The sequence below is a fragment of the Talpa occidentalis genome, unplaced genomic scaffold, assembly GCF_014898055.3.
Source record: "Talpa occidentalis isolate TD23 unplaced genomic scaffold, MPIMG_talOcc4v2.1 talOcc4.2, whole genome shotgun sequence".
NCBI lineage: Eukaryota > Metazoa > Chordata > Mammalia > Eulipotyphla > Talpidae > Talpa > Talpa occidentalis.
In genome coordinates this window covers 138,862,763-138,918,589 of record NW_023602073.1, presented here as the reverse complement: position 1 = coordinate 138,918,589, position 55,827 = coordinate 138,862,763, and the positions used below count along the sequence as shown (strand labels likewise).

Sequence of the window (55,827 nt, the reverse complement as noted above, 5' to 3'; positions counted from 1 at the left end):
TTTCCTTCAGGTTCTAACAGCAGCACAGCTGGGAAGTTTTAGTCGCTGGGCTACCTACAAAGCCTCTGAACTTTTCTCCTCTGAGGTTGGCTGCTAGAAGCCTCTCCACTTCTTTCAGACCCCACAACAGCCTTCTGGAAGATCAGCTGGGTGGGGCAGGGATGGCGGACCCCAGAGTCACTGAAGATCCTGAAATCTGGAATGCTCAGTCCCAAACACTGAATCCTGGGAGCCTGCTTCTGCAGACCTGAGTCTCCACCCACTGCTGATATATTGTTCGCATTTCACCTGGGGCTATTCACCCTTGCCAGCACCCCCTCCAGGGGCCCCACCCCTAACAGTCTTTGGCGTTAGTCTGGGGTTACATTAGGACTGGGCTTTCCTCAGTGACCCAACTGAACAGTAATGAAGCAGCTTCCTTGCGAAACAAACTTTTCAACTGCCCTAATGCCAAGCCCTCTGCACCCAGGAGAGCCTTTGCTTGTCAGAACCTTGGTCTTGTTATTATTGAGAGTCACATAGATGACAGTCAGCCAGCAGCTTCATTGCATTTCCGTATGCAAGAAAAACAACTTCAGGGGCCTGCTGAAGTTAAGTCTCAACGCTAGAGGTTAAGTCTCAGCACTATCACAACTTAGATGTGAATTCAATCCCCAGCCAGGTTGCTGACCCACATGACGCAGCAGACCTCTGCTGTCTCGCCCACTGCTCCCCTCAGTAGTGTATTTTAGTAGATCTGCTTGCTCTGCTCCCCACTCTGTCTCTGGTGAATCCTCTCATCCCCTGCACCTCTGGCTGTAGGGTAAATGGTTTTCAGGCTTTTCTGCCCTCCCACCATTAGGATTGCCCTGCCTGATGGGGCACCTGCATTTTGTTACATCATTAGAAGTTATGTTGTTTACTTCTGTGGGCCATGGCAGCAGTATTGAGATACTTGCCAAGAGAAGCAGAGGCAAGACCAGAGACAGAAGAGAGAGGGGGGAGAAAGAAGGACAGAGAAGCCCATAGTGAAGATTTGCTGGGGGTTTGGAGGCCTTGTGGCCTCCTGTCCCCTGGGCACCCCCCCCTGCCTGCTGTGTACCTGGTTGCTGCACCACATGTAACGCTTAATAAAAGCCTGGGAAAGCCACCGGGGGCTCCAAGACTCCTCCTTTACCCCATCTGCTGGATCATAGAAAACCTGCTCTGTGCCCATCCTGGCACTACACTGGCCTATGCCCCAGTTTATCTATGCATAAATAAATAAATAAATCTAAAAAAAAGACAAGAACAACTTCAAACTCACTAGTGTCAATATACAACAGAAGTTCCCTGCAAACATCTCCCAAAAACATCTTGAGGACTCTACCTCATTTATCTCTTGCTTGAAATTCCCAAAGAGCTATCCTGAATGAAAGCAGAGAACCAAACTTTGATAAAATAGTACTTAATAGTGAATCTTACCAGAGTTATTAAATGCACAGCATAAGCATCTACAAAAACTAGTAGGTGAAAATAGGGCTATTTTAAGCAGCCAGACTATGGACAGGAGAGTTTTCTGAAGCTGGAGCTATTCCTGAGCCATTGTTAATGGTTGTGAAATGCCAAAAGTATAATAGAAGAAGGTCTTAAAAATAAAATGATCTAGGGCCTCCTCAGTGGTGCAGCGGCTGAGCACTGGGTTGCGAAGCTGCCCGCAGCCTCTGCAGCGTCAGTTTGATCCCCGGCCGCTGGGGGAGGGTCCCACATGGCTCGCAGAACTCTCCTGCTGCCCGCTGCTCCCTCAGCAGTGTGCTTTGTCAGTCTGCCTGTTCTGCTTCCTGCTCTGACTCTGGTGAATTCTCTCACCCTCCCGTGCTTCTGACTGTACCCAGTGCTTGTATAAATAAATAAATAAATCTTTAAAATAAAATAAAATGATCTACCACCCATCCATATTTTATAAATGAAGAACCCTAGACAAAGAGCAGAGAAGTGTCTTATAAAAGAAACTGCACAGCTACTTAATGGTAATGTTTGGACTAGAAGCATTATTAAAGGGAGACGCACTGGTTGAAACCAAACATCACTATTCCACTCAGACGACCTTTTAATTTATTAAAAATAAGGATAAAAATAAGAAAGCCAACATATTAATGGAATGATTTTTTTTTTTAAAAAAATATAAACTGCTTCTTAAATCCTAGTTGAGTATTCATAACTATGTTATGTCTGAAATGTCTGAAAATGTATAAATGGAAGTTCTCTTCTTTCTGGAACTGAATTCTGGTCAGGTCAGGATTCTACGAGGTAGATTTTTCCCACCATGAATCCTAAGGTGGTATTTGTATGCCAAGGAAAAAAGAACAATTAGCCAGACATCTCTTTTTTAACCCATATTTTTTATGTGCTGATGGTAACCATAGTCCATGTTCCTTTGAAATGTTAGTAATAACTGTGGTTTACAGCATTCTTGCTTCGTTCCAGGTGTAGGGAGACTGTTAGGCTCCTTGGAGCATAGGCTTTAGGGACAGACCTGAATATAAATACTAGGTCTTATCAGTTGACTCCCCTGGGTAAGTTATTTGAACATTCTGAATTCCATTTTCTTCATTTATGAACAGGGAAACATAATACCTCAATGTGTTGCCTGGGACATAATAATCCCTCCAATAATGATAGCTAATATTATCATTGTTCTATCGGTAAAGAAATTGACATTAAACAGGGAAAGGGACTTGCCTGCTAGGAGGCAACTGGCAGGCAATTGGCACTCTTACACTAGTCCAGGCTAATCATGCAGGCTGTGATTTTCAGAGTCACTCCTGAACACAGCAAATCCAGATGTTTGACCTGTGACTCATCTTAGGAATTTCCAAGTTCTCTTGCTGCTGAAGAATTTTCAAAGACTGAAAAACATGGCATGATTTTATCAGAGCTAACCAAAGTGGAGTCTCTCTCCAATGAATGCTTAACTTTTTGAGGAAGCATTCTTTGGCTCCAGGCTGCAATAACCCCAGCTCCATGGGGAAGTGGTTAGAATTACTTACTTCCCCATGCCAGCAGAAGTAGAGCAGGCTGGGTCTTTTTCAGGGATCTGCTGAAAAGGAGAAGTGAACTTTGGCACTTTGCTTACTAAATCTCCACCCATTACTGCAAGTCTCATTTTGGGGGTAAGGATTTAGGGCAGGGAGAAGGGGCAATGTTTCTTTTTCTTAAAACCACAGCTCTGGGTAGCTTCAGACACTTGACCCTTATATAGATGGTGCTACTCCACTCCCCCTTTGCAATTAGGTCAATAAATTTGCCTAGAATGTAATCAGTCAAAAGAGGAAGTCTAAATTCTACATGTTCTCCAACAGTTCTAGTTAACTGTCCTTTCAAGTTCTTCAATTGTCACTTTTCCTTAAAAATTAATATCCTTCTTTATTTTCCATCGGACTTTCTTGTTCATCTTTTAAAATACTATGATGTTTGGCCTTAATTTTGCCATCACTTCTGCCCTGCCATTCTCAGTGATGGTGATGTCACTTTAGCAGGACCTGTTCTGCTCCTCTTCACCAAATACCAATCAAACTACAATTCCCTTCAACATCTACTCACCAGAACTGACACATAATGAGCACTTTCTATCTGTTTGACACTCTATTAAGCTCTTTTTCTATATGTACTCATTTTCTGTGTGTACTCATTTTCATCTTTATTTTTTTATTTTAACATTTATCATTTTTTAAATTTTTTTAGACAATATTTGCTTTCCCTCAGCCCCTCCTTATTAACACCCTAGGAACTGGATATTCTTATAATCTCTCTTTTGTAAATAAGGAAGCGGGCAGAGAGCTTGTATTAAATTAGTAAGAGACTAGGCAGAGTTGGAGTCCATATAGCCTGGACTCATGCTCTCGGCGCGTGTTTGTGCCTCTGACTTCCTCAGTGAAAGCAACCTATAAAATGTTATAGGAAAGTAAGCTGTAGAGAGGCATAGCAGCTTGAATCAAAGTCCAAAGCGCAGGGGAAGTAGTTAGGATGCAAATGTGAGCAGTGTGGCTTCAGAGAGCACTTCTCAATTTAATTTAATCTTTTTTGTTGTGGTAAAAACATTAAAAAATGAGATCTACCCTCTTAACAATTTTTTGTGTACAGAGCAATATTGTTATTATTGGTGCAATGTTGTACAGCAGGTCCCTGGGACTTATTTACCTTGCATAACTGAGTCTTTATACCTGTGCTCACTCTCAGCCTTTCTGACACTGCTCTTCCAACAGAGTCGAGAGAAATATTTACTGCATGCCACTAAAAATATCATCACAAATGACAAGGTAGGTTTAGCTTTGCCCTAGTGTTCAGTCTCTACAGAGCCCTCCGGTATAAGAGACTGGTTATCTGGGCACTGAAAATAGAAAATCAACGGTCCCTGCCACAGAAAGCCCATGATTTGAGGGAAACATTAGCTGATAATTTTAATGACTTTTGAACAAAAGAAATTGTCCATAAAGCTTTTTAGAAAAATGAAGAATAAGGAAGCAAGATCTTTTCATGATACTGTTAAAAATTATTTTCATTTTGATAAGTTGTTTAAAAGAAGCAATAGTTTTCCTTACTCTAAGTGTAATAAACACTTCATCAGGGTATGAAACTAACTTGCTTTTGTATAATGCTGCACTCACCTCCCTCTGCAATGGACGAGTGGTACTGTAACAGGGTGGTCCCCAGGAAAGGGGGAGGTTCCAGCTTCCCTGCCCCACCCAAGGAAGGGTGGAGCTGAGCAGGGAGAGAAGAAGCTGCAGAAGAGACTGAGGAAGGAAGGAAGCAGGATGGAGCCAGGAGACCTGGAAGAGGCACATGGAGCCTAGAGACACGTGAAGAAACTGCGCTTGTCTTTAGGTCGTGGACTAGGTGACACAGATGTGGGTGAGACCCGTGGGGAGGTGACAATGGCAGCTTTTATCTTGATGTTGATTTTGCTCTTTTCCTTCCGGGCTTGTCCAGTTGTTTGTGACCCTTTTCTGTGGGTCCCCACTGGAAGATGCTTTAGACTTGTAGCAGGCTTTGGGGCCTTGTTCTGGGCCAATCCCATATGGATGGACTTTTACCCACGAGGGGACGGGTAACTTTGGGTGCTTCATTTAGAAACTAGACTCTTTGCCTTACCTGTATTGTTTCCTAGTTTTATTAAAGTTCCTTCCCATTAAAGTCTCCTATGTTTTGTGTTGATGCGGCGGATGGCAGAACCCATTTAGAATAGGCAGGTTTGTGGGGGTCTGGGGTGCCCCTCTCCCTGTCCTATAACAGATTTGGCGTCCAACGTGATTTAGGACAGAGCCATCCGTGGTTAGTCAGCCCCATGGGGAAATTGGGCTTCCCTATGGCACTGGCTACCATAAGCGCAAATGTGATTTTTGGTTTCTCCAGTGTGTTTGTTTCATATGTCGTTTTGCTGTTAAAAAACTGGCTTGGGCTTTGTGAAGAGTCTGTGTGTTTGTGTGTAATTTGTTTGTAGTGACTTGCTAAGAGATTTTAATTTGTGGAAATTTTTCTGTGCCACTTTTACTCAAAAGATTAGGTAGTACATTGGACCATGTGGCCAGATCAAAGATGGCGTCTGAGGCCACTTGGCATGCTCTTGTAAAATTCAAAGGTTCTTGTTGCTAGGACTTTGGAACTTTTTTTTTCCTTTCTTTTTGTAATCTCTGCTGTCTCATTAGCATTTCTAAAGGCAATAATGGTTCTTCAGTGGTATGTTGCTTTGTCTTTGGCTACTTCCTGCTCTCTGCCTGATGGATTTTGCAAGCCAATTGTGGAGTAGTGGTGTTTAAATTAGCAAATATATGCCTGGGTGTTAAGGAAAGAGTAGCCTTAAGCAGTAACTGGTAATTGCTGGTATCCTTGATGGATTCTTGGAGATAACTTGAATTTTTGCAAAGTCTGATCAGAAAAATTAACAAGATTTTGTCTGAGTCTGAAAGGATTTGCTGCTGTGAATTTTGTCTACACAATTTGTTTTGGGCATGTTTGCCATTTTGAATACTGGATTTGTTCAATTGCTGGTGTAAGACAAGATTCTAAGTTTCTGCTTCCTACTGAGGAAGGTCTGTTGTGGAAAGCACTCTTTAGGGTGCATCATGTAACTGTACCAGGTTTTCATACCTGTGTTGTTGTTGTCCCTCCCTAGTGTGGGGGAGGTGTAATCTGTGCTTAGATGTTTAATCTGCTCTTTCAGCTTCTGTCCCAGAGTGGCTAACAGAAGTAAGGAGATGACTCCTTTTAATTGAAAGTTAATTACTGATATTTTGATTTTGCTTTTTCAGGTTCTATTCCAGGAAACCCAAGGAGTGCCTGCTTGGTGGCTAACAAGAGATGACTCCTTTTGCTTAAAAGTTAACTGTTACTTTTATTCTTTCAGTTGCTGTACAGAATACCCCAGGATTGACTTCTAATAAAAAGTCTTCAACACTGAAAACCCTAAGTGATAAACAAGGTCATGTAACTCTTGTGATTAATAAAACTTTTCCTTCCTATTTCCAAAGCCTTAGGTTTGTAGGATGACAACTGGAAATTTTTCTGCCAGCAACACTCCACATTTTTTTTTGGACTTTGACATTTTTTTTTTTCTGAGCCTATGGAGTAAAACTGCAGTTACATAACATATTCTACGTGGCATAACTAAAAAAAACCGTCTTTGTCTATATGTTGTATGTCTGTATGTCCTTGTGTCTGTCTTGACCTAGAGAGGTTGAAAAATTGGTATACGTGGTGCCCATAGACGTTAAAAAAAAAAAAATCTCCAGTTATGATAAAAACAAAAAGTTATGGTTTGACTGTCAACATTGTGCTACTGAACTAAGCCGGTGCCTTCATAGAGATTGAATATTGTTGTTTCTGTTAATTTTCTGATATTTATGGCAAAGCTTCCCAGAAATCTAAATTCAAGTACAAATTTGGTAGCCTGTCATTTGACTGATGCAAGGAAATTTTGTGGAACCTCAGTAGAGCTCCTGAGACACTCCACGAAGTTTCTCCCTTTCCTCCTGGGAAGGCATTACATGAATTTGTTCTATTTGGCTTTTACCTAATGAAGTAAAACTGGAAGGGAAGCATTGTCACTTGGGAAAATGGTAAAACTTTGGTATGTACAAAATGTTAACAGTAGTTTTCTAAAATGTGTATGAAAAAACCTCTCAGTATCTGGTATGTATGTAAATTGTCAATGGTGATTGTCACCTTGTAATATTGTATAATTCAATTGTTTCACATCTACAGAAATTGTTTCTGGAAATATAGGGAGTAAAGGTCTCAACAGATTCCTATTGATGGAACTGTTGAGAGTAAAAAACTTTCCTAAAAGGACTGAATAGACCTGGAAATACACCTGACATTTACTAAGGTTTCTTTGACATAATACTGGAAATTTTTTTATGCATTCTGTCCTGAATCCACAAAGTTTTGTTTTGTTTTGTTTTGTTTTGAGTAACCAGGATCTGCAGCAAGGTTGCAATTTTTTCCAGCAAAGCTAACTTGTCATATTTTCTCTCCCCTTGATACCAATACAGCATACAAATAGTGGTAGTAATTTTTGCTACTTATCTTAGAGTCTGTTTTTTGCGTAACTTCCATAGGGATTTTGCCTGTTTTAACAAAAAAATTGGACGTGAGTTTGATTGTGTGGCTTTGTGTGGAGTTCTTCCAGAAAGTTGAAAAAGAGCTGAACCAAGAAGAGGAGAACCTGTTTGCCTTGTTTGTAGGGTTCCAGAGACCTCCAAAGAAGGTGAGGAAGCTTGCCTCCATTGGCAGGACTGGACAACCCGGCCAATGAAAATGCCCTGGTACCCTCGAGAAGAGGAAAGCCCAGGTGGAGTCTGATGAGACCAACTTTATACCTGAAGCCTACGTCGACTGGATGCCACCGGTTCGCTCTGATCCTGTGTGGAGTATTTCAACAAAGCCAGCTAAAAATTGCTGTTAGTTATTTTCTGCCCTGTGATTTTATGCAAAAATAGGAAAAATGGTTTAAAAGAGGATTTAGTTTGCAAACTTTTGCTATGCTGTTAAAAGTTTGGGATCAAGGTTGAGAAAATTTGTGTTTTACATCAGTTGAACCATTTTAACATTTTTTTCCTGTGATTTTGATATATTTGCTATCTTGTTTTAGCCAATTCTCCAAATTTTTTTTTCTTTTGGCTTGGATAATGGACTATTTTTAAGTAATGAAACTGTCATACTGGACATTCATGGACAATGCTGCTCACTAATTGTTGCTTCTCTTACACACATTGTAACCCTGAAAAAAAGACTGTCTCCTAAGATTGCACCATGAGATCTCTGCCACCATAGATATGGTGGAATAAAAATTAAAAGGGGGGATTGTAACAGGGTGGTCCCCAGGAAAGGGGGAGGTTCCAGCTTCCCTGCCCCACCCAAGGAAGGGTGGAGCTGAGCAGGGAGAGAAGAAGCTGCAGAAGAGACTGAGGAAGGAAGGAAGCAGGATGGAGCCAGGAGACCTGGAAGAGGCACATGGAGCCTAGAGACACGTGAAGAAACTGCGCTTGTCTTTAGGTCGTGGACTAGGTGACACAGATGTGGGTGAGACCCGTGGGGAGGTGACAATGGCAGCTTTTATCTTGATGTTGATTTTGCTCTTTTCCTTCCGGGCTTGTCCAGTTGTTTGTGACCCTTTTCTGTGGGTCCCCACTGGAAGATGCTTTAGACTTGTAGCAGGCTTTGGGGCCTTGTTCTGGGCCAATCCCATATGGATGGACTTTTACCCACGAGGGGACGGGTAACTTTGGGTGCTTCATTTAGAAACTAGACTCTTTGCCTTACCTGTATTGTTTCCTAGTTTTATTAAAGTTCCTTCCCATTAAAGTCTCCTATGTTTTGTGTTGATGCGGCGGATGGCAGAACCCATTTAGAATAGGCAGGTTTGTGGGGGTCTGGGGTGCCCCTCTCCCTGTCCTATAACAGTACTGATCCAGATCCCCCCTCTGGACAAAGGCAAGGACTCCTCTACCAGAGGAAATTGCCTCACTCCACCCAAGGTTATAGCCACTCTCTGAGAGCTTCCCAGTGTGTATAAGGCAGGGGGTGTCACTAGGACAAGTCTAAAGGTCATTCTCTCTCCAGAGTCCCCTTATTCTTGGTAGAGATTCCTACTGCAACAAAGGTGAAGAGAAGAGGAGACAGAAAAATTTATATCACATGGAAAGTAGGGGCCTCCTTGGTGGCGTAGAGATTAAAGACAGCACTATCAAGCTATCTCCAGCCACTGCAGCAGAGTTCAATCCAAGTTCAATCCCTGCGGCCAGGGAGCTGACCTACATGACATAGAAGACCTCTCCTGTCTCATCCACTGCTCCTCTCAGCAGTGTATTTCAGTAGATCTGCCTGTTCTGCTCCCCACTCTGTCTCTGGTGAATCCTCTCACCCGCTGCACCTCTGGCTTATACCCCAGTTCTTTGCGTAAATAAAGAAATCTTTCCAAAAATAATTTTATGGAAAGTAACGATTAAAAATTAGCCAAATTTTATAAAAGCTATAAATCCCAGAAGGCAATAAACCCTATATCCAAAAAAACATGAAAAAGTTTGTACCCAGGGACATCATAATCAAATTGAATAAATCACAGTTAAAGGGATTTTAAGATCTTAAGATCACAGTTGCACTGTGAACTACTCAAGTAATGAAATGCCCAGCTCTGGTGATGGATGGAGCATTATCAGCCTTGACATGGAAATTTGGTGCAACTGTTAAACTTTGATCTACAATCAACCAGGACAGGGTATTAGTGATGTTCTGTAGGTATATCTCAGGTACATGATAGGTCCAGGGAATTAACAATTATAAGAACTAAGACACTGCATGGCTATTGCCATCTTAAAAATTTTGAAATTTAGTTATGAGAAATGGTTTCATGTCTTTATTTTTTTTCAAGATTTATTTATTTATGCATAAAAGAGCTGGGGTACAGGCCAGAGATGTGGGTGTGAGAGCATTCACCAGAGACAGAGTGGGGGACAGAACAGGCAAACTGACGAAATACACTGCTGAGGGGAGCAGCGGGAGAGACAGGAGAGGTCTGCTGCGCCATGTGAGTCACCTCCCTGGCCAGGGATTGAACTCATGCTGCAGTGACTGTGGATAGCTTCATAGTGCTGTGTCTTAACCCCTTGCTCCACCAGGGAGGCCCCAGGTTTCATGTGTTTATTCAAACTATCACCTGCATCATTTTTGGATCAGTTTCAGTTTGTTTTACAAATCATAGTGGAATATGTTTCCCTCCTTATTTTCTACAATATCTGTTAACCACAAGAATTTGTGAATTTCACCTTGTTTGTCACTGGCAGCATATTTTGTGAGTAATAAGCATGCATTTCTTTTACAACCTTAATTGTTTTTCATATGGAGGTGTAGTTTACCTGGAGATTTAATTTTATGATTTAGGAATTTCAAACGAGAGGAAAAAGATTTGATTCATAATCTTGTAGGGGACAAACAGAAACCAGAACTGATGCTCACAAAACAATGCAAGGATTTCTGAGAAAAGATGTGAATCGAGCATGATGAAAGCCCAAGTGAGGACAACCAGAGGCTGTGCAGCGTATGCTTGACTGGAGACCAGTCTCTAGCTGAGATCAGAGACACTCGGGTATGGGAATAGGACAGATCCATGGTAAGAAGGTAGAAGTGACAGTTCAAATATGGATCAAGGACCAGCCATGGTAACATGCTGCAGCAAAAAGTTCTGGAGAGTAAGAGGTGGTGCTTGGAGGAGCTTAGAAAGAGTGAAAGAGGAGATGAAAGAACTCCAGGATAAACTTCCCCATTTTTTCACTTGTGCAAAAAAGTGCCACCAAATTGGTTTAAAAGATTCTGTGTAGAGAGCACAGCATGAGTTTATTGGCAGGTAAACCTGGGTTTCAACCTAGTTCCACCACCTATTGGAAGTGTGATATTAAGCAAACTCATTAGCTTCTCTGAACCTCATTTTACTCCACTGAAGGTAGTATATTTATAATTGTGAAGACTGATTGAGATGCAAATATTAAAAACAAAATAAATCTAATCTTAGCATAGTCATTCTCCTTGGAAGACCTTTATTTATATGAAAATTCTAAAATAACTTGGTAGAACCTGTAGTTGCAAAGATGAGACTAAGAGAATTTTGAGTTACGATGATCTCTGAAGAATGAAGAATTTCAAGAAATTTGGGAGGATATAAAAATTATTTGAAGTGTAACTTGAAAATAAGAGGATTATAAGGAAAAAAGTAAGACTTCATGATTCCAATATGGTATAAATTTTTGTATACCTGGTCACTTAATTGCTAGTAATTCTTTACATCTATGAAGCTTTTTCAATTTTCTGTGTGTATATATTGATATTTCATACACTAGTACAAATACTTTCTCATTTTATGCCTACTGTTTATACAAGAAATATTCATGGTTATATCTTATTGTTCAAAATGCAGACCTAAAGTGAATCAGAAGTGTGATAAAGGAGAAAAGTTTAAAATGTTCATTTATTTTAGAAGTATTCATTTTCAAATTACAAAAGTATGAGAAAGTAAAAGTGTCTACAATTTCATATTCTACAAATGACTACTGATAACATTTTCATGCATAGAGCCTTCTCATCACATACATAACTGTTTTATGATATTGGGATTATGCTATTTGATTTTTTTCACTTAGCTATGCTGTCAATATTTACCAATATCATTTAATGATTTTCTACATCATGATTTTTAATAACTGTGCAGTAAGCCATCATATGAATATACATAACCATTATCCTAGTTTAGACTTTTAGATTATTTCCTATACTTAATGTGAAAATAGGTTGATGAAACGCAGTACAATGGAGATTAACAGGAAAGGGAACTGGGGTTCTGACTTGTAAGGCCAGCTCTGAGTGGCTTTGGATAAGTCATTTCACCGCTGTGTTCTAGTTTCTTCACTTAGAAAATGTTGAGGCTGAACTAGATGAAGTTCCAGATCCCCTTTAACTCTAACACAGATGTCAGCACTTTCAGAATTAAAGAGCACTTAGAGGGGGAAGGTCTTAAGTGGGGCACTTCAGTGGAGAAATCTAAACAACTAGAAGTCGCCCAAGGGCCTCCGTATATGCTGTTTCCAGAACTACAACATCAAGAAGGCAGCAGGAGCTAGGCCTGAGGAAAGTGAGGACACATCAAAATATCTTTGATTTTGTCAGCCCTTTCCTGTCCTCTGTGTGCCCAGAGGATGACATCTCAGCCTGCCAACCCTCTGGTCTCCAGACCTCCAGGCACATGTGGGTCAGCTGAGTGATGTTTACAGTGTGACTGGAGACTTACACTCTCTGTATTTTTGCATATTTTCAGTTTCATTAACAAGTTTTTTAGAAACAGGGTTTAAAAGTTAACATTAAAGGCAAGTCTTTCAAAATAATTTTGCTTTAATCAAGGAGTCATTTAAAAAAGTAGAGTTAAAGTTTGGGAGTGAAAGGAAAGCATGGATAATAATAACTCCGGTCTTTGATTAAACAAGGGTTTATTGAACAACTACTACATTCTGGCTGGTCCAAGGAGATGGAAAGACATATGGAGTGTACAAAAGAGACAAAGCCCTAAACTTGGTGAATGTACATTCTTGGAGGAGGTTACAAACAATAGACACACACAAGTATATCATGTTCTTACAGTATGCTGGATGCGCCTAACTGCTAAACAGGAAAAAGGAAATGAAATGAAAGAGAAAACGTGGGAAGTAGGCAGGAGGTTGTTGCTATTCTACTTCGGGGGCACAGGAAAGGGCGCTTTTATAAGGTGAAGTTGGAAGAGAGATCAGAGGTGTAAGAGATCAAGCCAGACAGATCTGTGGGGCATGGTTTTCTAGGCAAGGTCAGTAACAAGGTTTTTGAATGAGAAGGAGATGTAGCTTGTTCTGTGCCACTGTGAGCAGAGCAAACGAAACAAAGAGAAAAGTAGTAGAAAATGAAGTCAGGAGAGCGGGAGATTCTATAGCCCCTGTATGGAACATGACATTTATCCTGTATCAGATAAAAGCAATGAAAATATTTAAGGCAAAGAGATCTTTTTGGATGCTTAGCTGAAAACAGACAGAGGTGGACACTGAGGAGTGAGGAGGGCAAAATCCAGGACAACAAGCTGAAGTGCTATTGCGGTCACTCAGGGAAATGCAGTAATGGCTACTTTAAGGTCAAGGTCAGGGGCCTCCCTGGTGGCACAAGGGGTTAAGCACCACACTGTGAAGCAATCTACAGCCTCTGCAGCACGAGTTCGATCCCCAGACAGTCAAGGAGCAACCCACATGGCACAGCAGACCTCTCCTGTCTCACCCGCTGTTCCCCGTAGCAGTTTGAGTCAGTCGATCTGCCTGTTCTGTTCTCCACTCTATCTCTGGTGAATCCTCTCACCCCACACATCTCTGGCCTGTACCCCAGTGCTTGTATGCATAAATAAATTAATCTTTTAAAAAAAAAAAGGTCAAATTCAGAGGGTGGGAACTACTCTGATGCTGCATTTCCAGAGGATGTGCCCATAGGTAGGATACAGGTGTCCGATAAATACAAAAGCAAGGATACCAGCTAGGAATTGGGCTGGACAATTGAAAGACAACACTATTATCTATTGAAATGACAACTTCAAGAACAGGTTTGGAAAGAAAATTAGGAGTTGGGGTATGAACATACATAGTGGGCCCATGAGAAACACAAGCTTCAGGTCCCAGGAGTACTGGATGTGTGACATCCGGAGTTCAGGGAACAGGCCTGGGAGAGAGAGAGAGAAATTTGGGATCATCATTATAAGATGAATTCTCTAAATAACTTTACCCACCCCATAAGAGTATTTTTATTGTTAGAATAATATGTAGAAAAAGACTCAGATTGGAAAATTATTAATAAGAAGAATTTATGTCTGACTCTTGCCACAAGTAAAGTCATCCTGGTTATTATTTTTAACTCAATCCATGGTGTTTAGATGAAATTCCACATAGAACAATGTTGCGTTAAATGATTAGCTGATTCAAAACCTTGTTCTCCTTCTGCACAGAGACATCATTGACTTACATGAAATTTCTGTCAGAAAGGAGTGAGGTTGCACAGGCATTCCTTTATTAAGAGCTGGAATGGGGTCTCCCCTGGTGGTTCACCGGTTGAGCACTGGGCTGCAAGTATACCCGCAGCCTCTGCAGTGCTGGTTCATTCCCTGGCCTCCTGCGAGGGTCCCGCAAAAAAAAAAAAAAAAAAAAAAAAAGCTGGAATGGCGTTAATGATTTCACTTAACCTAGGATTTCACTTTACAAAGAGGTAAAAAAGCAGAAGCTCAAATGGGGAAGTGACTTTCCTGAGTCATTGAGCTAGTATACTTACTATTTACTCAGTACAACAAATGTTTACTGATGATGTACTAGGTGATGTACTCAGTTGTAGATAAAGCAGTCGACAATGAAGATAAAGACTGCTGCATGGGATTTATAGCCCCTTTGGGAAAGCCAGACAACAAACATTCCAATGTACAGAGTGACACTGAATTGATAAGATTCACAAGTGTCTTAAAAAATGGACCAGCGAAAGCATTGGGTGATAAGCAATTCATAGTTCAAGTTGAGGTACTTTTTAGAATAAAGGGAATTAAAAACATGCCAGGTCAGTAGGCGTAAAATGCAATGTCCAATATGGGCAAATGACTATGTAAGTTCAGCCAGATTAGTAGGATCGGGTGTTAGTGGGGGGATGGGTTTACTTCACATACACCCATTAGGAATAAAAGATATGGTACCATCTGAAGAGAAACATGAAGGCTGTGACAGAAGGAGAAGTGCATATTATTGGGGTAGGGCTCTGAGCCAAAGGTAACAACAGTGAAAGTCTCTGAGGATGGCAGCATTTGGAGAAGCAGTAAGGAGTTCAGTCTGGCTGATGGAGAAGGAAAAAGGGGGAAAATTGTAGATGAGGAAGGATGATGTAGGAATATTTGAGTTATGAAAGTGACTTGACTTTGATATTTATTATACTTGGTAGAAAAAGCTGTTTGGTTATGGAAGGATGATTAGCATTATCTAATTTTCATTATAATAATAATTATAAACCTGGCTGCCATATTGACAATAGATTGTGAAGGAGAGGATTAAAAATTATACCGTTTATAATGAGAACAAAAAGTAACTAATAATAAATTTTAAAATGCTATACTAGGCTTCCACTTAAAATTTTTGTAATTAAAGGCCTAAATTAATGGAGAAATACATTATAATCATAGGTTAGAAGACTCAATCTTGTAAAGATGTCAATTTTCAAAGAATTCTATGGAATCAGTGCAATTCCATCTGGTCTGATAAAACTGCTGACCAACAGCAGCCCTGGGCCTACCAGAAGATGCTTGGTTGTGGACCCACAAAGATGGCAGCTACCCAACAGCAACAACTTCCCATAGAGAGAACTTCCTCTTCTTGGTCATAATGTATTAACTGAATGTGCTTGGCTTCTCTAATTCCTTACAAGTGTTGATTTGTCCACTTGCACTGGTATATTAAGTGAACTGATTAGTGACTCTAACCCTCCAACAAAGCTTCACTTACTCCATCTACTCTCACTTTTATGTAAGGTCATAGTCCTATAATAAACCACTTGTTTCAGTAATACAGTAGCTTTGCTTCCCCTGGTAACCCTTGATGACTATTATTCTTGGCACCTTATTGCAATTGAATCTGATTCATAGAACTAGATCCTTGACTATGAGTCTGATGCCATCATTATATGAAACTTTTGGGAGTTCTGGAATGAAGTTAATTATATTTTTCATGTGAGCATAATACAAATGACTTGTGGTAAAGGGGAGATTATACTAGCCTGCAAAAAGGTTTCAAATACTTCATAACCCTGTAGCAATACTCCTTTACAATGTGACTTTTCAGTTTTTTCCATTAGAGGTGGAATCTTTTTCTCCACACCTTAAAATTGTTCTTGGTATCTAACTCTCTTAGGCTACTTGGACATTAGCAAACATGAACCAAACAGAGAATTTGATATATAAATATAAATATCAAATGTTGTGGCATGCTAAGTAACTAATTTTCAGTCATTGACGATGGGAACTGACCTTGGAAAACTATTTATCAGTTTCTTACAAAGTAAAATACATTATCTACCTTAATATCAAGCAATTCCAGTGCCAGGTACTTACCCAAGAGAAAAGAAAACATGTATTGATGCAAATACTTGTATATGAAACTTCATAGAAGCTTTATTCATGATAGCTAAAGTTGGAAAGAACCCAAATGCCCAACACAAGGAGAATAAAGTTGTGATATAGTCAGTAATACCATTCAATATTAAAAAGGAATGAAATACCAACACATACATGGATAAATCATAAAACATTTGGTTAAATGAATAAAGCAAGATGCAAGAGCTTTTACTATCTAATTCCATGTATGTAAAGTTCAAGAAGAGGAAAAACCCAGAACGCTTGTTTTTCCAGGAAATATATATATATTTCCCCTGGAAAAAAATATATGAAAAATATATGAAAAAAATATATATGAAAAAAAATATATATATAAAGAGGAAAGGAAGTAATGATATTAATGATACATATGATTATAATGACAAACCAATGGACTCCGAGCTGGAGAGAAACTGAGGACATGAAATGCTGATGAACAGCAAATCAGAGGCAGGACCTAGAAAGTACAAGTCCTGGATAAATTGAAATGAAACAGAGACAAAAGAGGTTTTGTTGGAGATTTGAATGCTTGAAATTGTCACGTAACTTTTATCTTCTGTCTATATGATTATTTTGTTCTCTTCTCTCCCCATCATTTCTGCCATGTTTATGTTCCTACTAAACATTAGTTAACTCCAGAGGCCTTAATGAACAAAGCAGGCAAAGAAACCACAATCTAAAAATAATGTTCAGCTTTGGACTTCAGCAAAATGTAATAAAACAGTTTCCAGAACAGGCAGGAAAAAATGCACCATTTCTAGAAGCAAAATTATCAAGAAAATAATTTTAATGTGGAAAATCCCTTCCACTCCTGAAATGCAATCATATTTGATTACTTGTTTGGAAGAACAGCTCCTCCAGCTAAACTGTCAAGGATGGTTATTATTCTGTTCTTGTGATTCAGATATTGAGGGAGAGTGTGTTGATGACCTACGCAAAAAGACATAGCTAGCAGTTTTTCTCAATGCCATCCCCAGAAGGGAATCTGAGTCCTGTGTGCTGTGCTTTTTAGTGGGCTCTGTATTGGAAAATATGCTTTGTCAACACAGAAGCATGTGCTCATATTTAATTCAAATATTTGATCTGTTGTAAAATTCAGCAATGCGTATAAAAGGTACCAACCAATGCATATTTGGCTCACTAATTCATTCAAAAATTAACATATAAGCATTTCTATTCATATTTTACTGAATCTAAAATTTTATTTTAGGGCAAGTAGATTTATTGATTTGGGGGGTGGTTTGCTTAGATTTGGTCATAAGACATTCTTCTGTTCTTTTATTAAAAAAATGATTTTACTAGGGTAAAGTTCTAAATAAAACCCTTGTCTCATGCTTGAAATTTAGAGTAGAATAGCACTTTCCATGTCCTTAATTGGTGGTATGTATATATATTTCCCATCTTTTGCTTTTTATAGTTATAAAAATTGTTTATTAAATAATCAAAGTAAGTCTACAAAACCCTGGAAGAAGTATGACAGATTTGACCATGTGAGAGCTGTTCCAATTAACATGAGCATGAATTTAGTTTATAAAGACAGGAACAGTAAGTCATTGACATTAAGAATGTAATTATTTTTGATAAAAGGGCTTCTAGTGCTAAGTTGTCCAGACCTAAAGATATGCTGATGCTAGAGGAAGGCAATGCAGGATGCTTTATAATTATGTTTATTGAGTTAATACTGATTGATAACACTACACATTATTTCTGTCTAGGCTCTAGTGGAATATAAATTTGGCTTTAGAAAAGAGACCAGGTCTGAAGGCAATCTTTTAAATTAGTAATATTCCCTCCCATCTAAGGAGTCCATTAGGTGCAGGCACATTGCTGACGTTTATAAATTCACCTATTTTCTCTTCCTTCTGTCATTAACACCTAACTTCTAACACACCATACATGTGTATACACGGTGATTATTTGATGATCTATTGCTGCATAATAAACCTGCCAAAATTTAATAGCTGAAAATTTCCATTTTGTTATCCTTGCAATCAGCTGTGTCAATTTGGGTCATCGGGTGGGTCTATTCCTGCACTATCTCCTGGGGCCACAGTCCTTGGGCGGCTCTATTGGGCCAAAACAGCCAAGATGGCTCTCTCCATGGCTCAGTAGACTGCAGGCTGGGGGCTGAGTAGGATGTACTGACCACCACATCTGTACATGTCCTCTCCTGAGTTCATGAGACAAGGTTTAAAAAGTGAGTGACTGGATCAAAAAGATGTAGTATATGCATACAATGGAATATTATTCAGCTATGAAAAAAGATAAACTCATGCCATTCACAGCAACAAGGATGGAGCTGGAAGGGATGATGCTCAGTGAAATAAGCCAGAAAGAAAATGAAAAATATCAGATGGTTTGACTTATAGGAGGGATGTAGAGGAAAACAAATAAGGGATGGGGCGGGGTGGGGGAGGGGGTAATTATAATAAATGAAAAATCAAAATCAACAGGCATCTACAAATCAGAGACATTCTGAGAATTTCACAGGGACTACACTTGAGAGGAGAAAGCATACTTTGTACAAAAATGAAGAATGATGTGAAAAATTTATAAAATTTTAAAAAAAGGGAGTGTTCCCAGAAGCTGGCAGCTTGGCAGTGAAGTGCTTGACAGTTGTCAATACTCTGAAAGGCTAAACCTGGAATTGCCATGGTGTCGCTTCTGCCATAATCTATTGTTTAAACTGTCATAGGCCAGAGTAGATCAGGCAAAGGGAAAATGCTCTCCCCTTCTCAAACGACAGTGTTACAGAGGAATTGCAGCCATTTTCAGCCACCAAATCTCATCAATAAATAAAGCTGTGAATTCTATAAAAGAGGTTTTTTTGGTGGGTGTGTGTTTCTTTGGTGTCCTGTGTTTCTTCAAAGTGTCTCTCAATGATGTGCCAGTTAAATGGCAATAAACACTCCTGCCACATTTATTATTAGATTACAATCTGCATTGTGTGCTTTTCTTTATTGGGTATTCTTACTTCCTTTCTGTAGGGTAAAACTTTAAAGGCACAACTTTAGCAATTTGTTCCACAATGAAAGACTTCTCTTCCCTGTTTACTTATGTGAAATTAAAGTCAGAGGTTCCAGAATGCTTTTCAGAGCTTTAAGATGTCTCTATCACTGGGTCTTGTTTTCTCTCTCGAATCACCAGCTACATCCCACACAGTGCATTAAATATGAACCCAAATGACCTTTTTCATTATTTATTCCCAATTTCTAACCTCTGCATGGTAAAATTATAACTGAGTGGGAAGCAATTTCTGTTCATTTCAAGAATCTGTGAAAGTTATTCAAGCAACCTGCCCACAGCAACAGAAAGAAGCCACAATGCCATCCTTGCAGTTTAATACTGAGCTCTGAAAATTGTGCAAATACAACTTCTTGTCATATTTCACAAAGATGAGCAGTTCAAGTGCCAGAGCATGTATGCTCCTATATGAGCATACATAATATATAGTCATACATTACAAACCTACATTAAGGATTTAGAATTTTCCCTGTCATTAGCATTTTCATTTTATTGGAAAATTCATCTTTAAATCTTGCATCAAATGTGTTACTGTATTTAGTGAACAGAAACTTACTTGTTATATTACACAGCATCTGCTCCTTGACTCTTTACTGGAACTGACTCTGTGACTATCTTGATTGCTGTAACTATGCACCAAGTGCTGAAACGAGGAGGTGTAAGACCTCTAAGGCTTATTCTTCTTCAAGATTGTTTTGATTATTGGGTGAGCCTTGCATTTGCATAGGTATTTTAGGATCAGCTCAACCTTTTCTGGAAAAAAAAAAAGGCAATTTGACTTTTGATAGGAATTGCATTTAATCTGCAGAATCATTTGATACTATTACGGCAATATTGTCTTCCAATCTATAAACACAGGATGTCTCTCTATTTATCTAATTCTTTCATTTAATAATGTTCTGCGGTTCTTAATGTAGAAATGTTATGTTTTGTTGGCTAAATTTATTCATACTTACTTTAATATTTTTAATGGTATTGTAAATGCAATTGCTGTTATTTTCAATTTCATATTGCTTATCTTTAGTGTATAAAAATGTAATAATCTTTATATTTTGATATTGGTCTTGTATACTGCCACTTTGCTGAGCTAAGTTATTGAAAACTGAAGTAACTGACTTTTTAGTGGTTTCTCAGGGTATTCTGAATCAGATCATGTTTTTGAAAACAAGTATAATTTTATGTCTTCCTTTCTGATCCAGATACCTTTAAATTATTATTATTAATGCTTTTTTTTTTTTCCTTTCTAATTGCCCGGACTAGAACCTTGAATGAAAGTGACAACAGCTGACATTCTTATTCCTGATTATTTTTAGTATTTCACAACTAAGCTTGATGTTTTCTGTGGGTTTTCAATAGCTTTATATCACTTATCAGGTGGCAAAATTTCCCTTTTTGTCCCTAGTTTGTTCATCAAGAAATGGTGGTGTATTTTGTCAACTGTTTTCTCTGTATATGTTGAAACCATGAGTTTTTTGTTCCTTTGTTCTATTATTGTGATGAATTGATTACTGATTAATACTAAACTTGTTTATTACAATTTGAAAAAAAAAATTGTCCTTAAACTCAAAACATCCTTGAACCTTAAACTGGAAAAAAGAATGATTTTTTTCTTCAAGATAACAAAATTGTCTCTCAACATTCATCTGCATTTAAAGTTTCTTGGTTCCTCTTGGTCTGTGTTTTCACTGGAGTTGAATGATTAGATAATGTCATGGCAAATAGCATGTAAGAAATAGACACATCCTCAAGAATAATAGCTGATTACTTCATTAGCAGTTTCAAGCAAACTAATCACATTCTCTGCAAGTAACCATTGATGTTAATAATGTTACTCAATAATTATGAATTTATTTAGTTTTTATTTAGATTATTTACATCTAGTAGATTCTAATCTACCAGTCTAATAAGCATCTCATATATGTTCAAAACTAGCAGTTCTAAAGTCTCATTTGTCATATAATTTGTCTTTGACTTAAGAAAAATTATTACAATGTCTCACTGTATTTTTGCTTCTAACTAGTAAATATTATTTTACTTCCATAAAATAGTTCATAAAAATAAAGAGTATTAACTAAATTTCTGTTTCCAACATGTCCTACTGTCAATGGCCATTTCATGCCGCCTTTCTTTGTAAATTTCCTTTCTCTAAACATTTCTGTGTGAAAACCAGAAATTGCTCTATGCAAACATTATTGAAATTATTATTAACTTGCCATGCTGTTAAATTTACCATACCTCCATGTCCAAATGCCTGAACTAAAAAATCAGCAGAGTATATTTAGTAACATTTTAACATTTTAAAAAATATAGTTGCACAACAGAATATAATCAGGAGTAAAATTCTCTTTTCAGTAATGTCTTCTAAATGCAATTTTTACTGCAACTCATAATTGGTATAATCTAAAAAAATCTCCCCCTTGCTGCTGAATGCTCTCAGAGGCTCACAGAGCAAGTATTTCAATGACATTGTCCTTTGAGTTCTTAGTTTCCACAGACTCAAAGCTAGAAAATTATCTCAGAACATTCTAGGCAAGTCTTTTGTTTTGAAGTTTGATTCATGGGGGAAAAAAAACATGTTTTGAATAATTTGTTTTTTCTCTAAGACATATTTTTCGTATTTGTATTCTTCATTATGACTGATTTCGCACTGTTTCATTCTTCTTGACACTAAGCCAGGAATGATAAGAAAACACAAGCAAGACTGTAATGATGGAGTTCATAGTTTTCTGTTTTCCTTTTTTTTCTTTTCCCCCCACTTACAGAAAGTTGACTCCCACTGACTCCAGGGATTTAAGTTTGGGTGTGCAGGTCAGTATTCTTACAACCCTTGGGATTCATTGTCCTTGTGTGCCAAAATGACTCACCATTCAGCACTTCTCATATCCCTAATCTCTAACAACTAATCTTCCTCTAGTTATGTATGATAGAGATTACTCAGGAAATGACTGGTAACTCACTGTCGTTAACCATTCAACCCTAGTTATCAACACGGTATTCACTGCACTGCAAAGATAACCTGCATTAGAATGGAAAGCTTTCTTTGTTCTATACTTGCAACAGTTTAAATAACATTGAAGATCAATTCCTTAAGTAATGAGCTCCCTGTGATACATAAGAGATCTGGTGTACTTTTGGTGATGGTAGTTATAAGGAGGGCTGGATGATCTTTCTCTGTGGGACAGTTTAAGAGATTACTTTCTCTTTGAATTCATTTGCATAATGTTGAGCAAAGTTTTCAATTAAGATTTTTTTTTACTTTCTCATGTAAATGCAATTTTTTTTTAACCACCATTTCAGGATTATCCATTTCATCTTCTCCCTACAATAATTATTCTGTTTTCTAGCAAATGGACTTCTACTGCTAGCATTAATTTCTTCCTTCTTGAAATTCTTGAATTGAAGCTTTAGTCTCTTTTCAATCATTTAGAAACATTTTAATGTTGGCATTATCTGCAGCTCAGAGATATTTATATATAGTATCTTTATGGTAGTTATTTTCCAGATATTCCGTAATTTGAAGTTCAATTTTCTCCTGAGTTACATGTCACATTAGTTTTTTGATGCTGTTGGTTTGGTGGTGTGATTTTTGCTGTTTAATGATTTTACTGCTTTGTGATGAGTGCTGTCAATTCTACTTTTTTGGAGTTTGAGAATTCTTTATTGCTATTCCACCATGAGTTTTGTGATTGTTTTTTCCATGATTAGTGGAAAATAAAATATTTCCTTTGTGTGTGTGTTTGCAAAGGATTTATTTTATGTTATCTCACATTTTATGTATTTTTTTTTTTGGTTTCTGTGTCATTTTTTTTTAAAGATTTATTTATTTATTTATTTATACAAGCACTGGGTACAGTCAGAAGCGCGGGAGGGTGAGCGAATTCACCAGAACCAGAGCTGGGAGCAGAGCAGGCAGAAGGACCGAAGTACACTGCTGAGGGGAGCAGCAGGTGGCAGGAGAGGTCTGCGCACCATGTGGGACCCTCCTCCAGTGGCCGGGGAACAGCCGGGGATCGAACCAGCGCCTCAGAGGCCTTGGGCAGCTTCGCAACCCAGCGCTCAACCACTGCGCCACCGGGGAGGCCCTCATTATTTTTTTCTAAGATTTATTTATGCATATAAGAACTGGGGTACAGGCCAGAGGTGCAGGGGGGAGGGGGATGAGAGGAGTCACCAGAGACAGAGTGGGGAACAGAACAGGCAGCTTGACTGAATACACTGCTGAGGGAAGCAGGTGGTGAGACAGGAGAGGTCTGCTGTGCCATGTGGGCAGCTCCCTGGCCAGGGATCGAACTCGTGCTACAGAGGCTGCAAATAGCTTCACAGTGCTGTGCTTAACCCCTTGTGCCACCAGGGAGGCCCTATGGCACATTTTATTGAGGAACATGCAGTTAATGTTTTGCCATGATTTTCCCCTAATACTTCCTAGAATCTGTTATATGAACATATACAAACATTATTTATAACTTAGACTCATTGTAGATTCTTCTCTTTGTAATGAAGTATCCCACTTTGTTGAATTTAGTACTTTTTCCCCTGCATTCACCTTGTTTGATATTTGTTTGGGGGAGTTTTTATTGACCAACTATGTCCTTTTTCATCTGATGACTTTCAAATTATAACTCACTGTATTTCAGCACATTTGGAGACATTAACTTTTTTATCCTCCTTGGTGTTTTCTGATACTTTTCAAACATTTTATTTCTACTTCTTTTTGCAGTTTTGGATTCTATGCCCATCATTGTGTGTCTGTTTCCAATATGATCTTTACTTTTTTCTCCCACTTCTACCTCTTTCTCAGAACTATAAAAGCAGAACTGGTGTGAGGGTATGCATTCATTCCTAGGTTTACTGTAACGAAGTAATTGGGCGACTTCACATAACAGACTTTTAATGTCTCATAGGTCTATAAGCCAAAAGTCTGAAATCAAGGCATCAGCAGGCTCATGGTCACTCCAAGATCTGTCGAAGGACATCAGCTTGATTCTCCAGGGTCTGGTGGTTTCCTGGTGGCTTTTGCCATTCTTGACTTGTAAATGCACCACTCCAGTCTTTACTTGGCTTCTCCCTGCCTGTGCACAGCCATCTTCTTTTAAGAACACTAGTCTGCAGGGCGATGAGTAGGGAGTAGAATCAAAACAGGGGTGGGAAGAGCACAAGGGACTATGGTGATGGTACACGGGTGAATTGGTGGTAGGAATTTCACAGGGACTATAACTGAGATGAGAAAGCATACATTGTACAAAAAATGAAGAATGATTTAAAAAATATATAAAATAAAATTTAAAAGAAACAAAACAACGATTAGGCTCTAAAAACAAAATTAACAAGCAAACAAAAAGAAAAAAAGAACACTAGTTACACCGCCTTAAGAGCCTGCCCTACTCCTGCATGGCCTCTTCTTAACTAATTACATCTGCAGTCACACTATTTAAAAAAATATACATCATATTCTGAGGTGTTGGAGGTTGGAATTCACCATATCCTTTGGGGAAAAATTATAAAAGTCGTAACAGGGCGTATAGTCTGAGTTCCTCATTCTGACTCATAGCTTCTTTTTTTTTTCATTTTTTATTTTATATATTTTTACATCATTTTTCATTTTTGCACAATGTATGCATTTTCATCTTGGTTATAGTCCCCATACAATTCCCACTCCCCTTTTTTACTTTATTATAGTTGGTCTTTTTCCTGGTCCCTTATTTAGCAATTCCACTCCTAGGTATTTACCCAAAGGACACAGAAACAGAGCTTGTTTCTTTAACAATTGCTAGTTAAAAAAATCTTGGAAATAGGGTTGGTTATAGAGCTACTCCTTGCTAAGAATGTTTCTAGTTAAGTGTTTATCATCTTTTTGGTTCTTGTGTCTTTTTTTTTTTTTTTTGCCCCTTGTTATCTTTGTATAAATCCTGGCTTGGTTATAAAGACTAACAATGCAGTTTCTCTTAAAAATGCAAGCAGTCTGTGGATATAGATAAACAAAACAGTCAGGAAAAAAAAATTAGCAAATCCTAGAAATCTTACTGTACACCTGAGCCTACTAGAGGTGGGTAGGGAAGAACAAAGTGGGGAGGGGTACAATGAACTATGGTGGAAAAATAAGAGTAGGTGTGGTGGGTTACACCTGAGGGGTGTGGTCCTATACCTCTTACGTGTTTACAATGTTGTCAACCAATGTTACCTCAATAAAATAATTTAAAAATATAAGCAATCTTGTAACACACCAAAATGCTTTCTAAGCATGCTAATTAAACAGATCAGTGACTTTGAATTCAGTGTGTTATACCTTATCTTCACCCAAATATGTTTTAAAGAGTTAACATTGATTTTGCTATGTTTAGGTTATATACTAATGTAGCTTTAGAAATAACAAACTCAAACATTTTTAAATAACTTGTAAAAAAATGTTAGAACAGAGTTAACCAGACATGACCTATGGAATATTTATTTAAAAATGGGATCTGAGATCTATTGGGAGTTGGCTAGAATTTCTTCTCTATTATAAGCAGACCGAGTGAGTAGATAATTTCATAGGCAATTACATTTGACATACCTGCTTTATTTTTCTTTTCAAGGTCACCATTAACCTTGGTTTGAAAAGGACAAGAACACTTCAAAAATGTCCTACAAGGTTAACAGACAGACTCTTTCATAATATGCAGTTCCAAAACTATCATTACTAGTATTAGCCATTTGGTAACTTGTCCAGCTTATTGCAGAGAAAAATAAAATATTAGATTCCCTTCTTTACCAGCTTACTTAATACACTGCACAAAGTCTTAAGGAAGAAGCCTCTAGATGGATTCTGTAAATTGTAAATGCAGGGTTTTGATGCTGACATTTCAGTGGTGGGCCATGTCCATGCAAAACCACATTTTAAATAAAGGGTCAGTTATCACATCAGACTGTCTGGCACCCACAATTCTGGACAGTAATAAATAACAGGGAGCTAAAGGACTTGGGTACAAGTGTGAATTCCATTCTCAATTCAGCTCAGTTTGATTCATTCTGGAGCTATTTTAAAATCTACCTGAAATAAAATTTTCTTTGTGATACTTCATTGAGAAGTGAGATGTCTTAAACATTTGTTACAGTGATATATTTGTTCTATGTTTGCTTGATAGCTAAATAAAAATGACTAGTGAGAATGCATTGAAATATTTTAACATATAAATTTAAAATATCAGAATATAACATTTTAAGCCAAAGATTGATTGAGCAATGTCTTCATCTTACACTGAGTAAGGTCTTTAGATATTTGATTAGGTTAGTGCCTTTTATTTCAGAACACGATGCGCTCAGCATACACATACCTGAGGAGTGACTTACTTATCTATTCTGTATCTGGTTTCTATTTTAACCCTCTGTATAGAGTCAACTATTGCAAACATTGCACACCACTGGTAGGTAACATGCATGGGATTTACCATTAAATCATCATCCTGTAAATAAGATTGGATAGAAATATGCTCAAAAAATAGCCTAGAGTATATATTCCATTCCTAAAGGCATTATGCCATGAAAAATTCTACTCCCAGTTATCAAAGTCATTCTGAATCAAACTGGTCCAAAAGAACTAGAGTAATTTATAGCACCAGATTTCCATCAACGTTTTTGAGGAGTATCTTAGTTTATAATCAATAAAGAAATTCACAGAATTTCATTTTTAAACCACAGTTTGACAGTGGAAGTGGTACACTGAATTGAAACTAAAGCCAGATTCAACTAGTATTATTATAAGGTTTCACTTAAAGCAATTTGCTGTGTTACTTTGCAGGCTTTCAAATAATTTAACAGCATGGCTGACACTATACTAAAGACTCAAAAGCAAGTAAGTGTTCATAAAAAGAGAGAAATGGCAGCTACAAATTTAGTGTTTCCAAAAATCAACAAAGTGATCATACCACTAGCATGTTAGCATAGAACATAACCATAATTTAAATTATAATATATAGCCACATATTTGTAGAGCATGTTTGGTAGTGAGAAAAAGACTGAAAGATGAAGGGTTTGGCTTGGGAAATGCTGATGAACTGCAGGACAATACAGGTAGTATTCAGGTGACTTTTCGGGGGCAGTAGATTGAATTGCCATAGATAAACTACTAGAGGTATGTTACATGTGCTGCTAACCTTGTCATCCTCATTCCTACCGCCTCCTCTTCCCAACACGTGTGCACAATTTGAAGACTCAGAAACAAGAAAAGTCATGGTTTTGCATGTTCATCATTCAAAACAAAATCCTGTAATAAATAAATGGGTTGTTTATAATATTTTACATGCACAGAAAGCCTGTTCTTTAAATTGCATATTGTCTATTCTTGCACGCTGGTTAGAGCAAGTAACAATAACAAAAATTCACCATTAACAAGTATAATGGGCATTTTTAACTGCTGAAACATTCCAGACATTAATGTTAAGAAAGGTAACTGATTTAGCAAGTAAAATTCAGTTAGATACAGATTGAAGAAGGGCAAGCTCATAGGTGATGTTATGAAAGGTAGTAAGAAGTAAAGAAAATTCAAAGCAGTTCTTATATTTTTTTTAAGTACCAGGTTTCAAATGAGAATGTGCCTTTTCATTTCAGTGATAGTGTAGGGAGGATACTAAAAAGTGTAAAATGCATTTTGCCATGAATGTATCAATATTACCTAAAAAGCTAAAGTTATACTCAACCAGTATCCTCATTTCCAGCCCAGCCCTGAGGCAGTTAAAATCAGAAATTTAGTACTTTTCTTTCTGAAGATAAATGCTCTTCATAGGCTCACACTGTCTTTACATTTTTCATACATATTTTTATATAAATATTAAGTCTATGACTATACAGTAGCTCATATGGGAACATGATTGCCCATTTTATTTCTCTCTACAGATGAGCACTTACGTTATTACTGTCTATCGATCTATCAATCGATTGGTCTATCTATCTATCTATCTAATCTACCATCTATCTGTCATCTATCTAGTTTGGGTTTTTGCAGGTATATCCAAGCATTGCTCCAGAAAGCAGCCTTCTCTACAGTCTTTCTTGTACACAAAAGTGGAAGTTTATCCAGAGCTGATTAGGGCAAATGAAACTTAAAAATAAGAGGCTTAATTTTCTCCTAGAAAATGAAACTTCCAGTCACTGCTTCCTCCTCCTCTTTTCTATTTACATTTCAAAACTTATAAACTCTTTGTCTCTTTTAAATGTAAGTGAAACTTTTAGAGGCCAAACAAGCCTCTCAACAGCATTCTTAAGGATCTGGGCACCATCTTTTAGAGATGTAAATATCAAAGAAGTTCCAGGCACCTCACCCAGTCCCCCTTGAACAGTTAGGAGCCTAACCTTGGTGGGACCTAACACTAAGTAGCAAAAAGACCTGCCAGAAGTGTTACAGCTCTTTTAGAATCTGTCTGGCAGGTTTTCCAATGGTCCCCTAAAGACCCTCATGTAGAGAGAGTAAAAAAAAAAATAAAGACTTCCTGCCATAAAGATTGAGAAGTATATGTTTCCTTTGGAGAAAGTCAATTAGCTGACACAGATGGTCACACAATGGTGAAACGCCTTTAGAAGGAAGAGTGTGATGAAGGGCGTCCTCCTACCTGAGGAGTGAACAGTGGGTGCCCAGGTGAAAACACACTGGATGGCTTCTACCTGCATCTGTCTTCCCAAGCCCCAGCACATTGCCTGTGCTGAGGACATTCAGGATTCATGCACTCAGTAATAAAACCACCTTCTTTCTTTTCTACCTCTGTGGTAGAGGTTTTCTGAGTGAGATATTAGTTTTAAGCATATATCTTCCCCAACAGTAGTTCCACTTCTTGGACTTGCATGTACACGGAACAGGAGAGAAACGTGGAGGTGTCTATCAAAACAAATTAGTCAACAGATTATGAATACCTTTTCCTGTTCATCTGTATTAGGGATTAATCAAATTTATACATTTTGTGAAACTGATAACGCTTTTGTTTCCTAGTAGTTAGGGAATGATGCAAGAATGGCCTCTTCTGTAAAAGTCTGGCTTATATTATTCTTCACCCATTTCTACTCATTGCCTTAAACAGTCTTTTATTTATCCTGCTTAATAATCTTTCCCCAATTACACAAGTTACAAATATTACCTTTTGTCTGTTGTTACAATTTTGCTTATATCATCTTGCTTCAAAAGATAGTGTTTTAACCAAATGTACCATTTTTTCCTTTTTGTTTTAAAGCATTTGGGAATTCAAAAAGAATCTTATTGGTGAGAGTCAGCATTTTTTCCCCATAATTTGTAGGTTTTATTTAGATCATATAAGTTATTAATTTTCAGGTTCTGTCATTTGGGGAAGCCTGTTATGACTTACGTTTACCAAATGGCCAACCAATTCTAGCAACACTGCTTGTCAATTACTTCAGCCCAACAGAACCTTTAAGCCTCTGTGGATGAAAGTAAATCTAAATTTCGTCAGTGGGTGGAATTGAATTTATACTGCCATCCACTGTGTAAAGTGTTTAGATTTTTCACAACACTGATTTAGGAATGCACGTTAAAGTGCTGTATTTTAAGAATGTCCATGTTTTGCATAATAGAGATTTCAAGCTGAATTAACACTACTGTTAATGGTCCGGGGAGGCTTTAAAAATGAACACCAAATATTTTTTAAAAGTAGATTATGAGTCCCTTCCCCCTAATTTTTTTCAGTAATTCTGAAGGCAGGCTCAGGAATTTTCATTAAGCAATAAGGTCAATAAAAAAGTCAGCCAAAGTAAATTTTCTTTAGCCATTAAGTTTATCTTAAATTCAAATTTTATGTTCAGATTACAAAAATGAGTTGCTGTGAGAATTTTGGAGAAAAGCAAAAACAGTTATTCAGCTTTACTTCTAAATTGTGGGGAATAAACAGCATAAACTACCTCACAATGACACACAGAAATCAGTGTTTATAAACAATCATGGCCTTGTCGAGTCTCAAAATTACTAACAAATAAGAAGAATGGTAAAGATGAGCAAGGAAAGTGCAATACTTCTAATTTTGAAACCATTGCCAAAAAAAATTTAAATGTGAAGAATTTCTTGTTACTAAGAAAAGCAGTACACACACACACATACACACACACAGAGAGAGAGAGAGAGAAAGAGAGAGAGAGAGAGAGAGAGAGAGAGAGAGAGAGAAAGACACTTCAAGCATACTTCAGTCTCTTTCAGTGACTACTCAGAAAAAACTTTACAGTTTTACATTGGTGTTTGGAACCAACATTTCATCCTATTCACACTGTTTAACTTTGGAATTATAAAAAGTTAAAAGCTGTGCTTTGTACCTAGACTAGAAAATATCTTGACTGTGTTTCTTAGAAAGCAAGGTTAATTCAATTTTTTCAAGAATTATACAATAAATATTACTTAAATCAAGGTCTTATTTCTATTCCTTAACTTCAAAAAATCTGATTCTAACTTCAAAAAATCTGAAAGAATATGTGTCCAAAGTGGTCAAAGAGTTTATTTTCTTAAGTATAAAACAAACAAGACACATCTGTGATTCCTAGATAAGGCAAAGGTTTAATGGGAAGAGAAAGCTCTTCCCATTATGGGAACTACTATAACTACTAGTATTTTTTTCCCATAATACACCTGTTAGAACACATGAAATTCTATGCTATTTTTTATTTTCTGCTCTCAATAAATGCATGGATCATTCCCATCCAAGTTCATACTTAATGGATAAGACAAAATTTGGTTAATGCCTCATTTAATACTAACATCAGATTGTCACAAAGGCCAATTAGATTCCTTTGACAGAAATAAATTGGAATTTTCACACATAGTTATGTTCCTTAAAAAGAAAAGGCAAAAGTATTTTAAGGCAAAGAAGTATCCTCCACATTACCTTCTATAAGTACATTAACTCAAAGCTGTCAATCAAAATATTTTTTTCTTGAATAGGGTTAAATGGCAATACATGTCATGAGACTGCCTTGAATTTCTCATGTATTCTATATCTTAAATGTGTAAACTTGATCTAAAACCACACATGACTAAGTTTCTTTAGCAACAAAGAATAAATAAATTCTCTTCTTGAACGGCACTATTCTATTATAGAGTTGAAAAGACCAGCTCCAGTTACAGAAACTGCAACTCTAATATCACTCAGGTCTCCAGTTATACATAAACACCAGGAAAGGAGAAAGAAGGGAATGGGGAAAGAAGGGAAAAAATATGTCAATATTGTTTCTACTGGTCACCAATAACCCAGAGTAGGAGACTGGTGAGGGAGTTTCTGGAGTCATACGGAAGGGTGTTTTACTGTGTCGGGGAGGAATAACCACATGCCACACTAGCCAGGACTAGCTAAATTATAACTTTTAAGGGTAACAATTTGACATGAATCCCCAGAGTTTTGAAGAGGGAAGACATGGCTCCATAAGAACATGATGCTGACAGGTACTTCTGTGGCGAAGAGTCAAAAGCCCCTCCTTTGAAAGTGAGGATGGACCATGGAGACGAAAACACAAACTCATCCAGGTACTGTAAGACTTCAGGTAAACTTTTATTACCACCCCAGGTTATGTTAAGTGCTACAACTTGGGTGTCTTACCAAATCCTGAGGAGCGGATTTTAAAAGATATTTAAAAGGATGTCAACATTATCCTGAATACAGTGGCAACGAGAACAGAAGTGCTCGTGTGTGAAGGTGGTGGGCCACTGGCAGGACGACCTCCCTAAAGTCCCAAGCTCCCAGGGTGCCAGCAGCTGGGGGGAGTCACAGGGCAGGAACCACGCCTGTGACCTGCTCCCTGGGGTCACTCTGGACTGGAGGGATGCATTCTGCCCAGGTCAAGCCGAAGTCATGTCAGCAACACTGGGATTTGCTCTCTGCTCTCAAGGTCTCCTGTTCCAGTTTAATTTTGTCTGCATCGTTTTCTTCATTCGGAAAGCTTTGCTGGTTGTCAAGAATATTCTCCACGAGGAACCGGGCTGCTTCATCTATGTTTATGTTATCCTGTAAGAGAGAAGAAGCAACAGCATCAGATCGTAAGATTAATTGTAATAAGAAAGCATTTCTTGGACGATTCACCAGAGGGGCCATTTTCAATATACCTGCTGCCTTCTCCAGTGGTAGTGTTTGCTCACTAAGTTCATTGCTACTGAGTAAGGTGTTAGGGAACCTTCTTCTTTGTACAAAGGATCACCCTCACTGATGTCCCTGTTGGAAGCTGTTGCCACTGAGTTCCAGTAAGCTAGCCTGATAGCTGAAAATTAATCTTCACCCACTTTCTTAAGGTGTGACTCACATAAATGAAGCACTAAGACTAAAACAAATTCATTCTTTGAACATCTAGTTCAAACATTCAAAATCCACTGTGAAGAAAAATATTGAAGGGCTCAAGCCATACAAATGATGATAAAGACATCAGCTCACTCCTGCCTCTAGTTCCGGTTCATACTTGCAGTTGTCATTTTCAAATGAGCCTGCAGCAGCGTGGGAAGTGTGATTTCTGCACACACCCTAGGAGCCATTATCCATCACGTTTGTGTGACTGATTTATGAGCTGTCATTGAAGATACAATAAATAACACATGGCAAAAACTGCGCTGATTTTGAACAAGTACTTAACTTTTCATCTGTAAATAATTTCAGATTTATAGAAACATCCCAAGAACAGTAAAAATGCCTACAGGTCCTTTATTCAATTTCCTCAAACATTAACATCTTAGATAAACAGAGAACAACTGTCAAAATCAGGGAAATAGATGCCAGCGTTGTGTCCATGTAAATCTATTAACCTTATAAAAATTTCACCAATTTTCTCTATGTCCTATTTCTGACCCAGCTGACCAGCAGTATTTTGTCATCACGCCTCCTGTGTCTAGAACATTCACTCAGTCTCCTTACCTTTTGTGACCTTCACAGAGAATACTGGGCAGAGAATATCCCTCCATTTGAGTGTGCCTGATGTTTCCTTATTCAATTCACCTATGTTCTGGCAGGAAGGAGACATAGGTGGTTGCCTTACAAGCCAAACAAGGGGGCACACTTGCTTCTCGCTGAAGTTTCTATTTTTCCCTTTCTACTTATGTAGATATTCTGTCCTCACCATACTTTTTCCCATTAATATCAGCATCAAGGAATTCTTCCTAAAACAATGATCACTGCGATGTTTAATGGTGACGTTCTATTCCCATAATCCTTCTACATTATCAGTTGGAATGGATGGTGGAGAAAACCTTTCTCTTCTCTCTCATCTGTTTATTCATGTCCTGGATCATTACTTTATTCTATGCATTAAATCCACTGCAATCTTTACTCACTTTATTGCTGGACATGTCTTAGATTTGCGGAGCTCTTTTTAGGACGTCCTGTGTCTTTCTCATACGTCTCCATTACCGTGTGGGTACTACCACCTAGTTCAGGGACATTTTCACTGTCCTTGTCCCAACAGCCCTGGTCAGTCATTTCTCCTGGGAAGTCTGGTTCTTTCAGTTGAAAAACGGTATTTAAAGACCCAACTGTGAGGTTACGCAAGCTCATTGGTTTTGTGGTATCACTGCCTCTCAACCAGGCCTCCCAGCAGACAGACCTAGTAAATATATGTAAACATCTGACACACACATTGATATCTATTCTATGTTTATCCCTGTGTTTATATACATAAGTAAGTGTGCAATGTGTTCATACATACACTTACACACAAGCACAGCAATATGTATGTATATGTACGAAATATTAAGTACATACTGAGCTCTGTGATGCCAATCCAATGGAAGGACTCTAACCCACAAGGTCCATCCCAGCTTTCTCCTTTATTTGCTGTACCTCTCTCAGAGAGTGAGAAATCTGCAAAACCTGTGCTATGTATTCAATTACCTTTCTTTTCCAGCGTCAACACTTTTTTTAACTTCCACTCCCAAGTATTAATTTTAATTACTCACTGATCCCTGGAAGTTTGAATGCCATTGCCTTTCCATCATCTCAATTATAGCACATAATTAAAATATTCTTTAGTTTGCATTTAACAGAAACTGACTAGGAAAAGAAATTTCCACATTGAGTCACCCATTATTAGAAAGCCATTTTTTGCCATAAAAGTGAGAAGACAAAATTCATGAATTCAGAATTATCTTTTGGCTGTGTTCCTCCTGGAATTCAAGCGAAAATCAGATCTGAAGGTAGCTTCTGCCATTGGTATTCCTGGCACAAATAGCACCGATTTAAGTTTCAAGTAAAATTCATAACCTAAATTTTACATTTATAGCTAGTCCCTTAGGACATTCCTGGTTTATTATTAATGACAATCATGGTTTATGATTAAGGCCATTCTGCAAAAGATGTTTCTAGAATATTTGTGGAAAAGCCCAGAATATGCCTGAAACATTGCTCTCAGCCAGTGCTCCCTACTCCCTTCTAAAGGAGAATCATCTATAAATGTAATGGAGCTCATGACAAATAGTCTCGACCACAGCCATGTGATACAATGGATTATAAATCTTACCTAGATTCTGGGTGCAAATTTGGATTTATTACCAGTATGATTAATTCAAATCACCTAAAGAGGAAATTTCATCTGTAAGTCATCTCCATGAAATTTGATGTTCTAATACACATTTACACATACCACTGATCTTTTTCCAACAGACCAAGGAAGTAAGCTCATCACTGTACACACACAGAGCAGACAGAACAAGCCCCACCGTATGATGCCTTCCTTCTGCGATTCTCCCTTCTCCTTTGGCTAAGTACTCACGTAACACCTTTGGCCACCATCTTTCTTCCACCACTACTTTTTAGTTATGAAACTAACTTTAAAGGTGCTAGAATCTATTTATTTCAACAAATAGCCTTTAGTTTAGGAGTAAACTCTGCCTGCGGTAGACACCATTTTTTCCCAATGACTCCATCAGCAGACAATATTTCAGAGGTTTTTTTTTTTTTTTTTGTATAGTCTTTCATAGCTTTGCTTTAATTAATTACTCAGATCAGCAACAATAATCTTCCAATTTTAGGGAAGGTTTTCTGTAAAGCAAAAAAGTAACCTGAGAATAAGTAAGTAGGTGATATAGAGGAACAACGTTTTTTACAAAAATATACACATATAATTACATATTATATAAAATATGTATAGAAGTAAATCACACACACCCCAAATATTTGTGTTAAGATTACACCGAATTTATGGTTTAAAGTGTGCCATTACAGAATTTCTCATTCTATCATTCTTACATAAGTCTGTTATTGGACCCTCTAAATGTGACTCTTATAATTCAAATAAACCACCCCCAACCCCAAAATTTTATGCTTGTGATTTCTACCTTTGTTTTCTTGTACATCTGGACTATTAAGATTTTCAAAAAATAACTTCAGTGTTTTTGTTATTCCTCAAAAAACATTTTGTCCAGCTTCCCAAAACATGAAAGAAAAAAATTATCACTCTACTATTTATGAAGAAGCATGTCACAAAGGTTGATACATTCCTCTTCAAATTCTTCCATACACAGTTCATCTAAAGCTTCTCAAACATCTTCTGAAAACCCCTTCTCTCTGACCTTTTATGCCTTTGGTAGTCTTACATGTGACCTTCAGATTCACCAAGGAAACTGCTCTCTATTTTGTTAAGCTGTCTTTAAGAATCACAAATGCTGGTTCTTGACAATATACTTCATCGCTCATAAACTCCAGTTGCATGAAAAGTACTTCATTTAAAGACTCAAGCTCACAGAAAATGTCATTTGTTCCTTGCGCTACATAATAGCCCATTTTAATTTGAATGTAAAATCTGCCCTTCTACTCACCTCCCCATTAGCCAATTTTGAAAGCATTCCTGCTGCTCACAGAAAAAAACATAACATACCCAGGCTATGTTTCCATTTTAGACTTCAGAAAACCACTGCAAAAATCCATCTACTTACTTTATAGTTACAGCTCAGATCCATGTGCAACTTACCAGCAGCAGAACAGACACAAACCCACAGTGGATCTCACCTTTGCAGAGGTTTCAAACCATCCAGTGAAGCCATGTTCTTTGCAAAACTGTTCCATCTGGGGAGGAGAATGGCCACTGTCCTTCTTCTGGTCACACTTGTTAGCTAAGAGGACAGCAGGAATAGAGTTGCCATTTGGAAGATGGACTTTACTATCCAGATCATTTTTCCATTTCAAAACTGCCTCAAATGTGGAACCTCTTGATATATCAAAGACAACGAAAGCACCAACAGCTTCTTTATAGTAGACACGGGTCATGTTGCCAAAGCGTTCCTGCCCTAGAAAGGAATATGATAAAGAAATTAAAAACTCATAATTCAGACAGAATATGCATCCAGATATAACACTTCTGATCCTAAGAATGATGCAGTTAACACATATCTCCCATGTGGGAGCAACATAAACTGGTGGAATTAAGGATAAACACACAGAAACAGAAACCACAGAGAAGAAGTGGTTGAACTTGTGGTATGAGTACCTAAGTTTCTGTTCTGTGTGTGTGTGTGTGTGTGTGTGTGTGTGTGTGGTACATTCCCCATAAACATCAACATGACACACTTAAAGCTATAGAACCCATCATCCCCTGTCTTCTCTTTCCCCTTGGTCAAAGAGATGAGAGATAATAAAGGAAAAAAAGAAAGTCGGGGGGAGAAGGCAGAAGGGACAAGAATAGCAGAAAAGGAAACTGGCAGGAAGAAGATAAATCTAGTGGGTAAAATGTAGTCAAAAGGATTAGGGCTGGACAAGAAAAAAGGGGCTTGTGTTTCATCTTTCCCCCTATCTTTAGTCTATACTCACTCGTGACTCCATCTGCAAGATTATTCTTCTCTAAGAAGTCTACTATTTTAGAACAAAAGGCAGTACAATTGGTGGTGGCATTAAAAGTACAGACTCAATTGCAGAACTCTTCATAGTTCATAAAATCATTTAACAAGCTAAATACTTTGGGGAAAATGACCTGCAGCTTAGCATATCACAGAGGCCTTTGCAAAACATTCTCTTCCTCTCTGATATACTATTCTGTGACCTATGGAGGATGGACTTTGGTCTTCATCTGACAGACGAAAATCACTGAGTTGCTTGGCAAGGATTATAGGTGTTCTCACTAAGACAGAACTGAAATCCAGGTATTTTGCCTCCTATGTGGCTAGGGAAATATGACGTCAGCCATTCTGAACTACCTTGCAGTTGCCTTAACTTCCAATGCTTATATCACCATATGCTCAGTCTGTCAAATTACAGACTTGAGTGCCAAGAACAATGACTGTCAATCAAAGTAAATCAAGCTCTATAACTCTTTGGCCAAAGATAAAACACAGTGACAGGACACTTTCCTTTTAAAACACATGATGAAAAGCATACTTTATATACATTTTATTGAGAGTAACAACACAAAGTGACTCCCACAATTATGCTCTTTCTCTTCCAAATTCGACTATGTTGCCATACAATTTCTTGATGGAATAGTGGAAAAAGAATACAAGAGTCAAGCTTAAGTGGATCAACTTAATGTTCACTTGCTTTGTGACAACTCCTCACAGGGGCTTATCTGAGGCTGTATTGAGAGTGGAATGTTCCGAATTGTATTATAATAAAATCAAAAGTAAAACCCACTAACATGTTCATATTTCATTGTTAATGTAAATCTGGCTAACCAACTACATATACAACTTATTTGATAATAATGTGGACATTTATGGAAATTTACTATTGTACCATTTTTCATAAAAATATTTAACAGTTACCTAGACATGTTCAATGTCAGTACTGTGCAAAAAGGCAATGTAGGCACATTAAAGTAGGTCTGACTCCTCTCCAACTGGAGTGGAGAGCACATGCTACCAGTCATTTCCATTTTTATGAATTTTAATTACTGTATGTGAAATGATTGGTAACAAGAGAAATTAGCCTCATTAAGATAGTCCGAATTATGAGACAATTACATAAGAAAATATTTCCTTTAATTTAGAAAAGAAGGTAGGGTGTCAAATTAGCAAAAGTATAGAAATCCAGAAGTTATACAAAGCAATTAAGTTTTTGTGAGTTTTGTTTTGTTTATAGAATCATGTGTAAATCCCTAAAAATATTTCTTTCTACCAATTATTGTAAACCATAATCAAATTTGTATTCATAAAAACTTTCAGCTAGGACCTCCCTGGTGGCACAAGGGGTTAAGTCTCAGCACTATGAAGCTACCCATAGCTACTGCAGCATGAATTGGATCCCCAACTCGGGAACTCACCCACATGGCACAGCAGACCTCTTCTATCTCACCCGCTGCTCCACTCAGCGGTGTATTTCAGTCAATCTGCTTGTTCTGTTCCCCACACTGTCTCTGGTGAATCCTCTCAACCCCCCTGTACCTGTTGCCTGTACCCCAGTTCTTGCATGCATAAATATTTAAAAAAAAAAAAACTTTCAGCTAAACATAAAAAAACAGAAATGTATAAGACAAGGAAATTTTGAGGAGAACCCTGTGGCTTAAAATGCCAATTATGTTCCTTAGATTTCAAGGCTAGCATTCAAAACTCCTGACACCATCAACATTGGAGTGTGCTTTCTAACAAACACACTATATGCAATACAGTAAATCAAAATAACATCAATTATACTTCCAAGCAAATGAAAAGACAGACTGGGAGGGAGAAAAAAATATATAAAGCCTGTAACTGATAAAACGCTTGTACACAGAACATATAGAGAGCTCAAAACACAGTATGATGATAAAAAAAATCCAATTAAAACCATAAGCAAAAGACTGGGCAAGATAATTTGCCAAAGAATGCACAGTTTAATAAATAAGCAGACGGGGCCTCCTTGGTGGTGCAAGGGTTTAAGATGCAGCACTATGAAGCTATCTGCAGCCACTGCAGCAAAAGTTTGATCCCCTGCCAGGGAGCTACCCACATGGTGCAGCAGACCTCTCCTGTCTCACCTGCTGCTCCCAGTATATTTCAGTCAAGCCACCTGTTCTGTTCCCCATTCTGTCTCTGGTTAATCCTCTCACCCGCCCCCCATACCTCTAGTCTGTATCTCAGTTCTTGTCTGCATAAATAAATCTTTAAAAAAAAAAGCAAATAAGCAGAAATATACTCAGTCATTAATCATTAGGGAAATGCAAATTTAAACCATGCCAAGTTGTTGCTTTACAGCCACAAGAATGACTAAAATTAAGAAGTATAACTATCTCAAGTGTTGGCGAGGATGTGGAGCAACCAGAACTCTTATACATTGCTAGGGGGAGTAAGAATTTAAATTAGTACAACAACTTTGGCCAACAATTTGGTAGTTCCTTAACAATTTAAACATTTTCCTGTCATACAATCAACATATTCCACTTGTAGGTATTTATTCAAATAGGCACATGTCTACATAAAGTAATATTATGGATGCCCATGGTTGCTTTAGTTTTAATGGCCTAAAATTGGATGTAACCCAAATATCTACCTACACAGTAATGAATAAATTATAGTATGTTCAGACAATGAAATACAACTCCAAATTAGAAAGGAATGACAAAGTTATGGATACATATATGGATAACAATATGGAGAATCCCAAAATAAGCATGCTGAGTAATTTTACCGGCAAAAATTTCTATTTAACAGACGAGAAATGGAATAGGTAATACTACGTATGAGTCCACTTAACATAAAAGTAAAAAAATGGAAACCATAATGGTATAGTAAGAGAAGGTAAATCTGATTGCCTTGGGCAAGGCAGGGAGATGGATTACAAAGGAAGATGAGGTGATGGACACATTTATAATTTCCATTATAATAATGTTTCATGACTATACACATGTCAAAACTTACCAAGTTGTTATTATGTACAGTTTATTGTATATCAATTATACTTTAATATACAAATATAGTAAATTCATTAAAAAATATAATACTGGGTCTCCCCTGGTGGTGCAGTGGTTGAGCGCTGGGCTGTGGGGCTGCCCACAGCCTCTGCAGTGCCGGTTCTTTCCCCAGCCACTGGCGAGGGTCCCACAAAAAAATATATATATATATTATAAAAATACTGACCTCAAAGGGCCTCTGGGAAGGTTAAATGTAAAATGCCTGAATGGAAGGCAGAGTTATAAGGGTTCAGCAAACCAAAGCTCATGGCCAAATCCACCTAAATAAAGTTCTAAGGAACTACAGTCACTCTAAGTGCAAAATGCCAGGTCCTACATAGTAAGCACCGCATAAATGCTAGAAAGTATTAAGTACTCTATAAACACACTGCAAGGTGAAAGCCTAAATGACCTTTTTTTAAATGGTGCCAATTAACCATGGTAAAACCTTAAATTATTAGCTAGTTAAGAACTTTACTTTGTAGTGCTGAAAACAGTTTCAGAGAAAAATAAACTTTAAAACAGTGAAAGGACAATTCCAAGGTGGAGGAGAGGCCACTGTCTATGGGCTCTCACCCATGCACTCAATTACAAGACCACCCAGGTTCAGGGTGCAACAAAAATTAGGTTTATTTAGCAAACAGGAGATTAGGAAAAAGAAAAGCATTTCTAGTATCACAAGTGGTGGACTGTCTCAACCCAGATAGTGTCTACAGGGTTCGGTAATCCCAAACAAAGGAAGCTCATGCAAGATGGCACCATCCCATCAAGAACCTAGAACTGGTGGCACACCAGCAAGCAGTGGGATAGGATTCAACTAATGGTGGCAGCTGGAGGTGCTTATAGGTGGGATGGCTGAGAGGACATCACAGCAGCCAACAGCAATGGTCCTAAGGCTGGACAGCAATGAACACTGGACTGGACAGCAGTGGAGGCAACAGCACCAGGAGATGATGTGGATGATCAGAAGCAGTGAACAACTCTCAAAGGTGACCAACACAGAGTGTGAGTCACCAGTGTTGGACAGCACTGGTCAGTAACCACCAGGAAGTGGAGACAGCATCAGACACACCACTGTTAACAGCTCTTTGTGAGCTACTGGTCTGAGCCAATAGCCAATAGCCCGAGGCCAACAGTGATCCTTGCAGGTGGTGTCAGAGGCAGGGCCATTCCAGACACATACCATTCAGACTCTGGATTTTTCATTTTTGCCAGCTTGAGACAACAGCAGGTTTTTTGTGGTATTTAGGTCACTAACCTGTGGTACATAGGCCTAACCCTGCTTTATTCAATGGTTTATACCCTCTGTGACTTTAATCAATTAAAAAACAATAGCTGCCTTTAATCAATTTAAAATGAAGAATGAAATAAAGATAACTTCTTGATTTGTGGCCAAAGTCAGGGAAGATTTAGAAGTCAAAGGTACTGGTTTTTCCTTTCTTAAACAATTTATTCAACAAGGGCAAGGAAGATATTGTTTTTGTTCTATAAATGCTCTTGCCACCATAAACCACCCTCAATGTGGTCCCCGAGATAGCCACATATATATATATATATGGAGGTGATGTGAAACAGTGAAAGGAACTGAATATTTTTTTTTAAGATTTATTTTATTTTATTTATACAAGCACTGGGTACAGTCAGAAGCATGGGAGCAGGTAGAAGGACCAAAGTACACTGCTGAGGGGAGCAGCGGGCGGCAGGAGAGGTCTGCGCGCCATGTGGGACCCTCGCCCGGCAGCCGGGGATCGAACTGGCGCTGCAGAGGCTGCGGGCAGCTTCACAACCCAGCGCTCAACCGCTGCGCCACCGGGGAGGCCCCAGGAACTGAAGTCTTAGAAGGTAAGTGTGAGGGATTATGGGCAGCAGATTTGTCCCACTGGTGGAGAATTGGAGAGGATGGGTCTGCTGGAAGGGTGCAGCAAAGAAAATGACAGGACAGGTGCAGCAGACCTCTCCTGTCTCGCCCGCTGCTCCCCTAAGCAATGTTTTCAGTCATATGCCTGTTTTGCTCCCCATTCTGTCTCTGGTGAATACTCTTACCCTCCCGCGCCTCTGGCCTGTACCCTAGTTCTTGTGTGAATAAATCTTAAAAAAAGAAATCACAGGACAACACTTCTCAACGCCAGCATAAATCAAATCACCCATCGTGCTTGATAAATTAAAATTTTTCAGGTCCTACCTCTAGGAATTCTGACTTGGTAAGTATGGAGGATTGCTAGATGCCTACTCCAGTATCCCTCTGCGTGATTATATACTAGGAGGTGGTATGTCTACTCAAAATAAGAGTTCTGAATTTCCCATTTAGCTTCATTTCAAGAGGCAATCAAAAATCATGTCAGAAAGTGCATGTCAGAAAATATGTGGATAGGAATGAAAAGCATGGGAAAGTAGGGTATGGATGGTCATCCATCAGAGAAACTAGCAGATTATTAAACTAAAACCCCTGATACTCGTTTATTTTTGCGTGTGGTTCTTTCTCAAAAGAAGAGGGAGAGGGAATTGCATGTTCTTAGGTCCCTTGATTGTAAAAAGTGCAACAAATTCTGTTGAAAATGTAACTGAGGAGAATTCTAAAGCACCGTTTTTCTTGAGCTCTTAACCCAACCGTCACACATTTACGTCTGCTACATATGCATATATATCTCTGCACGTTTCTATGTATGCACTTTTGTCATCATCCTAGAGATACCTCTACAACGATAGTACAATTAAAACTTGTCAACAAAGCCCACTCTCTCTCCTTAGGTGTTGATTAAGTGTGAAATCCTCACTATTTTAAGGATATGCTATTCCTGGGTTATAAATCTAAGGCCTTCAAATTTTCTTCTTAAGAAGAATATATTTTCTCATCTCTTAATCTATTTTAGTAAGTGCCCAGGAAAATCTATTAACCATGCTCTTTATTTTCTATATGTTATAAGGCGTTGAACCAGGAGGACTGCCCCAACCAGGGTTAGCAGCTCCTAGAGATAGAAACAACTTGCTGATGGCAGGTCTCTCAAGCACAAACCTCTGCATCTTGAGTCCACATCCTCTACCTGCCTCTGTTTATCAGGGTCCTGCAGTCCAGGACACTATTCTCCTGACCTAAATCACCCCCTGGGCAGCAAAGAACCAGCTCTACAGGTCAGAGTCCACCACAATCTTTCAGTGTCCAATCCTAGCTTGCTGGGCATGCCCATCCTGCCTTACCTGTTTCTTCCTGCAAACCCCCAACTAAAGGCAGATGCTTTCCCTTCCCTCCCTCTGCCCTCCCCCTCCTGAGTTTCCCAGGTGGGCCTACATGGTGTGGCATGCTCCCTCCTCCTGGGAACAGTGAATTACAAACTATATTTTCAATGGCAACCATCTCCTAATAAATTGGCTTCATCATACCTGAGTAAAAGCAGTATCCTCAGTACATTTTAAGAGAGAATAAAAAATCACTGAAATTTCCATCTCAAAAGCCTAAGGAAATTATAAGGTCAAGATGACATATACAGGAAAGGGTACACTTTGTCCTAAAAGGTATCTGATAATAACAGTGAATCTCTGGCATAATGTATGACTTACAGGTTAATCAGCAATATCACAGAGCAGACCAGGTAAACATCTATATTGATTACTGTTCTTCCCCAAGGTGTGTTCTACAACTAAATACTAATCAAAGAGCTTTATTATCATCAGGAAAGTCCAGTTTGAATATTCTTTCAAAATGTACCAAAACAGGATGAAGCTCATCAAAAAGTATCTATGGTAAAAACGCTGTGCTTCATAATTAAAATATAACTGGAAATTATGGATTGAGGATATAGAAGGTAATTATTACAGTGGGTATAAAATAAGAGTCATATGCTTTAAAACAGCCATGAGCAACACTTTTGAAAATTTCATCAAGTTATGTAATTGTTTTGAAACAAGTAAACCAAAAATCTGCTATTCTATCCAAAGCTTACTGTTTTTCATATCTCAGCATCAGGACACTGCATATACAGTGTATTGTTTATCTGTGGTTTCTTGGAGTAGATACTAGAGCAATTTACACTTAGACTGTGGGATCTCTGAAAGCCTGAACTTCCTTTCAAATAGTAGCATGATTAGGCAGCTGGTAGGAACAAAGTCGAGTTTTAGTAACAATATTTCCTACCAGCCCTCCAAAGTGTTCACCTCCAACCTAAGCATCTTTCAGCTGATGTGGGAGAAGTGAGGCAACTAAGAATGGTGAATCCAAAAAGGAAAGAAGGAACATATCATTGTCAGGGGAGTTCCCACGCACAGTACACAATCATGCTATTTTTGCTGGTCATCCTATCCGGGCCATTTCGAATACACAGGCCAGACTGGAACACCCAAAATGTCTAGGATGCACTAGCTAAGAAAGATTTAAAGATGTAAAGTAGAAGAGTGGGTTTTGCTTGTAACTCAGCACAACTGAGCTAGAATAAGACTAAGTATAGTGAAAATGTACACAACTCAGGTAGTAAAGATTTCAAAAATTCTTTTAATGAGTTATTAAACAAGGCTACCAATAAGTGCTAGGAAAGTTATTACAGTATTCAGTGCTTAAAACAGAGATTATAGGACCTCCCTGATGGTACAAGGGATTAAGTCTCAGCACTGTGAAGCTATCGGCAACCACTCCCCAGGAATTCGATCCCTGGCCAGGAAGCTAACCAATAGGGCACAGCAGACCTCTCCTGTCTCGCCCGCTGCTCCCCTCAGCAGTGTATTTCAGTCAATCCTCCTGTTCTGTTCCCTACTCTTCTGGTGAATCCTCTCACCCTCCCACACCTCTGGCCTACACCCCAGCTCTTGTATGCATAAATAAATAAATCTTCTAAAAAAATAAAACAGACTACAAATAACTCCCCAGAATAATTCCTCAAAGTACTGCTTCTTCATATTAAGAGGTAACTTGAATATTATTAATCTATGACTGACAGATACCTTGGTCAAGGGTTATATTCCAGATTTTTGCTCATGAGGATTTTTAGGAGAGTGATGACAGAAGACAAGAAGAGAACAGGTATGGAAATAGGCAATGTGTTAGATGCAGCAAGGAAATCGGCATCAGCATTCTAATGTAGGATGGCACTCAATGAAACAGAAAGTGAATCTACATATAGTTTGCAGAATTTTTAATGTCTCCCGAAATGTATTTTATGCTTAGATAAATAATATTTATATGAACTTCAAGGAAGATTGTTCTGATTTGGCTCTTTGGGCCAACAGGGTGTCACTCATCCAGATTTTTATAACAAAAATTGGATACTAAAAAGTGAAGGGTGGCAAAGTATGCTACCCCCCCCAAATGCCACTATGGCATAAGGACTAATTTGAATCAAAGGCACTGGGAAAACAGCAGAAGCAAGAAAGGTGCTCTGGTCCCCCCTTTTCTTCCCCAAACCAGGGGAAGAAAACTTTCCCATGTGAAAGTTGCCCTCCCAGTACCAGCATTCTGACCATGCAGGATGAAGAGCTCATGTTGAGAAAATTCTATACAAAGGAACCTTGTGAAAATAACTCTTCCCTTACCTTGACTTCCCCATATTTTTCAGTTACTATTCCATAATTGCCCCTCTTCATCCAACCTTTTTTTTTTTAAGATTTATTTATGCATACAAGAACTGGGGTACAGGCTAGAGGTGTATGTGTGTGGGGGCGGGGTGAGAGGATTCACCAGAGACAGAGTGGGGAACAGAACAGGCTGATTGACTGAAATACACTGCTGAGGGGAGTAGCGGGCGAGTTAGGAGAGGTCTGCTACACCATGTGGGTAGCTCCCTGGCCAGGGATCGAACTCGTGCTGTAGTGGCTGTGGATAGCTTTATAGGTTGCGTCTTAACCCCTGTGCCACCAGGGAGGCCCCATCCAACCTTTTTTAAAAGCATTTAGTTTTTGCCACTTTTTGGGGTCTTTGTTCCTTATGAGGGCTCCTGTGTCACCTAATCCTTTCATATATTTGTAAGCTTTGCTCCTGTTAATGTCTTTTTTTTTTTTTAAGATATATTTATACAAGCACTGGGGTACAGGCCAGAGGCACAGATGGGTGAGAGAGGGGAGTAGCAGGTGAGACAGAAGGGGTCTGTTTCGCCAGGGGGGAATCTCCCTGGTCAGCTGGAAATCGAACCAGCGCCACAGAGGCTGCGAACAGCTTCACAGCGTAGCGCTAAACCTGCTGTGCCACCAGGGAGGCCCTCCTGTTAATTTGTCTTACAATCATTTAATTCTTAGAACCAGCTAAAACCTCTTAAGAAGACTGAGGTAAAATTTTGACTTCCCTATAAAAGCAAATCATTTCCATGAATACATGAGACTAAGTTACATTAGATCTAAGTGGACACACTTTTTTCTTTTTAATACGTAGCCTAAAGTAGCCATCAACTTCTTGGGAAAATTCTATAATTGCTAAAAAGCTTATAATAATCTGTAAGCCAAACACAACATCAACTATAAGGATGTTGTAACTGTAACTGTAACTCTTTTGCTTCACCTTAATTTACTATGCATTTATCAAATTCTCTTTGAATCTTAAAGACTTCCATATTTTAGTGTATTTCAGTTATGTTTTGAGCAGCAGTCTGAGAGCAGGCTTGAATTAAGAGGCAGCAATTGTACCTAACTGTATCTGCATCTTCAACCTACATTCATTTCATGCAGTAAGAAGGGATTGCAAGGCCTATAAGGAAGAGTCACATGGTTCTTAATTTAAATTTTAAGTTTAGCTAAACTGTTTGACTATACAGAAAAAAAAAATTGGAAAATTCTTGCCTGTCACACAGGCCAGTTTTCAAATAGAGACTGGAGGCAATTTTATAACTTTCCAATCCCCAAAGCAGCAACAACAAAAACGATCACCACACCTTAAGTTAGTCCTATATCAAGTGGCCAGCTCGACCTACTGTTTTACCATCAAGGAATATTTCTAACCTTTACAAATTAAATACCATTTTACTTTGTTACTATGTAAGGTAAATATGTTTAGTCATGGGGGAATTTTTTGCGGTGGAGCTTTCGATTTGCCTTCATTACATCATTACTTAATTCAAATGGTATGCAGTAGGATTCACTAGTAGCTCAAATATTCAAACTAACCACAGTTAATGATGTACATCCCTAAGCCTTAAATTAAAACTAAAGTTCTTTTTCTGTCTCAACTTCCTTATACATTAGGATGCCATCTCCTAAAACTTTAATTTTAGCCTAATAATTTCCAATTACCGCATAAGATTACCTCTAACCTTGTTCACTGCTGGTGTGCATGTGCTGAATGGTATGTAATCTCCAGGAATTTCTTTAGGAGATCTTAAAGTTCTGTTTTCCTGCTTGGCAACACCCAAGCTTGGAATTTAGAGAAAAGTGCCCAAAAGGCACCTCGGCACACTGGAGCCTGCTAAAAAGCCAACATGTCTCTTCCTGGCTGCACAGATCTGTTCAAGAAGTGGAAAAGATTATACCCAGGACAACTCTCACCCATGCTTTTGGGTGTGCAAATACAAGTGTTTTCCCTTGAAACTCAAAAACACAGCTGTATCAGAAAAATCTAATTAAACTTACTCATTGACCTATGGGCAGTGGGACCCACTCAGAACTTAATCCCTAGATACCACATTATTGTACATGGAGGCAAAGTTGAGAAACCTCTTAGGTTTTATAAAATCATCTTTATAAAATCATCTAAGGGTTTATAAAATCATCTTGTCCTGGAAATCCACAGCTGCATTTCAGGTTCCTGGGGAATGACCATCACATGTTAAGGCAACCTTTAGAATCCATGGCTTGTCAGGAGGCAATACTGCTGTTCTTAAGTGCTGTGTGAAACAGCAGGAAGTTTTGAAAGAAGCCTCTGACTTCAAAAGATAACTTTTCAAACGAACTTTTGGTATTCTATAACCTGAAGAAATAAAAAGCTGAGCCCAAGGCTGATTACCCTACCCATTTTCTGAAGGAAGAACATGAGCAAATCCTTTCTCAATCTAAGGTACAGAAGTCTTAAATAAATGAGTACAGAGGTTATAATTCTTCAGCACTTTCTCACATGTAATAAGCTGTTACTGAAAAGAGAATTGCCTAGCAGACTGGCCTGTGTCTACCCAGCCCCACCCGCTGCACACTCTGCTGCCAGGATGGTGGTGGGCCATTCCCCCCCACAGGCTCTAGCCCATGCTTCTGTCGGATGAAGGATGGTCTCTCCAGCCCTGACCACGTGCCTAATCAAATGCTCCACTGCAGAGGACTTTCTGACACCAACATAACCAAGCAGGGTAACTTTTAGTACCACTTCATATTTCAACTTTCCAGTCACCATCTTTGCCTCATAAGGCATCTGCAGCCCTCCCCTGGCTACCACAGCAACCAGTGTTCGAGTCCCTATAAATTAGAGCAAGGAGAAGAGGGATTCCCTGAAAGAGGGATATTATGCTCCAGAATGACCAAAAAAAAAAAAAAAAAAAAAAAAAATCCCAGGGAAACAATACATTTGGGGCGTGGGGTGTAGATGCAAGTGTAGGATTAGGTGTTTACATGGGGAGGGATCAAGGAGTTTAAGAGAGAAACTCTCCCCAATCTTCACCCGGGCGACCTGCTCTGGCGATGTACAAGGTGCTGGAAGAACAGAGATTCACCCCAAAGTAGTGGGTGCTAAAAAGCAATCTGCAGGAAGAGTGGTTTCTAGCGGTTTCTAGTGGTTTCTAGCCTAGGCTGAGCCACTAACTAGGAGAGTAACTCGGGGTGAGTCACCCCACGGCGCTGAGCTTCAGTCCTCATCCCTGAGATGTTAAAGCTGAGCAGCGGCGGCGGGGCGCCCCCTCCCCCTGGCCCTCCCGTGGGTCACCCGCTCATCAACACTCAGCTAAAACTTCTGGAAAAGTCCTCCAGGCCTTCGCACTTGGCACCCGAGGCGCCAGAGCGCCTCCTTTCCATCCCTCAGAAACCAGCGCGCTCCCCCGGAGTCGCAGAGGCATCCCCGGGGTGATTTTTGGACGCGTTTCTCGCTCGCGTCCCGCCTGAAGTTCCTCAGTTCTGACGAGGTGGCGCCCCCGGGCGTCTCCCCAGGGCCTCGGTCTCCCCCAAGCCTGCCCAGGCCGGCGACTCGGGCCGAGGACAGGCCAAGGGACCAGGAGCCCGAGGTTCCGAGTGGGCCCGGCTCCCCAGGGCGGGGAAGCCCCCGCGGAGGCCCCCCGCGCCCCCCGCCGCTCACCCGCGATGTCCCACAGCTGCAGGCGCACCAGCGTCCGGCGGTCCCAGTGCAGGACCTTGAGCGCGAAGTCCACCCCGATGGTGGCGCGGTAGTGCTGGGAGAAGAGCTGGTGCACGTAGCGCTTGATGATGCTGGTCTTGCCCACGCCCAGCTCGCCGATGACCAGCACCTTGAAGAGGTGCTCGCGGCTCTCGGGGGCGGCGGCGGCGGCGTCCGCCCCCCGGCCCGGGTCCCCCGCTCCCCCGCCCGCCATCAGCGCGCGGCGGCCCCGCTGCTACCCGCCGGCGCCGTCGGCCGCGCTCCGGCGCGCGCGCCTCGACGTCCCCGCGCGCGCCCCGACGTCCCCCGCGCGCCCCGACGTCCCCGCGCGCGCCCCGACGTCCCCGCGCGCGCCCCGACGTCCCCGCGCGCGCCCGCGCCGCCTGACGGTCACAGGACCCGGAACCCGCGCCGCGGCCCGCTCCGGGCGGGGAAAGGCCGGCGGCTCCCGCGGCCCCGGCGCCCCCTGGCGGCCCCTCGCGGCCCAGGGCCCCGGAGCCCGCGCGGGCTGCGCCCTGGGCGTCCCGGCTGAGCGCGGACGGGACTCCCAGTCTCTGGCTCTGCCCCGACGGGCGCCACGGCCCCAGTGCCCCCTCGGTCCCCTGGGCCGCCCCCCTCAGGCGCCCGCCGCGGAAGGGGGTGGCGGGGCGGGCGGCGTGTCCTCCGCTTGGGAGCGGGTGAAACTCCCCCGGAGCCGCGTCCTCTCCTGCTCCTTGAGGAGGCTCAGGCCCCCGCCCACCCTGCTGGCCTGGCTCTGACGGTCATCAAGGAAAGCTCCTTGTGGCGCAAGGGGTTGAGCACCGCACTGTGAAGCTAGCCGCAGCCTCAGCAGCACGAGTTCCATCCCCAGCCAGGCAGGGAGCTACCCACATGGCGCAGCAGACCTCTCCTGTCTCGCCCGCTGCTCCCCTCAGCAGTGTGTTTCATCAGTCTGCCTGTTCTGCTCCCCGCTCTGTCTCTGGTCTCTGGTGAATCTTCTCTCTCTCTCTCTCTCTCTCTCTCTCTCTCTCTCTCTCTCTCTCTCTCTCCCTCGCTCTCTCTCGCTCTCTCTCACCCCCCCCCACATTTCTGGCCTTTACCCCAGTTCTTGTATGCATAAGTAAATAAGGGGAGGGATTGGGGTCAGAATGGGGGGGGGCTGCAATTGTATGGGGAATATAAAAATAAAATTATTTAAAAAAAAAACGTTTTTCAGAGGTGGCGGTGTTTTAAAATGTAGAAGTCAATGTGGGAGTAACACTTTTACTGGAGTAGCTTTTGAAGAACAGTGGATTAGTCTCTAAAGACACTTTATGGCCAATCAGCATATGACTTTTGTGCTCATCCAACTAGAGAATCTTTATACTGGGTCTCCAGATTGGGCAAAAAACAAAAAACGAATGTAGGAGCAAGATGGGTACGGTGCAGGTTTTCTGATCCAGCAGACAGGGTGAAGGAGGAGTCAGAGTCCTCAGTGGCTTTTGCAGGCTTTTATTTAGATTACCAGGCATATGGCAGGCAAAATCCTCACTCTATCTGGGCTCTCTCTGGGGTTCTCTCTGCTTCTCTTCTTCCCTCGGCTTCCGTTTGTTCTTGACCTCTGCTGGTGTCCCTGTGACGCCGCCCTTAAAAACTCAGTCTCTCAGCCCAGGTGTACCCACTCCAGGTGCCCGCCATCAGGCATGCATTCAGGACCACAGGGTTCCCTCATCTGTCCTAATGGCGGGAGGGCAGAAAAGCCTAATTCTTTTACCTTACCCTACAAGGAAATTCTCCAGTTCTTGCCATAGGTGCAGCTATGCCCTTGTTGTGCCCTTGTTTTGATCAGTGTCTTCTTCACCCACCCCCTGCTTCAGTAACATTAGAAGTAGAAGGATGGCGCTAAATATCATATGTGCTAAGTGATTTAAAATTGAGGGACAAGCACAAGTTCACAGGTGTCCTGGTGGTGGTAATTTTATGGGGACAACACCCTAGAGGGGAATAGGATATTGTATAAAAACGAACATCGATGTATAAAATATGTAAATAAAAGTTTAAAAAAGAAAGATTTTACTGCTTGGGATAAATAAATTATAGCAATTTTTTTATTCAAAAGGAGATGTTCACAGAGAAAGACAGGATAAGAACCTGGGGCCAATGATTCTCCAATTTAAGATTATGGGTTGGCTAAAGGAGATTACTGGGCCCGCCCCCAAGGTTGGGGATTCTGATTCAGAAGATCTGGAATGGAGCCAGATAATTTGCCTTTGATCAAGTTCCCAGGTAATGCTGATGCTGCAGGTTGAGGCGCTCAGTGGTTTGAATCAGTGCTTGCTTCTCAAACTTAAAAGTTCATTTGAATGATCTAAGATCTTGTAAAAGATCTGCTCAGATATATCTCAAATGGGGACCGAGAATAAGAATTTCAAATAATTCCCCAGGTGAGGTGAATGGGGTGGCACACTTGGGTTACCGAGGTTTCAGATTAGAATTCAGTAGTTTCCACATCCCTGACTTGCCTCGTGTGATGGTCTGAATATGTCTTTCAGAAGTCATAGGTTGAAGTCTCACCACCCCCTACTCTAGGGTATTAGGAGGTGGTGTAGGGTAAGGGGAAAAATGTCAGGCTTTTCTGCCCTCCCGCCATCAGGATAGATGATGGATCCTTGTCCTGAATGCATGCCTGATGGCGGACACCTGGAGTAGGGTGTGGGCATAGGTAGATGGGATTCACCTGGGCTAAGACTGGGCTTTTAAGGGCGGCGTCACAGGGATGCCAGAAGAAGCAGAGAAAGAAGCTGAAAGAGAAGCCAAGAGCAGCAGAAGCCGAGAGAAAGCCGGAGAGCCCAGAGTGAAAATCTGCTGGGGCTGGGAGGCCTGCCAGCCTCTCAGTCCCCCAGCGCCCCTGACAGCTGTGTACTGGGTAAATCCCAGTAAAGACCTGCAAAAAGCCACTGAGGACTCTGACTCCTCCTTTACCCAGTATGCTGGAGCTTAGAAAACCTGCCCTATGTCCAGTCCTGCCTTGACAGGTGGGCCCTCCAGAGCTGATTTGGTGAGAGTGGCACTCTGGAGAATGGGCTTAGTGCCCTTATAGGAGACTTTAGAGAGCACCATGCCCTCTGCGTGAGGACACAGCAAGAAGACACACACCCATGGGGCAGGAAGTGGGCCCGACCAGACACCAAATCTGTCTGTGCTTTGAGCTTGGAATTCTTAGACCCAGAAATGGAGAACTTAAGTGTTTGTTGATTAAGCCACTTATTGGAGCCCAATTTTTGAGAGTCATTTTCAACATATCTCCTTTAATTTTATTTTAAATTGTATTTGTATTTGTGTAGAAGAACTGGGGTGGGGCCAGAGGTGTGAGAAGATTCACCAGAGACAGAGTGGGGAGCAGAACAGGCAGATCGACTGAAATACACTGCTCAAGAAGAGCAGTGGGCGAGACAAGAGAGGTCTCCTGCACCATGTGGGTTAGCTCCCTGGCCAGCGATCGAGCTCAGGCTGTACCAGTGGTAGCGCTGAGATTTAACCCCTAGGCACCAGGGAGGCCCTCCCCATTAATTTATTTTAATGAAGTTTTCACTTTAGCATTAATATTATACTTACCAACAAAAGAAGTGTTAGATTTCTAGGAGTTTGAAAAAAAGTTCAGGAGTCCCTGTGTACCCCATACCAAGTTTCCCTTGCTAATATCTTCAGTTAGTATGGTACATTTGTCACTATGAACCAACCAAGATGGAGGCAATAACTAAAGTCCATTCAGATGTCCTTATTTGACCTTGAATCCTTTTCCTGCTCTGGGATCCTGTCTAGAATAATTACATTTAGGGCACATGTTCTTTAAGCCCCATTCAGCTGTGACAGTTTCTCTGTCTTCCTGTGTTTCTTATGACTTTACCCAGTTTGAGGATTGGTGGCTGGCTCCTTTGTAGAATGCCCCTCACTTGTGATTGTCTGCTGGGCATCTGATGATTAAATTAGAGTTGTAGGGTTTGGGGAGGAAGACCACAGAGGTCAACTGGCACTCTCAAAATCACATCAGCCTATGTCCTGTCAACCTCACTCAGCTGTGTTGATGTTAATCTTGATCAGCTGACCAAAGTAATGTTTGGTCAGATTTCTCCACTGCTGGTTACTTGGTTACTCGTTAACCCCCATCCAGTGAATCCCATATTGTTCTCTCTGAGATGAAGTCACTGTGAACAGCCAACACTTACTGAGTGGGGAGCTGTATGCCACCTTGAGGGAAGAAGACACTATGTGGGTTATTGGAAACTCTTCTGTATGGTAGATTTGTCTAGTCTCTCTTATTTATTTATCTATTCAATCATTATTTGTATCAGTTTATTTGGAATTGATATTAGGGTAATTCTGGACTTAGAGAATAAGGTAGGAAGTATCCCCTCTACTTCTGAAATTTGCTGTAAGAGATGATGGATCTTATTATTATTTCTTCCTAAACATTTTGTATAATTTATCAGTAAAAGTACATGAGTTTGGGCCTTTGTTTTTTGGAAGGGTTTTTTTTTTTTTTAAATGTAGACAACTTTTTTTCTTTTTTAACCTATCAATTTATTGAGGTATAATTTACAAAAATTAAAATGCATTCATTTTTAAGTCTATAGTTTAACAAATCTTGACAAATGTATATATACACTTGGGTGGCCATCATTATTCCACTTCTTTAGTAGATTTGTGGGTTATCTATCTTTGTGCGAATTTTGGTAGTTTGTGTCTTTTAAGAAACTGGCCTATTCCATCAATGGTATCAAATGTGTGGACATAGAGTTGTTCTTAGTATTCCTTTATTATCTTTTTCATGAACTCTGTTGTAATGACTACTCTTTCACATAAGTGATGTCATACAATATTTTTCTTTCTTTGTCTCTTAGTTCACTTAGCATGATGCCCATGAGATACCTTTACGTTTTTGCAAACAGCAGGATTTCCCTCTCATGACTGAATATATACATCACATATTTAGTCCATTCATTTATTGATAAGCACTTAGGTTGTTTACATATTTAGGCTGTTGCTTCCACATTTTGGCTATTAGAAATAACAGTGTAATAACTATGGGAGTGCAGAAAATCTCTGTGACATCTTGTTTTCATTTCCTTTGAAAACATACCCAGAATGGGATTGCTGGCTCATACAGTGGTTCTATTTTCAACAGCCCTGTTATAGAACATATCAGAAGAGGATATGTTTATGATTTTAGGATGATAGGAATTTTTAAGCAGTCACATTTTCTAGTTTTAAAGAAAATATGCCTAGTTGGACAACATAAAATAATTTCACTTAAAAAGGTCACTAAGAGAGTAAAAAGTAAGAGTAGGGAAATATATTTCCTACACATGTGAAATCAAAGAGCTCAAATCTGAAATATATAAATACCATATAAATCTCAGTTGGAAATCACAAATGAAAAATATGTAAGAGTGGGAGGAAAAGACTTGGAAAAATACTACACAAGAGGATGCAGATAACCAGCAAACATGCAAACATGATCAGCCTCATTAGTTACTAGGGAAACTAATTTAAACCACAAATTAATATCTTCTCATATCTTCTAGACTGGATAAAATTAAAAGGCAATAATAATACCAATTGTTGACAAAGATGTGTAACGATTAGAGCTTATATACACAATAGGTGGGAAAGTGGATTTTTTTTTAAGATTTATTTATTTATGCATACAAGAACTGGGGTACAGGAAACAGGTGCAAGGAGGTGAGAGGATTCACCAGAGTCAGAGAAGGGAGCAGAACAGGCAGCTGTACTGAAATACACCACTGGGGGAGGAGCAGGCGAGACAGGAGATGTCTCCTGTGCCATGTGGGTCACCTCCCTGGCCTGGGATCGAACTTGTACTGTAGAGGCTGTGGATAGTTTCACAATGCTATGCTTAACCCCTTGCACCACCAGGAAGGCCCAGGAAAGTGAATTTGTACTACTACTTGGAGAAATGTTATTATCCACTAAAGATGAAGAAAATAATTCCACATGCGTATACTTATATGCACCGAAAATCATGCATTAAAAATTTTATAGCAGCATTGCATGTTGATAATAAATTGTAGATACATTATGTGTAGTCAATTATAGTTCCAGTGTACAACATGGAGTAACCTCACAAACACATGAAGAAAAAGAAACCAGGATCTCCCCTGGTGGCGCAGTGGTTGAGCGCTGGGATGCAAAGCTGCCCGCAGCCTCTGCAGCGCCGGTTCGTTCCCAGGCTGCTGGCGGGGGTCCCACAGGGAGCAACAGACCTCTCCTGCTGCGCCCGCTGCTCCCCTCAGCAGTATATTTCATCAGTCTGCCTGTTCTGTTCCCTGCTCTGGCTCTGGTGAATTCTCTCACCCTCCCGTGCTTCTGACTGTACCCAGTGCTTGTATAAATTAAAAAAAATAAATAAATAAACCACACCCAACATAATTGATATCATTTGATTCCACTTACATAAAATGGCAAGATTAACCTATAATATTAGCATTCGGTCTAGTGTTTATCATGAAGGTATTTAGGAGGGAATACGATTGTATATTCTAGTGTCCTGGCAATGTTAGATAAGTGTAACTAGAATCTAGAACCTAGATGATGGTTCAATTGGAGATGTTATTTTGCAATGACTCATCAAATT

At 39.7% G+C, this 55,827-nt stretch overlaps 1 protein-coding gene and 1 non-coding gene across 2 annotated transcripts; one reads left to right on the top strand and one right to left on the bottom strand.

Annotated features, from left to right (window-relative positions):
• Positions 1-28,575: 28,575 nt before the first annotated feature.
• LOC119253616 (U7 small nuclear RNA) lies at positions 28,576-28,637 on the top strand. The gene has a single exon (XR_005127147.1). It is a non-coding gene; the product is annotated as a U7 small nuclear RNA (small nuclear RNA).
• A 3,032-nt stretch (positions 28,638-31,669) lies between these two features.
• RAB32 (RAB32, member RAS oncogene family) lies at positions 31,670-49,437 on the bottom strand. Its single transcript, XM_037520536.2, has 3 exons — positions 49,176-49,437; positions 36,148-36,425; positions 31,670-32,169 (listed from the first exon to the last, which is right to left on the bottom strand). The coding sequence occupies exons 1-3, from the start codon at positions 49,426-49,428 to the stop codon at positions 32,020-32,022; spliced, it is 681 nt and encodes a 226-aa protein (XP_037376433.1). The 5' UTR covers positions 49,429-49,437; the 3' UTR covers positions 31,670-32,019.
• Between the last annotated feature and the right edge of the window lie 6,390 nt (positions 49,438-55,827).

Excerpts from the sequence above, each read along its gene's own strand:
- RAB32 (XM_037520536.2), bottom strand. The coding sequence starts at position 49,428 with ATGGCGGGCGGGGGAGCGGGGGACCCGGGCCGGGGGGCGGACGCCGCC. Across the intron at positions 36,426-49,175 it reads GCAGCTGTGGGACATCGCGG|GGCAGGAACGCTTTGGCAAC; the intron begins GTGAGCGGCGGG and ends ATTCCTTTCTAG. Across the intron at positions 32,170-36,147 it reads GGTTTGAAACCTCTGCAAAG|GATAACATAAACATAGATGA; the intron begins GTGAGATCCACT and ends TCTCTCTTACAG.